Source organism: Dreissena polymorpha, unplaced genomic scaffold, assembly GCF_020536995.1.
Source record: "Dreissena polymorpha isolate Duluth1 unplaced genomic scaffold, UMN_Dpol_1.0 chrUn034, whole genome shotgun sequence".
NCBI lineage: Eukaryota > Metazoa > Mollusca > Bivalvia > Myida > Dreissenidae > Dreissena > Dreissena polymorpha.
The window spans coordinates 7,654-79,742 of NW_026273348.1; the positions used below are offsets into that span (position 1 = coordinate 7,654).

At 34.0% G+C, this 72,089-nt stretch overlaps 1 protein-coding gene across 1 annotated transcript; it reads left to right on the forward strand.

Annotated features, from left to right (window-relative positions):
- Positions 1-15,070: 15,070 nt before the first annotated feature.
- On the forward strand, positions 15,071-37,435 carry LOC127863761 (deleted in malignant brain tumors 1 protein-like; the record flags this gene model as incomplete). The annotated part of the gene is made up of 15 exons (XM_052403398.1): positions 15,071-15,243; positions 16,261-16,379; positions 18,238-18,406; positions 22,322-22,443; positions 22,707-22,929; positions 23,768-23,902; positions 25,548-25,682; positions 25,960-26,094; positions 29,593-29,714; positions 29,950-30,175; positions 30,525-30,659; positions 34,392-34,511; positions 35,047-35,074; positions 35,219-35,250; positions 35,538-37,435. Coding segments are annotated over 14 exons (1,849 nt in total), but the record flags the coding sequence as incomplete, so codon positions are not given.
- Positions 37,436-72,089: the final 34,654 nt, after the last annotated feature.

Here is a 72,089-nt window from a genome sequence, read left to right on the forward strand (position 1 = left end):
CGTCGTCGTCGTCGTCGTCGTCGTCGTCGCCCTCGTCCTCGTCCTCGTCCTGCTCCTCCGCCTCCACCGCATCATCAGCAGCAGCATCGTCATCAGCAACAGCAGCAGCATTATCGTCACTATCACCAACAACATCGTTATGGTCGTCATCGTCGTGATCATCATCATCAGTGTCATCATCATCATCATCATCGTCATTGTTATCGTCGTCGTTGTTCTCCTCCTCGCCGTCGTCATCGTCATCATCGTCGTCATCGTCATTCTCATCATGAACAATTTCAACAACCGTAAAACCTATCGCTCAGCTCATTTTTGCAGTGAATTCGGATGTTATATCAAATCTTTTTGATTAATAGAGTTTGCTGCTTAATGTATTAATAACTAAATAATAATGTTGATAATATTGAAAATAAATGGTTTCAATTTTATTTATCCGTTTAAGATGCAGTATTTGACCAAGTCAATTTGTCGCTAAAAGTAGTCATTACACATTCAATCCAAAAAGCGTTACGAGTTGCTATTGAAACTATAATCGCATTCCGATAAAAATGGTGTCTGTATTAGGGCGTGTTTAATTTCTACGCTTAATTGCAATTCATAAAAATATTTTTAAGGGTACCGGTATATCTAGACACACTCTGTTATCCAAACAATCCTTGTGATCATAAACAAATAAACAATGAAATATAAATAAAATTAGATGATAAAAAATGGTATCTTCCTTTTTGCTGTTGCTAGTTATCAACAGAGTAGCAAAACTTTTAAATATAAATTATATTCAATTCATAGCACGCTTAAAGATTTGAAGTTTATCTAAATCTATAAGCACAAACATATTTATGTTTGTTAATACAAAGCTGTAGCAGTTTTCTGATTGCGCTTGAAAAGATGTGATTGTTGTTGTTGCATTAATAGTATCATTAGTTTGTATTTCCAGATTAGGTATTCCACCATACATTTTGTTTTTAATCAGATGTCTTATAATTGGCATTGCAATATTTCAATAATGAGTAATCAACACAATTGACTTTATGTATTTTTAATTGTTTATCCATATTATCATTAACACTTGAGGGAAAAATAAGCTGTGTCATTTTTTATTTTTTATTTTACTTATGGTTCAGACAACTCTGCTTTTTCTATATGCCGTAATAATTATAAGTTTCCGTTCACTTAAAGATATTGTTTTTCGTGTTGGAAAATTTAAATACGAAAAATATTTAGAGACAAGTGTGTTATGTTTGTTTGTCAATTATTTAATTGAAGTAGAAATAATACATCAGTGTACATAATTTTATTGTGTTGTTCCCTTCGTTCTTTACTTTAAAAATGCAACTTAACAGCTTTGCAATCAACTGAAATAATATATAAAAAGTAAAAACAATAAACGTTTGGCTTTCTTAATACGATATCATTTCAAACGCTGTTGGAAGGAACCATTGCTTATTAGAGGTTTACAAGGTAATTTACCCAAGTACGCAAATGTAATGGTCGATTGCCCTTAGGCATGATTCTGTTTTATTACTTTAATCCGGTTGTAAAAATGCATGACCGAAGGGTCATCAGATAAGCAAAAACAGGGTCAAAATCTGATAAAATAGCGCTGTTTAACTGACTGTACGAAAAATCCGTATGTCCGAAAATTTAGAATCATGAAAACATAAATATTTTGGCTTAAAAAGGAAATGTAAGAAAATTTAGAATGTAAGAGAAAATACGGTGGTTTTATGGTGTTTAAATCGATTAGAAATAGCAAAACCTAAAGACATTATCTCAAGTGTGATTTTCAAAAGATTTTATATGAATGTACACACACGGTAAAACTAGTCTATTAAAATGAAATACCTTCATTGGTTCTCATGTTTTTAATATTTATTAAACATAGGTATTTGTGAACACTTGTTGTTATATAATATTGAAATGTACACGCATACTGAACATAAAATCATTAGCATAACGGCTAAGTTGGTTTTTACTAAGATTGCAATAGTGTTTATTTTATTATTATGAATCTTATGAGGATAATTTTGAAAGTATGACACAGAGTATCTGAAGAAGATATATACATAATCACATATGTTGTTGTTGTTGTGGTTATTGTTTCAATATTTTTATGAGTATCATACATTCAATGACGAATAGCTATTAATTTGTCATACAAACACCATAATTATTATTGGATTGCGGAGATTAAACAAATCGATTCCCTAGTAACTGATATAACTGATACATTTTTTGAGCGACAATTTGAAACTAGTATTATTTAAATTTGATTATTTTAATTGCAGACTTTTTTTATTAACCCCAATTATTGTGTACGCAACGTTTCTTTTTTTTAAATCGCTGAGTACGAAGCATCAAGCTATTTTTTAATTAATTGACAGTGATCTTTAATGTATGTCATAATATAAATTGAAATCAATCTTAATTAAAGCTTGAGCGGTTGGTTTGTTAGAAGTTTTGTAAATGTTGCTGTATGATATGTATGCACAATAAATACTAACGCTCTGGCATATTGTGATGGTGATATGATTATATATTGCACAATGAATATGTGATGATGTTCTTGTGATAATATTGAGGCTATAATTAGTTTTTGAATTAAGCTAGCTAATTTCAAATAAGATACAAACACATCCCAATCCTAAAATTATCAGTAAGTTATAGTATTGTTTGCCTCTAGGCGCATAATTAATTGAAGGCCTAGTTTATCTGTTAATCCTCGCCACATGTGGTGTCCCAGTGGGTACACTGATATTAATACACGATGTATTGGTCCACAATTAAATCTCTTATAAAAACTTGTCTCTCAGGTGACTGAAAAATGGCTGTGTAGATACAACAAATACTACTACAACGGAGACTAAGATAACACATGTTACAATTAATTTGTCTTCCTTGCGTTCTTCTTATACGACAAACACTTCTAAAACAAAAAGCAAAAAGCCGCTACTGCTACTGCTTCGGCTACTCTTACTGCTACTGCTACTGCTACTGCTGCCGCTGCCGCTGCCACTGCCACTGCCGCTGCCACTGCCGCTGCCGCTGCCACTGCCGCTGCCGCTGCCACTGCCACTGCCACTGCCGCTGCCACTGCCGCTGCCAGTGCTGCTGCTGCTGCTGCTACTGATAGTGCTACTGCTACTGCTACTGCCACTGCTACTGCCACTGCTACTGCCACTGCCACTGCCGCTGCCACTACTGCTGCTGCTGCTGCTTCTGCTGCTGTTGCTGCTGCTACTGTTACTGCTACTGATACGTCTACTGATACTGCTACTTCTACTGCTACTGCTAGTGCTGCTGCTACTGCTACTGATTCTGCTACTGCTACTGCTGCTGCTGCTACTGCTGCTGCTGCTGCTGCTGCTACTGCTACTATTGATAATAATTCTCCTTCTTCTTCTCTTTCTAATATTGCTAGCGATGCTTCATAATTTATTTTTAAATGTATCATTTTGTTAAAACAGGAAAGAACTGTTATATATATTTTCTTAAAGGGATCTTTTCACGCTTTGGTAAATTGACAAAATTGAAAAAAGTTGTTTCAGATTCGTAAGTTTTCGTTTTAGTTATGATATTTGTGAGGAAACAGTAATACTGAACATTAACCATGCTCTAATATAGCCATTATATGCATCTTTTGACGATTTTAAAACCTAAAAATTATAAAGCGTTGCAACGCGAAACGATTGAATAATTTGGAGAGTTCTGTTTTTGTCGTTAAATTTTGTGAAACTACGAAGATTGCTTATATAAGGTATAAAATACGTCGAGAATGTGTACTCGGCGGAATAGCTCAGTAGGCATAAGCGTTTATAGTACAGGACTCTGCCAGGACTCCAGGGGTCACTGGTTCGAACCCTGCTCCGGGCAATGTACATTTCCTTTTTTTTTTTTTTCTTGATTTTTTACTGGAGCTTTTATGATCCAATGTTTACATTTATCAATATAAAGCATTTAATGAATAAGTTAAAAAAAATGCCAAAATCTGTGAAAAGGCCCCTTTAAAGGTGTAAAGAATCTAAACTTTCCTGCGATTAAAGTTTTATTTAACTGGATTAGTATAGGCCACATAACAGACGCTATTGTACTGATTTGTACTAAACAACATTTTGTCATAATCAACAGTTTTAACATGCCGCAGTTTCCTTGGAAGTTGACCTTTGATTGGAGTTATGTATAAAACATTAACAAGGTATTTGTTGACAGTTTGTCCTGTCACAATTATATATTAGTTGAGCCAAACGTGTGATAAAGATCCCTTTTGGGGTGGCGTTAAATACTATTTATATTGTTCAACAGTGGGAGACTGAGAAAACATATGTTACAATTAATTTGTCTACTTTTCCTGCTTCTTCTTTATATATTTTTCTTGCTAATCGTTTAAGTTAAGTTTTAGTTAAGTAGGTATATCAATTTACATTTTTTGATAGATATTTATTTGGATAGTAATAGTATGTTTTATTTGACTTGACATCATTGAACCGGTTTATTCATTGATAAGATCGGGATCTCCACAGGTGTTTAATCTCGATTGTTAGGTGGGGAGAAGGGTCCGAATGATAATGTTGTCGTCGGCTTACGAATCACATTTCACAAGTTTTAGACAAATATGCATACGTTATAAACCTAATTTAAGTATTACATAGATAATAACTTATCTTTATTTTGATGAACTACGTTTAAGGTATAAAACTATAATTATCTATGTGTTGTGTGCCGCATACATACCATCTTGCTTTTTTAAATTTGATTACAACGGTCCGAAGTCATAAACATTCATTATGCATGGTTGCTAAAGCACAGTGTAAACTAACTAACCTATGTTTATTTTGTTTGCTAGGGTTATTATTATTATGTTTTTTTTTTTTATTTTGGGGGGGGGGGGGTGGGAGGGCTTTTATAGAAGATTTCAACTAGTCCTTCAATTAACGAAAAAAAATATTGGTATAGGAAATATAAAAGAGTAATAGACAGCTTCATTCATGCTGTTCTATTATGGTGTTTTAACGCATATAATTATGTATGGTTGATGAAGCACATTGTATGCTACCGATGTTTATTGTTGTTTGATGATGATGTTAAGTTGGTGTTGCTGTTGTTGTTAATGATGATGAGGAGGAGGAGGAGGAAGAAGAAGAAGAAGAAGAAGATGATGATGATGATGATGATGATGATGGTGGTGGTGGTAGTAGTGACGACGACGACGATGATTTTGATTATGATAATGAGATTTGAATTAAATTAATGCGCAAAGATTTTTCTTTTTAGCGGCCAAATGCAGATATCTGCGCTCGGCCGCTGTAAGGGTTATGTAATATTTGCAATCTACATAGGAGTCAATAGCAGATACCAAGCACCATATGCTTATGAGAAACAAAAGCAAAATATTGGCAATCGCTGAAATCTCGAATATGACTTAATCATTTTATTAAATGAAAACCGGTAACTATTTTAAACGGTTATTATATTGCAACAACTTAGCGGTGTTTATCCAAAAGACCATTGTTATAATTACAGGGACGTCAATAGGCCAAACTATTCAGGAAATATGATTTGAGTCGTCAAGGATAGATTTTGAGATCAATGTACGTCCGATGAGATTTAAAGGGAGTTGGAGGCGTAGGGACAGATTCGTTCGAGTACGCGATCATTTGAGAACAAATTATGTTGAAGCTTTATCGGAATTCCGGAAATTTGCGATCGGTGCCGATTTTTCCTGGTTCTTTTTTATTGATTCTGATAAGTTAGCGGCCGGCACGGACATGAATATTAACTGACGAAAACTTCTTCGCTACTTTCCGAAAATCTTCGACATGTTGCAAATATCCGTAATATTCCGCATTGTACTCACCAGAAATTGCAACTAGAAAGACTACAATAAATCAGTTAGCTACGGCTCGGGCGGGGATTTACCTTTTATCCCTGTTAGGGACCTAATGCCCCAGACTACCGGCTATTTTTTCCGGAATTCGAACTTGATACACTTGATATCCCTGAATTAAATATTTATATCCGCAATTTTGATCTCTATAGTGCTGACTGTTAGTATTGTATTTGACTGGAATGACTGTCGATTATGTGTTTTTAAGATTAAAACAAGCTTACGAAGAACTTTGTGTTTGCTTTTTTGTACGCTTTCTTTTTAAAAATGTATTGTCCGCCACGGACGCAACAATTGACCAAATGTACCAGATTGTGGTCTCTTTAAAGTGCTATATTTTTACTGCCGTGATATCTTTAACAAACTACACATTATTGATCGTGGACGTTTTATACTCTTATTGAATTTGTTTCCCCAAAATATGCTCTTCTATTAGTAGATGTTTAGGTGACGATGTTCTAATTATAGATCTTACACGGCCAAGAAACACTAGATAGGTCTTTGCAAAGCGAGCTGTTGGATATCGTGAATGCGTTCAATGTGGCCTGTTTATTTCAGAAAGCCATGTGCAATGTTTTATGGGGATTTCTATCAAATTGCCAATTGCAAAATTTGATTTAATTCATTCGGACCTACAAGCGGGAAACTTCTTCATTAAAATTCAATGGGCTTTTAAGAAGTTCGTTGAAAGGCCAAATTTGACGTTAAACAGCAACGCCGAAAAAATTGCTACTCAGTCTTATTTATCACTTTTTTTGTAAGATTTACCAGTAGACGTTCTTCAGTGAAATTAAGCGAACACACAGTGCCGACAAATATGGAAGGGTATTTAGGTAAAAATTACATCCTTCTTTGTGACTGTGTCATGATTCTTGATGGTACTTTCAATTAGTATGTAGACACCTTTTCATGCTTGATGACACTTACATCTTGCCTGATGTCCAATGTCTATTTACATTCTGCTTAATGGTATCATGCATGTGTACAGATGCAACATTCTTGTTCGTTAATTGCATGCTGCATATGTGTATGTTGGTTTGTGCAGAGAGACTTGTGCAATAGGCGCAGTGCATAATGAAATCAAATATTAATGCGTTTAATAAATTAACGCGATGGTAAGATGTGAGTTTCACCCAAGCACAAAGCAACATACTATCATGCATGATACAATGATTCCGAAATGCTACGGAGGACTAAGGAAATTTACGGCGTATAACGGAAATTTTATGTTATAGGAGAAGTTGCGCACCTTTGTAAGATATTTGCTACTGAACCGAAATTAACCGCGTGTTTGTAGACTTAACTTTTTTTTGGTTAATGACTAACCATAATTTTTGTACAGTAATTTACCTTCAATAACCAAAGAAAGTCTATGGATATATTTCAATATATGCTACTAATGCATGTATGCAGAGCTCCAGATAAGACGCTTAAAGTCGTAAAAAATTGAATTAAATTTAGTAAAAAAGTAGACTTAAATTCTGTGCGTACGGTTACACATTGGAAAAATAAAATAAGAATACAAAATGTGTGATCATGCGTAAAACTCAATATCAATGCATATAATGTAAACATTTTATCAATGAGTTCCCACTCGTCTAGGCCCTCATTACAATTATGAAATCAACAGCACTTTAACGTTATTATGAATAACAGACCATCTTTACAACAGTCGAAAAGCCGAACGTTTTCCATTATCTGGTCCTTTTATCGCAAAAAGTCTGCTGTAACCCGGCAATTGTCATTAGCTCTTCTTAGACTATAAACCTAAATGCGGATGTGCCAAAAATTATATTTACCTGAAACAAAAGAATTAATAATAGACTTTAAGGCTGGATTATTATAGAGTGTAAACCAAGATTTTGCTGAAAAAGTTATCTGGAACTTTGCATGTATGTTGAGAGGAAATCGATTACATAATTTCAAATTTACTAGAGTACTTTTATAGAGTACTTATACACATAAAATGCTTTAAAACTATAATATTGAAGTGCACATATAAACTTTATTATAGATGGGTAGGTATTTCGTGTCAATCTCTTTCACATATGAAAGAGCTGTTGGTCATGCTGCTTTAAGTACATATAGATGCATGACACAATTTAGATTAAGTAAAATAAAACACTAGGTATTTGCCAAGAGTCAAATATATACGAGCAGTAAGAGCGTAATCGTGCACAGCGAGACTTACTCATGTAGAATTGAAACTCTTATTGCTTTCTTTCGAAATAATTTCATGTGTCCGATCTAATATGCAATATGCCCGGTGTTTTTTTTGCGGATTAATGTTCCGTTTTAGATCCATAATTAACGAATGCCTCAATATTTTCAAAAATTAACACCGGAATAATGTTCACCGACATTTTTTCATACAGATTGGATATAAATATTATAGAGCTTAACAAAAAATACATTAAGCCCTGTTCTCCCGGCACACGTGCTGGACACACAGGTGGTTAGCGTGTGGCTATGATAATAATTAGTGAAAACATCTTTTTGAATGATAAATAATCATATTAAAACGAAAAATCAAATTCTCTATATATAAAAAAAAATCACTACCGTTTTATATATAACAAGGTATCCAACTCGAAATCATCCGAAAACGGGGTGCATCGATTTGAGCAGCCATTACTAAATTAATTTTGCAGCGATTTTCATGACCCGGTCTTATTCAACGCAGAAATGAATTTCCTTTCAGGAAATGTATATATATTGTTATATTTCTACACATGCTGGGTCAAATTTTAAGAAATAAAGCTATACATAATTCGCTTGACCCAGTTGTTATCGATCAGACCGTATTTATGAATGAAATCTCCAGTTGTAAAGACACAACTCCGCATTGGAGCAATGAAATCACTCTTGTGTTTAAAATGTCAGTTGGTTGAAATGTATGTAAACAAAGGTTTGAAAATGCGCTGGACAGTTAGTTTTGATGCATAATTCTACGGCAAGCACGGTAAGAATGTTTTTTTCATACGTTTTATTGAATTATGGTATCGAGGTTCGTGAACTTTGCAGGGAAAATGCCCATTTCCCCGTGAAGATTTCAGTCATGAATACTGTCTGATCGATCACAGCTGGGTCACGCGAGTTGTGTATCGTGTTATTTTTTAAAAGTTGACCCAGTATTTGTAAAAATATTGCAAGACATATACATTTGCGCGGTTGGACATTTCTGCGTTGAATTAGACCAAGATCGTGAAAATCGCTGCAAAATTGATGAAGTAATGGCTGTTTAAAACGATGCATCCCGTTTTCGGATGATTTCGAGTTGGATACCTTGTTGAATATATATTTAACTTATTTTTTTTAAGAAAAGTTGATTTTTCGTTATAATATGATTACTTATCATTCCAAAATATGTTTTCACTAACTAGTATTATAGCCACACGCTAACCACCTGTAGCTGGACACTTTTAAAAAACACTATACAAATTCAAGTACTTATGCACTTAATTGATTGTAAACAATGACGGTTGAAATCCGTGCGTGGGAATTTTTCTGGTAACCAAGAGCGACGTCAACGTTCATGACAAACCTGTTTATATGACATTTATTTAATGATTTTTTCCAACTTGATTGAAAATTATGTTTTATGATATTTTAATACATGTAGATGAAGTAGTTGTTTTCTCAACGAGGAGTACAATAGTTGTACAGTACTAGACACGAGTACTTGTAACTTTCAGGTTTCTCTGTATACCACAGACATTATATAGTCATAAAATGATAAATATGTGTTTATAGAAATTGTAATTATAGCATGGTAAACAGACTAGAGAAATCTGAAAGTTTCACGCACAGGTCTGTGGCAATGGGGGTTTGGGCTACTTTATAAATATGAGGTCGATATGCAATTCACATCGGTAGATTACGTCTACTGTAATTATTTGGACTAGGGAAGAGCCACAATTCCAACACATCAGCCCCGTTATGTTCTGAATAAAATACATGTATAATTTCTTGAGTGCCAATTGCATCTTACAAATATCAAAAACATTCACGGCAGTCAATTCATTGTGTAAACTTACTGGTCTTCATGGCAATAATGAACGTATTTAGTTTAATGGAGATTATATAACGAAGGGAACTAATTCAGCTTATTCAGTTTACTAGTCAAAATGATTCGGATGTTTTCGCTTTTTTTTCCGAAAAGTAATTTATTCAACATACGGAAAATAAACGCGCGCCACCTGATGTCATAATTTAGTAACTTGCATTCTGCTTACTGCCTGTTGCTAACTGCCGTTGTTAATGACGCTTAGTGGCAAAACCGATTATGACTGGTTTCAGGAATAATGAACACACAAACATTGGATAGTCACCAAGCATGTTGAAACAATCATCAAGTATAACCGATAGAGAACAAGCATGTTGGAACTGTCATGAAGCATGTTAGAATAAACATCACGCATAATGTAAATATTATTCATGAATGATGTAATGTTGCAGCAATCGTCAAGTATAAACGAATAGACAACAAGCATGTTGGAATTGTCATAAAGCAAATTAGAATAAGCATCAGTCATAATGTAAATATTCACCACGAATGATGTAACTTTTACCTAAATATCCTTCCATAGACATGTGTTGTTACTAAAATAGACATAGAGATTTGAGCATTGGGAGTGACCTAATCATACTGTGCTTTAGCAGTATTACGGAATACCGTTAGTGCCATCGTGGTTACACATTAAAATCCAGAGGGCGAGAACGCGAGAACGCGATAGTACGATGGCGACAATGTGACAATACGATGATGACAGGGTGACAATACGATGGCGACAATGCGATAGTACGATGGCGACAATGCGAGAACGCGATAATACGATGACGACAATCAGACAGTGCGATGACGACAGTGCGACAATACGATGGCGACAGTGAGATAGTACGATGGCGACAATACTACAGTTCGATAGTGCGATAATACGATGACGACAGTGCGAAAATACGATGACGACAGTGCGACAATACGATGGCGATAGCCGACAGTGCGATAGTACGATGGTGCCAATGCGATAACGCGATAGTATGATGGCGGCAATTCGAAAATGCGATGGCGACAGTGCGACAATACGATGGCGACAATGCGATAGAACGATGGCGACATTGCGATGATACCACGGCGACAGTACGATATGACTATCGCATTGTCGCCCCCGTACTATCGCACTGCCGCCATTGTATTGTCGCACTGTCGCATTGTCGTCATCGTACTAGCGCGTTTTCGCAATCGTACGAACGCATTGTCGCCATCGTATTGTCGCACTGTCGTCATCGTTCTTTCGCGTTCTCGCATTCTCGCCCTCTGGATTTTAATGAGTAACCACGGTGGCCCTAACGGTATTTTGTACAGTAAAGTGCGTAAAATCTGGTTTGGAATAACAATTTTTATGCCGAAAACAGATGTTGAAAACCCGACTTTGTTTTATAAGTAGTAGTCTAAATATACAATGAGTTTTCCGAGCATTAAATAAACATATTAAAATAAAATTCATGTTCGTATCAGTTGAAGTTCTTGTTAATAGTAGAAGCAAAGAACACAATAAAACGCTGATTGGGCTTACTAATTTGAGGCAAGAAAAAACACATCGCGCTATTATATATAACATATAACGCGCATCCGCAAAGTTCGAGCGCCCGTCTCGGTGCCGTCGTTTCCGGTGAAAGTTTCGCACAGGAGCTACCGAGTTTGGATATGAGACCACGAATCATGGCTTGACTTTATATATCAGTCAGCGTAGTACCTGACCAGACTGCGCGGTTGGACAAGCTAGGATGGACCAACTTCGGCCGCATATGACATAAGACCCATTTTCGCATGACGCGGGTCATCTGACCTTTATAATGTGTATATAGCTTTGAATGGAATTTGCACATAGTTTTTGGCATGGACTTATTGTTATGTTAATGTGTTGCACGCTTTCAAAAGCAGAGGGCATATATAAGATCAATTATACTACGGAGTTCATTTTCTGTTGCAAAATGAAATGCAATAAAGATTGTTACTCAGCGGTGTGTACAGTATGACAGCGTTGTCTGTCTGCGATGCATTTATACTGGTTCTAAGCTGGCATACTCACCAATTGGACTCAACCATCTGCTCGAACAAGAAATGATAAGTTCTACTAGCATAAACCTTTAATTGTAACTCATTTTAAAAATATTCATGTTATTTATATTATTCAATTTATTAATCAAAATTATAATTATTATTTCCTTTATTGTTGTTTTTCGCATTAAGAAACTTATTCGGCTTACGAAACTGAAAAATCCCATTGGAAAAAATCCCATGGGAGAAAAAATCCCATGGGAGAAAAAATCCCATGGGATTTAAAAATCCCATGGGATTTTTTGTTTTTTTTAAACACGACTAAACGCATTAAAATATCGTAGTTGTTCATCATTTCATAAAATATGATGTTTCTGAAAGTTTCATGAATAAATCTCTCAAAATAAGAAAAAAATCCCATGGGATTTTTTTCTCCCATTTTAAAATGGGATTTTTTTATTACTAAATATTTTTATATATAATTGGCATAAAACCAATATACAGTCCTTAAATAACGTTAAAATACTTGCAAACGCAAATAAAACACGTTTTTTAAAATGTTCAAAATCCCATGGGATTTTTCTCCCATTTGCAAATTATGGGAGAAAAAAAATCCCATGGGAGAAAAAATCCCATGGGAAAATCGAAAATCCCATGGGAAAATGCAAAAATCCCATGGGAACCCCAACTTTGCTTATAAATTTTATAGTGAAGAAAACGCGTTTTTTGAGTGAAAATAACCAATTATTAATCAACGATAAGACTTTTATCGCATACTATGTCTCAAAGTAGCAAATCTTTAAGAAAAAGGGTACTTAAGTTTGCGAAATTTCGGTTTCGCAAAGTTTTTCCGGTGGCCGTTTTAAGTGACTACTCCTATCGAAAGGCCAACTTTAAGTCATGTATACAGTGTTGGCGTCGTTTAACAACTTAAACCTGGCTTTCAATATCTGTCCAACTTTATGACTGTGTGTTAAGTCACGTGATCCAAACTAAATTGTATAGATACACGATAAGCATGGTTAATCACGTAGAGCGTTATTTTTGGTTGTTTTGCAACAGCAGAGGAATGAAATATTGATAGGAACAACTCCTTGAAGTTGCTGATCACCTGATGACATTATAATCAATACATGTAAAAGTATGTTCCTGTCTATTAAGTTACGCCGAGACCGCAGCTATTGCCTTAGAATTCCTAAATCAAGGGTACATGTTATAGTGTATAGTCATTGACATTGTACTATACATGCCACATCCAAAACAAACCTCAGTATCCACCATTCGAGTAACTATTGCTCTTATAAAAAAAAATATTGCACGTGCGATTTCTATAGCGCCATCCTTGCAATAGGCGTTCTCGAGTTTCAGGTATGAATATTCGACTTGTAAATGGATCCAGGCCTAGCCAGGGGCGTCTCGATGTTTTCTTCAATAACACGTGGGGTACAGTCTGTAGTGACAACTTCAACAGTTTTGAAGCAACAGTTGTTTGTCGAATGCTGGGATTCACAGGGTTTGTAACCGTGTTATAAATTTAAAAGCCGGAATCTAATTAGCTTGTTATCAGCTCGCACCCTAAGCACGGATTGTTGATTGTCAGTTATGTAAGTGGTTTGCCATTCGGTCAAGTCGTGTACTATATGCGCTGTGTCGTCAATAGTGTGCTTCAAATACATATTCTGTTATCGTTCTCATTCTTCAATAGTTTGTCCTTATTTTTCTAAAAGTAGAAATGAAACAAAATTGCCACTTTGAACAGCAAGTCTTGGTTAAGTTTATATATTTGAATTTGTAGATAGCATAGCCAGACTAACAGAATACCATTTGTATACTTAGGCTCACTGATTTTCTCTCCTTCCCCGCGTCTTTAATGTTGCAGCATGTGAGCAATTTTCGTTCAATAATTGTATAGCCATTTATGTATGGTATTTACACAAATAAGAGCATTTTCTTAACACTGACTATCTGGTTTAACTATAAAGAATATTACAAAATTGTGCAAATTTCTCTTTTTCAGAAGTGTGTCGGTAGGAATTTGGTTCTTACTTCCAAATAAAACAGGAAAATAAATATTAAGTGAAACAAGTCTTCTAAATCGTTTAGATGAGATAAAGTGCGCCATATTTCGTTTATGTTAAGGCTGTAATGTCTACCAGTTTTAATGAACAATTTATGTTGCACTAGGCGTATTCTAGCAATCATATGTATTTATTGTCAATATCATCTTAATACGGGGAGCTTTAAAATACAGGTTTTAGTTCTAAGTAAAATAAAATTGAGGTTTATAAATCATCATGAACTCCTCACTTATATATACTGATTCCAGTGTATATTCTTTAACAGTAGATTTAAGCTATCAACAATAACAGAAACAAGGAATAACATATATCTGTAATTTCCGCTTGAGTCGAAATATGGCGAACTTTTGTAACATTTGAAGAGTAATAATAAAGGGTAGCTTAGGAAGTTAGCTAATTACTATATAACATTTTTTTTAATTGCCATTCATTTACATTTCATTATGAAATAAATGTACTTTGGCTTTACCTGGCACCACTGTTCCGTGAAAACATGTATGGTTTATAAAGTGAATGAACTTACTGAGTTTGTAGTTGACTGTTTAAACTGACTTACGTTAACATATTGTTTATATACTCAGTTCCTTGTTTATATGAACACACACTACCCTCACACATAATTATCAATATCTGAATTACTCATTATGCCGTGCATATATGAATTTCTTATAGTATGAAGTTTTTATCACGAAGAGCTTTTATATGCTTTAGCGAATACAATATTTGTTCCGTTCTGACATAATATATAAATAATAAACACCAAACAACACGTGATACAATTGTCATTGAACGCAATTACCCGATAACAAAAGCTCTGTGAGTGTTGTTTCAAATCGCGTCCCCACCTCGGACAAGAAGTCATTTTGAAGGTCCATACGTTGATTTTCTAATAATTAAGTGTTGAGACTGGCGTATATTTATGCTTAATTGGGACTTCATAATACTTGTATGTACCAATATTGCAAAGGATTTCAGTGTAATATTGGTCGGCTGTTCACATTTAGCCTGCTTTGTAGATTGTGTTCCCTATGATTGCTCTCGTTGTAGGAACTTGTTCGTACCTGTAGGAGTGAGCTCGGCCAATTATGGACAAGGTACAGGTCCAATATGGCTGGATGAAGTGAGGTGCAACGGTAACGAGTCGAGTTTGTCCTACTGCCGCGCCATAAATTGGGGCGAGCACAATTGTGGTCACCACAATGATGTCGGAGTGGATTGCAGTGAGTTTCTACGTACATTGCTATTATATTTTAGTTAACAAGCGCAAAACAAATAAAATTAACATGTGTTATTAATCGAATCAATGGCACCACTCTAATTTGGCTTCACTTTTTATTTAACCCATAAACAGCATTGTGTTTAAGTATATGCATAAACATTCTGCACTAGTGTATAAGGTTACAATTTTGCCAATAAATAGGATAATACGTATAATTGATTAAATGAAATATGAAACAAGCAATAATTTTGACATAACATGTGTTTGAATCTTTTATCGTACTTTTACTATTTATGTTTTCATAATGAGTCACATGCACACATTATCAATATACGTTTACCGGATTATAAAACAGAGCTACCATACAATTTCTTTTTTTGATGAAATGCTGACAGCTTAGAAAAAATAAAAAAAGGAAAAATGTTCAACAAATATATCAATCTCTATTTAATTTAATCATGTCGCTAATATTAAACAATATAGTGTACATGTTCTGTGTGTTAATTTTGGAGAAGCGACTGCCCCTATCAAAAGGCCAACAATATGTCATGTATACAGCTTGGCGTGGTTTAACAACTGAAAACGAGCTTTCAATATTTGTCCAAATTTATGGGTGCGTGCTTAGTAACGTGATCTAAAGTACATTGAATACATTTAAATCCAAAATAGACAAGGTGAATCATGTTGAGTGCTTTATTTGGTTGTTTTGCAATAACAAACAGCTGAAATCTTGATAGGAACCACTCTCTGAAGTAGCTGATCACCTGATTACATTATAATCAATAATTTTGAAAATATGTTTATGTCTATTTTGTTACTCCGAAAATGTAGTTAGTGATTTAGAATTCCTTAATCAAGATTACATGTTTAAGTGTTTAGTCATTGACATTTTTCTATAAATACCACATGCAAAACAAAAGTCAGAATCCAGCATGTGAGTAGCAAATGCTCTTAAAAGTAATATTACATGTGCGATTTCTATTGCGCCATTCTTGTAATACGCTTTCTCCAGTTTCAGGTATGAATATTCGACTTGTTAATGGATCAAGGCCTAGCCAAGGGCGTCTCGAGGTTTTCTACAACAGCACATGGGGTACAGTCTGTGATGACGAATTCAACAGTTCGGCAGCAACAGTTGTATGTCGCATGCTAGGATTCACTGGGTGTGTTACATTTTTATAAAGTTTATACCTGATTTTCTTTAGCCCAATGTTTTCCTGGTGCAAAATTGATTGGTTTTCCGACATGCGCGTTGCTTATAGTTTATGTCACATATGTCGAATTTAAACTTAGAAACATGAGGGCCTATCGATTAGGTACTTGTACGTAACATTGTATAGAGATACTCTAACAATTATGTTCACATCATGAACCTGGGTTTATCAATTGATCCTGCCATTGAAATAAGTTGTGTTCTATAAATGAGTGAAGTGAAAATTAAAAAATCTTCGTTAATGAAACCGTTAGATTAATAAATTTAGTATTTGATATATAACATCTTAGTGAAGTCCTCGATCATGTTTCTTTAAACATGTCATATCTTATAGTGATTCTCTATCAAGTGTGTTCAAATCATTTTCCTAAAGGTTATAATTAGCTTACCTACGAGGTAACGTGATATGCTTTCATTAATAGGATGAAAACTTTTAATACAGCCTCTTATTCAATATTAAGATAAGAAAGGCATGAAACACCAAATTTTCTATTTATGACTTAAAACAATAATTCATCGTAAGTTCGCAAACCCACAATAACTGCTGCAAAACGGGTTGGGTGGATTCTAATGAAAACCAAAACAATCTTGTCTGTAAAAATAGACAGTTATCTTATACTAGAAATATGACAAAAGTACAGAAATTTACGGGTATATGAACAAATGCATCCACACAACAAAATTTTGCGGGATTCACATATAAACGAAATGGAGCTCCTACATCATCAGATGGAGATCATTCTGATTACCAGAATACGAGTTATTTTATCGAAGGAAATTGCCATTCAGTTAGAAACAAAACAAACAAAAATGTCGATAACAATCTCCAATAATTAAAACCGTTTTGGAAATGGGAATACGTTTTAAATTATTTACTATTTAACTAATGATCAATGGTCAGGTTTTAATCTATTGACAGGATGGTTATTTTACGATGACACAATACAATGAAAAAAACACACATCATACACGAGATAAAAAAGACTGGCTATGAAAAGATGACACAAATTCATATTTTATATCGATTTATATAATTTTCATGTGATGCTCCAGATATTAAATTATTGAACATATTGATCGCTCATTAGGCCGTGCATGTTTGAATGCCGTATGTCTCATAGTAAGTTTTTATCACGATGAGTTATACTATGCTGAAGTGAATAAAATATGTGTTCTGTTATATTTACTGAATATCTAAACATTTAACACCAATAAAACACAAAATACATTCTTAAAAGCACGTAATGTTCCTATAACAAAAGCTCTGTCGACGTTTAGTCAAATCGCGGCCCCGCCTCGGACAGGTTCTAATTCTAAAAGTTCCTACTTTAATTGTCTGATAATTCAGTGTTCAAACTGATATAATATTTATTTAATTTAGATATGATACTCATAAGTGATTTAAAATTTTATTCAAACTGCAGTCAATACTGATTCTGAATGTCTTTCCACTATCACTTTCAACGAAAACTAAACTTTGATCTAAACGATCAGTTTATTTATCAATGACTGCATTATCTTATCACTAGCTCATATCTGTAGAGGTAAACAACCAATCGATTTGCTGTTTGGCTATATAATTGTGATCGCTTCTTCATTTTTGTCAGTGATCTCAATAAGCAAAAATCCACTCATGCTTCATTTTAATTTTTGGAAGAAAGATTGCTAAGGGTTTCAGTTCAATAGGTCGGCGGCTTGTTACATTTTCTTGCAAATAATTAATAATGTTAAACATTAAGCCTTCTCTGTCGATTTGATTCCCTACGACTGCTCTCTGTGTAGGAACCAGTTCGTACCAGCGGTATTGAGTTCGGTCATTTATGGGCAGGGTGCCGGTCCAACATAGATAATGTGAGGTGCAACGGTACTGAGTCGAGTTTTTCCCACTGCCGGGCCAATAACTGGGGCACGCACAACTGTGTTCATAGCGAAGATGTCGGAGTAGATTGCAGTGAGTTTCTACAGAACAGTATTATTATATTTGTTTTTAAACCAGCGCAAAACTAATAAAATAAAACTGAATATACCATTGAATCAATGACACAACTATTATTTGAATGCAATATTTATTGAAACCCAGAACCGCATTTTGTATAAGCACATACATAGGCAGTATTTTGCTTCAAAGTTTTGGGCTAAAATTGTTCAACAAAATAGTAAAAGAAATATAATTATACAATGAAAATGACAAAAGCTATAGTTTGTACATTAAAAAATGTTTAAAATCTAGTATCGTATTTTTCCTATAAATGTTTTCATTATTGCCACATTAAATACATTTACTATACCAATTTTTGTTTTGGGGTGGGGACTCACAGCCAAGAAATACAATTAGGAAAAATATTGTGAGCAAAAATCTTCTTCAACAAAAAACAATCCCTCTATAATTGAATAATGTAGCAAAAACATTGACAATATATTTAATATGTTTGAGTGCTTTTTTGGGAAAAGTGACTGCTTTTATAACAAAAGGCTCACTTCTATCAAATGCAGTATGATTTATGTCCATTATCTAGCGTCGGCGTGCTTTAAGAACTAAAATCTTGCTTTAATGCTTTATCCAACTTTATGATTGTGTGTTTTGTCACGTGATCAACTACATTGAATAGATTAAAATAGTTTAAGTGAATCATGAATAGTGCTATATGTAAAAGATTTGCAACAGCAGAGAAATTACACATTGAAGTAGCTTATCATCTGATAACATTATAATAAATTAATGTAACAATATTTTCCTGTCTGGTTACATGTAGTTACACCGAAAATGCAGTTAGTGCTTTGGAATTCCGTAACCAAGAGTACTTATTTTAGTGTATAGTCACTGACTTTATTCTATAAAGGCCACATGTAAAACAAATCTCGGATCCCACAATATGAGTAACTAATGATATTATCAATATTATAACATGTCGAAAGGTCGCCAACGTTCCTCTAATACACAGGAAAAAAATATCTAAATGCCTCTATATTTTCATCTTTACATAACGAAAGAAATATGTTCAAACGCACTCAAATATCATGTTTTCTTCATTTATTGCACAGTCAGAAACGCTTTTGTCTTATTCGTTCCGGCAAATGGTTTATCTGGCGACCTAAAACCTTGAAATACCTTGATTACCTACACAAGGTCCCTGTCCTCGATGATGACGAGCCCTTCGCCGAAGATAGCTCAACGGTTTCATATTCCTTTATTCGCAAAAAATGAATTTGGTTATAGTTGCAAAATATAACATCATATATATATTTATATATATTTCATTTATCATGTTCATTGATATGAATTTCACTTCGGTTCATTTTAATTTACTTTTAAGTAAAAACATACCGGTTCCTTATTAGGTTTGAATAAGTTATAAGGGACCTTATTTAATGGAGAAAAACATTATTTGTGGTAAAATTGGATACAAACCCATAACATGTAATGTAATTATTATTTAAAAATATATCATTAACACCATGTATCGTTAGTCATACATTAATTGTAGTCGAGTTGTTTAAAATTCATTTTTATTCGTGAATTAGATGCATCGGTCATATTAATTGGGTGCTATTCAATGATTTACTTGCACATCTACGATTTATTTGCTAATTCGGTTTGGATATGAACAGGGAATGGTTTATGTAATCATTTATTCGTATATTAATTCACGATCAAACAACGTTTGGTTGTGTATTGATATTCTTAAGAATTCTTAGTATTATTTATCTGTAATAGATTTTATCACATGCCATACCCTATTTCCCATGTAATATAACCATTACATATTTTTTTTATATTACACATGTATAATACAACATTTTTAAGCATTTCCATTGGCTTAGTTTTCGTTAATTGACCAATCGCATTTTGTTATTTTGCTGAAATGACGTTGCAACGTCAAATGACGTCACGAAATGTAAACAACATTCGAGATTTATCATTATGTTTGCGTAAATATGTATTTAATTTGCTCATTTAAAAGCATGTAATAAAAATGATCTGACACTCGTTGTCATAGGCTCTTTTACTAACAAAATTCCTGAACTCGTTTAATAAAATATGGTATGATGTGACAACTCGTGCCAGATCCTATATTTATAAAATTTGTTTAGTTTGAATATACATTATTTTATATGTATGCATGTCATTTTACTCAATTCTTATTGTCATTTATTGCAGCACTGTTTCTAAAAAGAAGATTCTAGATTAACTGTAGAATGGCACATGGCGTATATTAACTTTGGACATTTTAAAATTGTAATCAAATGAAAACACTACTTGATTATCTAAAATTTAAGAATCTTTACACACATACAAAACACATGGAACTAACCCCGATGTGGTAAATTGGTAAATTGATATCAACACATATTATAGGTGTATTTTTATATTATAATTTGCTTTTGTACTTTCACTGCGTGTTTGTTCATTGTACATTCTGACAAAATTAAAAGATTTATTTCAGCGAATTATCAGGGTACTTATTGTGATGAGTATTATGGCTACAATATATCACATGATTAAATCTATAAACAGAAGCAAAACAGTAAACAATATTTTGCTGATGAATACGATGTTCAAATGTTGTTTTGATAGTTGAGTCTCTGATCATTCTAACGCTGATGTGTGTACTGTTATAGTGCAAAATATATAATAATTTTACGCTAATCAATCACATATATTGTTATATAATTAATCATTCAAGTGGGCTTATTATAATTAAGTTACACAATACGAAGCACTTTAAAATGTTTGAATGCATACAGCGGTATATCGATATATATTATTACAAACTTATACAAACCTCCCATGAACTTGTGATGTACATGCAAAGAATTGGACACTTCTATAAATAAATTGTTTTACAATATATATCCAAATTATATTCAACACAAAGTATATACTTATATATTCCGTAGTCTCTATAATACCAGTAATTCTTCAGAGCGAGTCATGTAACAATATTGACTGCACATTGTAGATTTGTTAATATGTCTTATATAGGTCAGCATACACTTGAGGCTCTCGCTATACAACATTAGGGCCGATTCAATAGAGCATTTAACTTGGGACTTAGGGGAATAAGATTGCTTTGTGCCACCTCTGTACTGGGTGGATTCTATAAGAACTCCGTGGACAATGAATGGTCATATATTAATAGGTTGTTTTTATTTAAAGTGCTTTCAACATGCAGAAGTTAAAAAACGCTGTGTATAACATCATAATCATGACTCGTTATGTTCAATCTTTATTTAAACGGTTAATTACATCCAACAGTTCAACAAGTAATAAATACACAAAATATCACAATATTGATGAATTTTCTTATCTACGCCAGGCTGTTACATTCAATTGTGTTAATCGGTTATGTTTACAATTTGAACACTGCGTTAAGTTACTATTCCTTGAGTTTAGTTTTCAAATATATTATAAATATCTATGTCATGGTGTTTCAAATGTCTTTATTTTCTAAATGAATCCCTGTACAGTATTAATTTCTATGACATAATTGAAAATGAAAAAAAAACGTTAAAAGAAACGCTTCCTTATATAATAAAATGTTATTGTAACACCGATTTTCATATTAATTTTACATGCATTATTGAAATTGGTTAAACATTTTATGACGGGGTCAGCATTAGCATGTTCAGTAAATAATACTCACATTTTTGTCACGCTTTTTAAAAGCGCCGATAAAGGATTATTGAAATATAAATCAGACCCACTATATTAATGTTTAGTTTGAAAACTGTTATATTTGCACACTAAATTGAATTGAAGTCAGTCACTTTAAAGAAAATAATAAAGATTACTTTAACCGCAGTATACTCCGAAGCTTCAAAATGCTCATTCAATTTCAGCATTTTATATCTCTTGCCTTTTCAGAGTGTGGCGGTGTCCTGACAGAACCATTTGGTGTCATCACGAGTCCGAACTTCCCGTTGAATTACAGCAATAAAGTTCATTGTACCTGGTCCATCAACGCTCAAGAAGCAAGCCGGATCAATGTGCATAAATTACATTTCAATCATTGTTCAATACATCAATAACAATTATTCTTGTTATGAAACTTTTTTTAATATTGTATAAGAAGACTGGATAGTATTATCATAAAATTTGATATTTAAAATTAATCCAATATTTTTCATTTTTATAACAGTGATACAAAGTCAGGTAATAATTAAAATATAAAAGCTACAGTATGTTTTACAAGTACAAAGTTTCACACCAATAAATTAACACTCAATTGCTGGCCTCTTTTGTTTGTCAGGTGAACTTTACAGACTTTGCAATCGAGTCTGCCGACCTGTGTAGATTTGACTACCTGGAGCTCTTCAACGGACCTAACGCCTCCTCTCTGTCAATTGGAAAGTACTGCGGGACAGTGCCACCTATGGGATTTAAGTCGCAGTTGAATTCTGTTCACATTGTCTTCTCAACAAACAACGACGTTAGCTATAAGGGTTTTAGAATGACTTACACATTCACCCGAGGTAGGAATCATTATGACAATTATTCTATTTTCGTGTCCGTTAAAAATCCTCCTTTCTAGAAGTTCCAAATCACCATCTGAACTGTTATTCCATTAGATGTATTTTCCTTATATTTATTCCTTAAAATTATCAGAACAGTTTCGTTACAACGTATTGATCTGTGATCAGTTCAGAATTGTTTACATTTCCATGCAAAAAGCTTTTATTTGGCTGCCTTGGCTGATACAATTATGGAGCAGAATTTACTGACAGCTATCAGCATGTTAAAGTTTAAGACAGGATTTAATTACGGGTTGCCCGCGCAATTATATAAATCGTTGATATATTATGTTGGGAACGAATGGTTATTTTTTTGTCGCACAACACAAGTGATATACATTTACGTACTTTCCATTCATAATTACATATCACCTTTTGTTTTCAAAACAGAACAAAACAACACCTTATGTATTCAAGGTTTAAATTGATACAATATTGGGAACGTATAATATACATAGAACAATACCTTTATGGGTGCTTTAGTTGACAAACTGCCCACATGGAAATTACAGCGTAAACTGTTCCAAGCAATGCCACATATATAATATAATTCAAAGTCAAGATTGATTATGACAAATTATGAAGCAAATGAATAATATTCAAATAAACAGTGTTGATTTTTATGACGTAATTGCACATGAAATACAAAACTTACAAAAACATATGTCCTTATGAAATACAAGTTTATGTGAACAACGATTTTGAAGTTACGTTCAACCGGAAATTTTAAATGCTATTTCATTGAAAACCGGCCAACATTTCATGCAGTTTAGCAAATTCGTCAATTATTTGTTTTCAGACTGCCCACTTGGAAGCTACAGCGTAAACTGTTCCAAGCAATGCCATTGCCGTGTCGGCCTATGTGACAGTGTCACAGGTGCATGTGGAAATGGGGGTTGTAAAGACGGATGGAAAGGAATAGCGTGTAATGAATGTAAGTCGCCAATTGATATTTAGGACTGAAACGCATAAAATAAATATATTATATTATGTCGAAACCCGATGGCTCAACATCGCTTTGCTCGATTTTTCTGATGGTTCAAAGCCTCCTCGAAGCACCAAATTTTTTATTGCAATGTTTTTGTTTATATGTGTGTCGTTCGATTCGACAACACGAGAGTGTAAAAATCGGATTGCTCGAACTGTTTTGTTAGGCATTGTCCTAATTTTAAAACCATCTTTTGAGTTTGTGGTTTTAATGCCCTTTATATTGGATAGATGTGACAATCAATTTTAAGCGCTTGATCAGTGCCACGCTTAAATTAAAGGGGCCTTTTCACAGGTTTTGGCATTTTTTAACTTATTCATTAAATGCTTTATATTGATAAATGTAAACATTGGATCGTAAAAGCTCCAGTAAAAAATCAAGAATAAAATAAAAAAAAGGAAAAGAACATTGCCCGGAGCAGGTTTCGAACCAGTGACCCCTGGAGTCCTGCCAGAGTCCTGAAGTAAAAACGCTTTAGCCTACTGAGCTATTCCGCCGAGTACACATACTTGACGTATTTTATACATTATATAAGCAATCGTCGTAGTTTCACAAAATTTAACGACAAAAACAGAACTCTCCAAATTATTCAATCGTTTCGCGTTGCAACGCTTTATAATTTTTAGGTTTTAAAATCGTCAAAAGATGCATATAATGGCTATATTAGACCATGGTAAATTTTCAGTATTACTGTTTCCTCACAAATATCATAACTAAAACGAAAATTTGCGAATCTGAAACAACTTTTTTCAATTTTGTCAATTTACCAAAGCGTGAAAAGATCCCTTTAATGTTGCAAACTTGTAAACGACTCAATCGTTAACTGATTTGACTTAAACTTTATCGTTAATTGAATTGATTAATATGAATCCGTACATGTGCTTTAAAAACGAGCTTATCTGATGTATATTTATATAATGTTTTATTTGTGTGTGTCTGTTGTTTTTATAAATACTTTAAAATAAAATTGAATTGAATTCAGTCACTTTAAAATAAAATGTTAAATACATATTTTGCTCCAATTTTATTCCTTCATACGCAGAAAGTAGTACAAACTTTTGGCGGTTTGAATAGTTTTCCGCTGGAGATGCAAAACTGTTGCAGACATATCTAAAACACATATAATATAAGAAATCGTTGTGCTCGAAATTCGGATGGCTCGAACTGTTCATGTCTGTCCCTGCGCATTTGGGCCGTCGAGATTCGACTAATGTAAATAAGAAAGGTAGCGTCCAATATACAAAACTCTAATTTTTTCAACATATTGACCATTTTAGATTTGTAAAGGTTCAATCACATTTTTATCACAAACATAGTGTACAACAATGCCGCGATTGATTAAGATTAATTATTAGATTAATTATTTGAGCATATTATTGGAATGCACGTAAATATTTTTTGATTTCTATGTCATGATATCACATAAAAAACGACCCTTACAAAGAAAAGCGTGTTTAATTCATAAAAAATTAGTATACCAACGATTTGGAATTTACGTGAAACTTGTAATCTTTAAATTATATTGTATTGAAAGAAAAAAACGACGAACCTGTCATTCACGTTTCCGAAAGTCTCAAGTCTTTGTTTTCAGACTGCCCATTTGGAAGTTACGGCGTTAGCTGTTCCAAGCAATGCCATTGCCGTGTGGGCCCATGCGACGGTGTAACGGGTGCATGTGAAAAAGGGGTCTGTGAAGATGGATGGAAAGGAATAGCGTGTAATGAAAGTAGGTTGTCAAAGAATATAAGTTAGAATATATTAAAAGATTAATTTAAACTAATTGTTTGAGCATATAAATGGAATGTACATATATAATATTTATGTATATTAATTAATTGCTCGTAGAAGGCAAAAGTTACAAAAACACGCTTGCTTAGTTCATGCAATGTTATCGGAAGAACGAATTTTAATTAACGTAAAACTAGTTATGTTTTATTCTATTGTATTGCCAAATCAAAGGCAAGCCACTTATGTTGCCAGAATTTTCACATGTTCCTTTTCAGGCTGCCTACTCGGAAGTTACGGCGTTAACTGTTCCAAGCAATGTTATTGCCGTGTGGGCCCATGTGACGGTGTTACGGGTGCATGTGGAAATGGTGGCTGTAAAGACGGATGGACAGGAATATCGTGTAATGAAAGTAAGCTCTCAATCGCTATAAAATAAAAGCCAAAAAACCGAACACAACACAAATATCTCATATTTGTTAATTACATTATGTAGCGTCAGAATATAACTATCTAGAAAACTGGCGACATGTCGACCTCTTTAGATTTTTTCATGTGGAAATATATGTATTAACACACATACTTTTTTACAGTGATTTCGGAATTGATCTGGATTAAGTATAAGCGGATAAATTAAAATGAAATTACAGTTATAAATAATGAAAGAGTTTTGCAAAGAACAGAACGTATACGTACCAAAACACGCTTGCTAAATTAATTCAATGCCATTAAAACAACGATTTTGACATTACGCAAACTGGACACTTTTTAAATTTTGTTTATTGTTAAACGACATACCTTCAACACAAGTTACACAACATTTTGGAACATTTGCAAATACAAATATGCAAACGGCGCGTTCACAACATGCAATTCATGCACAGTTTGGGGTAGCTGTCCCTCATTTTGATGCCTCGACTCTACAATCTGATGCCATCTTGATGATAATTGCCGTAATAATCAATGCGCATCTTAAAGAACGCACTGCACCGTTGTTACGCTACTTAATGTAATTGATTTAATACAGTCATGTCCGGTAATCTTTGGAGCCCGGTTATTTTTCCCACTTCACAGTTGTACATGTTAGTTTAATGCGTCTTAATTTCTTACATTTACATTTACTGCTGTAATTACTTGTATCGACCAATGGTATGATTTGTTCTAAAGCAATCAATTCTATTCATATTCTGAATGTCAAAGAATTATTCACTTTCTCAAAATTTGTAAAATAATAACACTGCTACATACACATGAACATCAGGTTATGTTTAGTTTGGAAATTAGAAATATGTATTGCAATACGCTTATTCTCACTTTTAATAAACGAGCTTCGTTTTCGCGGTTGAATTAGAGAAATTAAAAATCTTCAATCCTTAGTCAAGGTGAATAATGAAATGACATATTCTTACTTAAATTATTAGCTTACAAAAAAGGTTACAACATAATAAAACATGATTGTATATATATAGGGTTCGATACTAAAATATTTATTGATTGAGCTACTGATTCTTATTATACAATAATCTGGTTGCTTTTTCCGCGGTTGAATAAGGACTACATACTTAATGTTTCTTCCGAGCTCGCCAGGTAAAAATATTGATATTATATATCAATAATTAATATTGAAAATTAGCATTTCAGATTTATTAATACGTTTTTTACAATACAAAGAAGTGAAACAGGTCAGCATACACTTGATGCTCTCGCTATGCGATACTAAGTATCAGGACTAGATCCTTAGAGCATTCAACTGCTGATGGCATCATATTTGTTCTAGTGTTGGAAGGGGGGGGGGCTGTAAGAACTCAGTGTACAATTAATTAAGATAGTAATATGTTGCTATTTAATAATGGTGCTTCCAGCATAAGCAGTTTAATAAAACGCTATATATATATATATTATTTTGAATCATAATATGTATTCTTTGTTTAAATGGTCATTGGCACCAACCAGTTCAGCAAGTTACATGTACTAAAACAAATAAAAATATTCTTGCTTGTTGTCTCACCTACGCGAGACTGTTACATTTGATGTTGTTTATATATTATGTTCAGAATTTGAACATTTTTAATGTATAAGCGGATAAATGAAAATGTAATTACAGTTATAAATATTGAAATAGTTTTGCAAAGAACAGAACGTATACGTACCAAAACACGCTTGCTAAATTAATTCAATGCCATTAAAACAACGATTTTGACATTACGCAAACTGGACACTTTTTAAATTTTGTTTATTGTAAAACGACATACCTTCAACACAAGTTACACAACATTTTGGAACATTTGCAAATACAAATATGCAAACGGCGCGTTCACAACATGCAATTCATGCACAGTTTGGGGTAGCTGTCCCTCATTTTGATGCCTCGACTCTACAATCTGATGCCATCTTGATGATAATTGCCGTAATAATCAATGCGCATCTTAAAGAACGCACTGCACCGTTGTTACGCTACTTAATGTAATTGATTTAATACAGTCATGTCCGGTAATCTTTGGAGCCCGGTTATTTTTTCCACTTCACAGTTGTACATGTTAGTTTAATGCGTCTTAATTTCTTATATTTACATTTATTGCTGTAATTACTTGTATCGACCAATGGTATGTAAAATAATAACACTGCTACATACACATGAACATCAGGTTATGTTTAGTTTGGAAATTAGAAATATGTATTGCAATACGCTTATTCTCACTTTTAATAAACGAGCTTCGTTTTCGCGGTTGAATTAGAGAAATTAAAAATCTTCAATCCTTAGTCAAGGTGAATAATGAAATGACATATTCTTACTTAAATTATTAGCTTACAAAAAAGGTTACAACATTATAAAACATGATTGTATATATATAGGGTTCGATACTAAAATATTTATTGATTGAGCTACTGATTCTTATTATACAATAATCTGGTTGCTTTTTCCGCGGTTGAATAAGGACTACATACTTAATGTTTCTTCCGAGCTCGCCAGGTAAAAATATTGATATTATATATCAATAATTAATATTGAAAATTAGCATTTCAGATTTATTAATACGTTTTTTACAATACAAAGAAGTGAAACAGGTCAGCATACACTTGATGCTCTCGCTATGCGATACTAAGTATCAGGACTAGATCCTTAGAGCATTCAACTGCTGATGGCATCATATTTGTTCTAGTGTTGGAAGGGGGGGGGGGGGGCTGTAAGAACTCAGTGTACAATTAATTAAGATAGTAATATGTTGCTATTTAATAATGGTGCTTCCAGCATAAGCAGTTTAATAAAACGCTATATATATATTTATTATTTTGAATCATAATATGTATTCTTTGTTTAAATGGTCATTGGCACCAACCAGTTCAGCAAGTTACATGTACTAAAACAAATAAAAATATTCTTGCTTGTTGTCTCACCTACGCGAGACTGTTACATTTGATGTTGTTTATATATTATGTTCAGAATTTGAACATTTTTAATAAGATATTCTTCCCTAAGTTTCATTTTCAAATTTTTAATCAATATTCATGTCAATAATGTTTTTTGAAATGTCTTTTACAACATAAATTTGATGTATTTATTAAGATGATTAATTATTATGTAATTGCACATGAAAGACGAATTTACTAAGACACGTTGCTTAATTATTAAAATATTTTTGGAACCATGATTTAACAAGTAATTAAAGTAAAATAATTTGCTTATTAACGACTATCAATAATTGTTATTAAAATAAAAATCAGACCAACAGTATTATAATGTCCATTTTGAAAAGTATTATGTTTGTATAATAAATGTAACTGAATTTAGTGGATACAAACATAAATCTCGAGATATAATAATAAAAACTGCTTTAAATGGAATTTTACTTTGAATCTTGAAAATGCTCATTCAATTGTATTTTAGCATTTTATTTCACAATCTTTTACAGAGTGTGGCGGGGTCCTGACAGATCCGATGGGCTTTATAACGAGCCCTAACTTCCCTAACGATTACAACAACAATGAGCGATGTACCTGGGTCATAAATGCACCAGAGGGCAGCCTGATCAATGTGCCTACTTGACATTTTTATAATGGTTCAATTAATCACCAACAATTAAAATAAACATTTAATGAATATGTGTATGCGATTGAATAAATAAACTGGATCATTTTCATATAACATTGGAAATGTAAGATCCATCTAATAGTATTCATAATAATTACAATGTTACATTTGAAATTACAGGTACAAAAGTTTCACCGCAAGAAATCCACACTCAAATACTTGCCTCTTTTGTTTTCAGGTGAATATTACAGACTTTGCAATGGAGCCCCACGACCAGTGCACAAATGACTACCTAGAGCTCTTCAACGGACCTAAACTCGACTCTCCGTCAATAGGAAAATTCTGCGGGACAGCGCAACCTGCGGGAATTAAGGCGCAATCGAACTATGTCTGTATTTTCTTTTTCACAGACTCAGTCACTATTGCAAGGGGTTTCAATCTGACGTATACATTCTTCGTACAAGGTAGGAATCATTATAAGAATGTTCCCTTTGATTGTCAGTAAAATACATTTTTAAGCGATGTTTACAAATTCAACATAGAAGTTAATAGGTCTCCAGAATTTCATGTTAATAGTAGCCCTGGTTAAAAGCAGGCGAAAATTATACTTTAAGTCATCGAATCATCTTCGCGGAAAACGTGGGCTTTATTTCTTGATTACTGAATACAGTTTTGTCCCGCAGAGAACGTTGAGATCTTTTTTGGTTGCACAATTTGCTGTACATTTGCAAAACACCCACTAACCTTTTCTCTAATGCGTGATACATTTACGTACTATCTAATGATGAATACAAACCACGTTTTTGTTTTCAGACTGCCCCCTTGGAAGTTACAGTGTCAACTGTTCACAGCAATGTCGTTGCCTTGTCGGCCCATGCGACAGTGTTTCGGGTGCATGTGGAAATGGGGTCTGTAAAGACGGATGGAAAGGAATAGCGTGTAATGAAAGTATGCTGTGCATTTATATTAAGGAAACATTAACAAACATAAAACACATATATCATCTATTTAAATAAGATTGGTAGCGCCCGAATGTAACCTCTAGTAATTTCGCAACCGATGGACCATTAACGATTCGTACACGTGCTCAAATATACATATGTAATGTACAGCAATAATGGTATAGATTTAGTTTAATTATTTGAGCATATTAATTTGATCCACATGAACAGTGCTGATTGTAATAACTTAGAGACACAGCTAAACGATGAAGTACGTGCACAAAAATACGATCTTGATTAGTATATGTGATTAAAACACAGAATTTCCGATTTTTTTTTTCAAATTCACCTTCATTTGTAAACGAAATACATATTACCAAACTGTTTGAAAGCACTTTCTCACTTAGATATGATATAAATATACGAAGGGAATGTATCACCTTCATAAAAACTATGCTAAATAGTAATCATGTACACTCCAGACACGTTGGAGGCTAGCTGCTGTTGTGATGTATAAGTCACGATAATATAATTAATATTGATGGTACCAATCGCAATTTCAATGCGCGTCTACATGGACGCAAAGTAACTGCACCGTAATTGAGTCACTTCATGTTACTTATCAAATGCATCAGGACATCGGTCGCAAAGTCAATAATGTTTAAAAACAAATATTAGTTTATATAAATAACGAGGAACGCGGTCTGGTTTCCGTAGACAAAGAAGAATCACAGAAGGTGTTACCCAAAATAATTATAGACGGAACCTAATGTTTGAAAGTAATTTCGGAAAATTCTCTGGAAGTATGCTGTAAAATTGCTTTTTTTGCAATTAACGCGCATAAGTAAAGAAATAAGCAATTAAATACTGAGTAATTGGTATTGAACATAATTTAAGAAAATATTCCCATTTGTTTTCTCACAAGCCTGATTAGAGACGTTTGGCCTCCTCCATCGTATTTAGTAAATTTGACAATCAATTCTTATTTCGAGGGTTCTTATTTAACCATCCGGGCATTTTAGCTGGTCATGTTATTGCTTTTTCTTTTAAAATCCAAAATATGTTAGATTAAAATGTGTGTGAATCTGACATCGCATTTGCTATGCTTTTTTTTATCAGGTTACGTTGTCAATTTAATTGACAGTTTGGATTGAACAGCGAAAATATTAATAAATGTGTATGTCATTATTTCTGTGCAGAACACTACACTCGTACATATGCGACATGTTCACGATTCAATGAGTGTTCTGTGTGGTCAATTACGAATGCTAGTGCTATATTGTAGTCTCTATTAGTAGGATATACATGTAGTAGACATTAGCATAGTTTCGATAAATGAATAATACATAAACCATACTATTTTAAGAAAATAAAATAACATTGTATACTTAACGACCAAAAATTATAGTGTGTATTTTTGCATATTTTCGGGGCGCACCACTAGTACTTGCTATATATAAATTATAAGTTTTGAATTAAAGAAAAAGGTTTATGTCGTTAAAATATAACCTTAAACTAGCCTAATTCTATGAATACATATATGGACAGTTGAATATTGAATAACACTTTATCACGGTGGGTAATATTATTTACATCAATAAATGTCGTCAATTAATTATTTAGAATCTGACGCTGTACATACATTTATTCGTGATTTAAAGTAAAGGTCAATAAAGAAATCATGATTTTTTACAAATTATCAGGGTATAGACAATTATGAACTGGGGTTTAAAACACTTAAGTCTTTTCAATTATATAAAGATTCGCTTTGTAAAGTTAAAATAGCGAGGTCATTACCGGACATTAAGAGATAAAGTCTCTGGTAGGAGTCTCTCACCTGCGAGTTTACTGATTATTTTTAGACAAAGTGTCATGTAAGCCAAGCTATCAAACTGGTTAAAACCCCCTTTCTTAAAAGATAACATCTTCAATCATTTTAGGTCTAACGTTCTATTGTTTATTATAGGCTAATGGTCATTACTACTTTTAGAGACTATAAATGCACATAAAAATACATGGCTTTTATGTTACGCAACTATGATAGTCTAATGAGCTGAACAATTACATATTAGGCATTAAGTTAAGAAAATAGTAAAATAATATACATTTCTGTTCAAGAGCTTTTAAGCAATTATAATTTACTGTTTTAGTTAATAAAATCCTCCTCCCCTCCTCTTCCTCCTGCTGTTCCTCCTCCTGCTGCTGTTCCTGCTGCTCATTGTGCTCCTCCTCCTGCTGTTCCTGATGCTTCTACTCGTTTTCCTCCTCCGCCTGCTGCTCTTACACCTCCTCATCCTTCTCCTCCGTGTCCTCCCCCTACTCCTTCTGCTCCTCCTATTCCTTCTCCTGCTCCTCAAAACCCCTGTTGCTATTCCCCTCTTCGTCGTCCTCCTCCTCGTCGTCCTCTTCGTCGTCCTCATTCTCGTCGTCCTCATCGTCGTCCTCCTCCTCTCCCCTCGTCCTCCTCCCTTTCATCCTCCTCGTCATCCTCCTCGTGCTTCTCGTCCTTCTTTTTCTTTTCCTCCTCTTCACCTCCTTCATCCTCCTGCTCCACCTCCTGCTCCTATTCCAGCTCCTCCCCTGCCCCTCCTTCTGCTGTTCCTCCTCCTGCTCATATTATTGCATCTATTGCTGCTCCTCCTCTTGCTCCTCCTCCTGTTTCTCCTACCGCTTTATTTCCTGCTCCTCCTCATCAACCTCTTTTTCCTTCTTCTCCTTCTAATCCTTCTCCTCCTATTACTAAAGCTACTTCTACTACTACTGCTACTACTACTGCTACTACTACTTCTACTACTACTACTACTACTACTACTACTACTACTACTACTACTACTACTTCTACTACTACTACTACTACTTCTACTACTACTACTACTACTACTGCTGCTGCTGCTGCTACTACTACTACTACTACTACTACTACTACTACTACTACTACTACTACTACTACTACTACTACTACTACTACTACTACTACTACTACTACTACTACTACAGCTTCTTCTTCTTCTACTACTACTTCTACTTCTACTACCACTACTAAAACTACTACTACTTCTACTATTACTACTACTGCTACTGCTACTACTAATACTTCTACTACTACTACTACTACCACTACTACTTATACTACTACTGCTACTACTACTACTACTACTACTACTTCTACAACAACAACTACTACTACAACTACAACTACTACTTCTACTACTACTACTACTACTACTACTACTACTACTACTACTACTACTTCTACTACTACTACTACTACTAGTACTACTACTACTACTACAACAACAACAACTACTACTACTACTGCTAGTACTACTACAACAACAACAACTACTACTACTACTAATTCTACTGAAACAACCATTACTACTTCTACTACTTCTACTAGTAGTACTACTACTGCTACTACTTCTTCTACTACTTATTCTACTACTACGTTTACTACTACTACTACTACTACTACTACTTCTACTACTTCTACTATGATGACGACGACGACTACTACTTCTACTCATGCTGTTCTTCTACTACAACTTCTACTACTACTTCGTATACTAATACTACTACTGCAGCTACTACTCCCACTTTTATAACAACTACTTCAAGTGTTTCTTTTACTTTACCCCAAATGTTATCACTTCTATTAATTACACTCTGCTAGTACTGCGTCGACTGCTTCTACAACTGCTGCTGTTACTAAAACAGCAATAACTTATCTATTTCATAGCCAATGAAGATACAATGCCATTGGAGACAATTGTATGGATTGCAGTGGGTTCAGGTTCATTAGTGGTGATGATAGTTGGCGTCGCAGTCATTGCTCGTGTGTGCCACGGAAGGAAAAAGGGTAAAAAACATGATTTAATTATTTAATGCGCTATATGATAGGTTCTGAAATCTTGTCCTCAACCAGAGATTAAAATGATACGTGTATTTATGTCATTTTTTTCGTTTATCAACAAGTTTAACTATGTTACTCTCGGAAAATGGAACCGTTGAATTATTAACACTCAATGCATCGAACGTATTACTTTATTGTATTGTTTTTAATTTATGTACCGAATCTCTGCTCATATTTTATTGTACGCATGTGTGTTTGTGGTTAATTTTAGCTTAGTTCGAGGTGTGTTTAAGAATTAACCGATTTCAATCCCGATTGTTTCGCAATAATTGTTCCGATTCCGTGACCCACGTTCAAATCCGTGTTGCATCTTAAATGTGTTTTTTTTGTTATGTTTATATTATAGACGCTTGTTGTAACAACACAGTATCACCTTTTACCAGTTTTTTTAATTTTGTAATAATTTTTGTCATTAATGCTCATAATTAATAAACATTTTTAATCTAACTAAGGTAAGGTACTCTTTTTATTACAATTACAGGAAAGGTGGCTCCAAACGCCGTTGAACTGTAAGTAAAAGAGTTCCACGCACATTAATTTTTGTTTTAATTAAAGTGTGAATATAAAATTGTTAACAAATGTATTTAAATAATCAGTGTGAAAAGCAGTATATTGTTTGGAATATTATGATAACTGTTTTATTTCATGTTTAGGAATTAACAACAGTCGTCGAATAGTCCCCAAGGTGAGTGATTGATTTCATTCAACTACCAAGTTATATTTAATAAATAATAAGACATACGTCATTTCTTAAATAATATATTCTTCAGATTATATATCTCACGGTGTATATGGGGGTTTACAACATGGGTTCACTTCATACAACGCACACCTAATTTCATTCACAGGGTAATTAAAAACAAATAGGTATTTACATAAATGATGTGTTGTAAATCTCTTACCTTATTTAATGAGAACTGTGATATATTTTATTTGCAGAATGTTATGAAAACAACATATATTATTTTGAAGATTTGCCTGAGGACGACACCTACGACGTTATCGGTCCGGGTGAAGAACTGGTTAATGACGAACGAAAGTACGACTGTCAAGGGCAGACAAAAAACTCAGACTTCGAACTGTACGAAAATGACTTTTAGGAATAAAATATAAAGAATACGCCAACGAAGAGTTGTTATTTGTAATGAAATTTCAGATTTACGACCAAATATCATGTTTTGATAAAGCTTGAATTCCGCGAGTGTTGATTGTTTCCTGTTGATTGATTCCTCAACACCAACTCACATGTAAGTTTTATATTTACCTCTTTCATTTATAGAAAAAAAACGTGCATGAAATAAACTGTTTTATTTGAGCTTTTCTGGGATGAAGTTGTAACGCACACAATAAGGACGTTATTATATTACATGCCGTAAATTAGTGTTTATGGTATACGTTATTTTTTATATTTCCTGAAATATAGCTTTGTTCGCACATATATTTGGTATGGTGAATATATCGAAAACTAAAAACAGACATACATTCGAAACTATAAAGATATATTTAACTCATCGAGTGAATGAGAACTTCATCATAAATCGTGCTTCCTTATTTGTAAAGTATTTCGCCTTGATCACTGGCAATTTACCACGTTTGTTGTATCATAGCTTTACATTTCTTTTGTTTTTCTTTATGTCTTATAGACTTTGAAAAGACCACAGGGCAGGTTCTATTTATGCTATATACGTTATCTATATAAAGCAATATTATTTATTATTTTGCTGCCAATATTTTTCTGCCATCATAACAAGAAAGTGTTTAAGCTTGTCAAAAATTATTGATTGACTTGTTGATGCCAGATGAACATCACTTTTTAAATGCGATTGTAGTAAACTATTGAAGCAAACGTGTCACGATAAATGTGTTCACATTATTCTTCTAATTAAGATTTGTATTTCTTGGAATATGAATTTTTGTTTCGCCGTATAGCATATCATTAAAATTCTCTTCAGTCCTTATCTTATTATTTGCATATTGTCTGTTGAATATCATTACTAATGTTTTGTGTTTTTATTTTCAAGCATATTTTTAGATTCTTAATCACCATAATGCAAAAAATATAAAGCATGCATGTTTTGCTTTCAACATTTAAGAATGTGTTTGTATGCGGATGTATGTATTCTGAAATATAATGACCCTATGAAAAATGAACATCACCATAACGTGAACCATAAAAGTGTGATTTTTTTGTGAAAAGTCAATTTGGATATATTAGCTTATGTTGCAAGATAAACGTTTAAATAACATACATTAAAAGTAATACTTTTGCCGAAAAGATGATTACGTTCATTTGTTTATATGATTCATTCGTTATTCAAATAAACTAACGTAATATTTTTTGCATTGTATAAGTTTGTTTGTATATCACTCTTTTTGCCTTAAAAATAACAACATTATGTATATTTCAAAGATTATATTTATCGTTATTTTTCAGTATATTATTTTAACATGTTTGACCCAATTTTGTTATATGTTCCTTTTTATTCATCGATCTGTTTATATACCATTAATAGGTTTTTGACTATGGGAATGTTTATCGCAATATGTTTTTTAATGTTTGAAATGTCATATAACATATTACTGTAAAACATTACACATCTTTGTAAACGTATATCATGAAATGAGAGTGAGCTATGTTTCTTATGCTGTATTGTATGTATGAAAATAAAATCATTCGACATAGAAAAAAAACAACCGTAAATGCATATGTTCTGTTTTAGAAAGATTCTTGTAAAGTATGCCGTCGTCATAGAGCAGCTTATAAAGAATCTTACTTATTAATTTGTTGTAACTTTTAGCGGGATCGTTTTTCTTAATACGAATATATTAGGTACGAAACATAATATACAGTTTTAATATGATTTGAAGAACATGCGTCACGTTATGTGTATGTTTTATATTATATTTCTTTTATCATTACAATAAACCAGAACAGAACCGCTATATTATGTTCATCATCAAATATAACCCAGGTTTTGTATTGACGATACTACTGTCGTAATCGTTGAGTATATATTCTCGCGTGAATTCATTCGTGCGTAAGTAATTGCTACTCTTAATTTCAACTTCATCAGTCATCCTACACATAAATAAATACAAAAGAACCCGTGCACAAAGATCAAACGTCAGTTTTAAGATTTTGGTTTAAATGAAAGCATTGGCTTCGCTGATTGTTATTTAATCAGTTATCGGGCAATATAAACCTACCACAAGCGTCCAGTTCACACGTACAGGTATTCCATAAAGTAAGGGAATAATACAATTTTTTACCGATTGCAAAGTCATTAATCAAGTAATTTGAATACTCATACATTTACATCATTACATGACGTCCTTTCCTAAGCCCATATGCGCCAACAGCTGATTAGCGCGTGCATGATTTGATCGGTCGTAGGTTTAATAAAGAATTATTTGGGATTAGAGCTTGAAAGCGCTTGTGAAAATTGCAAGCGTTGCGGCAATTTTGATTTCGCACATAGGTATTGCAGTGCTTACAACGCCTTGGGAATAGCCTGATATAGAGATGGCATATTGGATGAGTAATCTGTGTTTGTTGTTCCATGGTAAAAATTTGGACAACTAAACAACTCCAATTCACGTGTTATTGTACATGATCACAATGCGTCGCTCGCAAAGCTTATCTCGCTAGAAAATCAATTATTAAGTTTATACATAAAGGGAAATACTCAATGCGTATATCATCATCATATGTTTATCATCGCATCATATTTTGCGCAAATTGTAACTTCATCATTAACCGGACACATAACAAACATATCTTGCCACAAATGTAAACGATTGAGTTAACGCATGTCGCGTGTAAGACTGTGACCTTGTATACATGTAGACGTAAAGTTTATACTTCACAACGGGAAAGATATGTTACGACAGCATCTTAACTGTTTAAGTAATGTTTAAAACGTATATACAAAAGCGAATTAACAAAACATGTATATATATATATATATATATATATATATATATATATATATATATATATATATATATATATATATATATATATAACAAAGTCTCTATTAGCCTTGTTGTATTGAAACAAAAACGCTGTATTTATTTTTTGCCGAAGCTTTCGACCTCACGGTATTCATCAGCGGCCATTTTTTATTTTCAGGTGTTTTATTATGAACGGAAATGACGTCGTGCATTTCTGGCGTCAACGTTGATTACGCGCCTTTTATAATATATAATACCAATCGCACATTCTCGGCCCTTTCCGTCAAACATCGGATAAGTACCTCGAAGGAGATAGTATGAATACACATTTCGGAAGCGGTATTGCGGTCTACCTACGCGGGCCTACGCGAATCAAAATTACATAGTAAAAACAAACATGGCCCGTTTTGCGAGTTGTTTACATTTTGCAAAGATGAAAATGGGGATTTTCTATGCTCTGAAGCCAGAGCAAGTACAAACTCTACATGAATTATGGACGCCGTCGTTGTTATTGTTTTTGTTGTTGTAACATTCTTAGAATGTTATCACGTGGGCGGACTTCTTTCAACCCGTATTTCTCCCGAGTCCGATTATGATAATCTGCGAGGGGTACCGAATGATATAATACGTGCAAGAATAAACGTTAATAAAACGGCGCGTAAACAACTTTGACGCTGGAAATGCACGACGTCATTTCCGTTCAACCAGATATTCTTTTGATCCTTCCATGTTTAATTTTTTATTCGGCGTAGCTGTATTAAGCCAGCTTTTCACCTTACCTGACCTTTGTAAGTGTCCAATAAATTCAAATAAAATTTCCCGTGGCTTGGTACGAATTAATACAATTCATTTATTTCATTGGCTGATTTGAGTATACCACCAGATCATTGGAAACATATCACCGTCTTTGTAACACTGTTTTACTGCATGAAACAATTTTATCTCTAATGAAAAGGCTTAATAGATAGAACAATTTTACACTCAATCTTCGACATCAATACAGTTTGTGCGTGCACCTTTTATTTTCAGAGAATTACCAGCGCAAAAGCGTTTATACTTAAAGGCTATATTCTCATATTTAGTACTTACTTCCATATTCCTGTCAACATGTTAACATGTAAAAGTATAAAGAGCAGTGGAAGCGAGGCCTAACTTTAATGCATTGCATTTCAACCCGCGAGGTATCGGGTCAATTCGCCGCCAGTGTGTGAATGTCAGAGTTATATACAGGTCATCACCGGAGTTCGCGGCCAGTAAAATAATCGTTATATAATAAAGACGATATCAGTGAACTAGGTGACCGTGAATTTGCTTTAAAACAAAAATAAAACAGAAATATGTTAAATGAAGATATTCAGCAATATAAGTATGGTATGTCAATAATAGATTCTTAATGTGTTTTCAACAATACAATGATAAATATTATTTTTGATTAATTTAACAATAATTATTCCACCATACTGACTAATGTATTAAGCATGAGCGCGATGATTCTCGATACTGTTGATAATCGAATCAAATAGCAATGCCCGACAAGCCACTAAAACAGGTTTGTTCGAAGAACGCGCCTTTAAACTAGTATTTCGTAAAATGAAGTTAACACCTAAACAATAAGTGTTCCTTTAATAAGCAATAGACGCAATTTCAACGCTAGATGTGGTATGATTACATAGATTTTTGTAGATACAAAATGCTCGTTTTTATTTATTTGTGACCAAAATAAATTCCATGTTAATTTTCTGCGATTATATCTATAGATACGACACATGAACACTAAAATGGTACCATGTTAAAACCATAATAAAAACGAGCATTTTGTATCCACAAACATCTAGTCTACCAAACCACATCTGGCGTTGAAATTTCGACAATGGCCATACGGAACAATGATTTTTAATTGTTTAGCTTTATTTTACGAAATATTGTACGAAATGTTTGTTGATTGTGAGTATTAATGTTACTTTAAGAAAACGCAACTAATTATATTATGTTAGGATTGGGAATCCCTTTTACTGCATCCATTGCTCCCCTGGTTCCGATGAATAATTTCTGTTTTAATGAGACATTCGTAGATAGAGTGTTGCTTATTTTCAGTGTTCAACAGTTAGAACTTGTTAATCCCGCATACAAAATTCTCAGCTAAATGAAAGTTAATTAGTTACAATAAACAATTGTTTTGATTGGACTAATGCAAAAAAATAACATTTTGAAACCGGAAGTTGATCAAGTTTAACCTGGAAGGTTTACCACGAATTTAGGATACACAGGGACCGAGACGCTGAGCAATGGGTATGCAATAAAAAGGTAAATTATGTAATATTTTGCTGCATGTTTTTTGTTTTATCTACCGTAGTAACATTAACCGATAACCGATGTAATATTTAAGTGTTGAACCGCCAAGATCTCTTAACACTTTACGTCGCGCGAGGCCGACTTTCGCTATTACCACGATGTTAGGATACTCGAGGATGCTAGGACAAGGTCGCGAAAATGAACGCCACTTCGACTTATACACTTTACACCGTCGAAATACACCAAATCACAATTTAAAGATAGCTATTGCAAGTTCAAAAACAAAACTGAAATATATAAGCAACGAAATGACTTCTTGATCTCAAAAAAATGCCACAAACGTAAACAATACCGGATCTCAACCGTTTGAAAGCTCGTGGGCAATCAGAAATGGAGATTATTCCAACGATGCTTTTTATTTTTTCTCCATTCGGTACCCCTCGCACGTTATTTGTTAACGATTTCTCCATAAAAGATAGATGGTCATACTACAATCATTCAATACGTTTATTTATAGATGTTTGTGTTTTGACATATATGGTTATGATTACCATATAAGGCAAAAACGGCCAGGGACCAGATTCGCTCTGCTAAGGTAGAGGGGGACAGTATTTTTGGAAAGTATTTTTTTTCCCGCTGGTGGCACGTGATTGCTAAGGTAGCGGGCGACAGTATTTTTTGGAACTGTAAATTTTTCCCCCTGGGTCTGACAGTATTTCTATGTCACGATTGCCTATGGGAGTTAAGCATTGTGAACGAAAGTGAGGTATAATAATATAAAATGCGATATTGTAAAACAGATTGATTTATATAGTTATTGACAATGTAATCAAGAGAAAAAATAGCGTGATTGTTTTGTTCGTCATAATACTCTTTTTTACATGTTCAAAACTCTAAAATCAACAGTGTTCAGTCACTTTAATAGTCTTTTCATACAATCTATATAAACCAATTAGCATGCGCTATTTTACTGCTGTGATTTAATATTGAGTGTAAAATTGTTCAGCAGGTTCATTCACACAGTCTTTGAGGGAAATAACTCGAAGTGTGTAAAGTTAAGATATGTGAATTGCTCTTCCTTGAACCACCTAAGCTATATTTGTTTTATAAGATAAACGAATTTAAACGATTCGATTCGATCGAGAACTAAATGTAACGATATACTCATTATCATAAGTTATACAAATGCAACATACTTTTCCGCAATTTTAAGGTTTCATATACAATGTAGTTGTATAAGTCATTTTACTAGAATGATTATTTTGCCACAAATAAAATGTCATACACACTGATCGAATTTGGGAACACCATGATGATTATATTTTGAAGTAGGCCAATTACTCGAAGTATATTTATGGACACAAACAGTTATCATTATGTATTATATGCATATAAAAGAAACGCTTCTTCCCTTATTAACGCGCCCTGTATTTCTGATAACATTAATCAGTGAGCATAATAATGGTACCGTCCCATCGTTTAAACATAAACTATTTCCAAATTGACAATTACAAATGAATTACAATTCACACAATATAATATGGAAAAAGGGTTGGACCTGAAGTTTTACAACATTATCGGGGGTCTTTCCCTAGAGAATAAAGTTACATAGATACAGGTGACCGTTTAAGATGTAAATATTAGTCGTTGTTTTAAAAATCTTACGGAAACTACTTAAAAAGACAGACGCAACTACTACTTTGACTATAATAGTAGTAATAATAATAATAATAATAATAATTATAATAATAATAATAATAATAATAAAAATAATAGTAGTAGTTATAATAATAATAATAATACAAATAATGAAAATATTAATAATAAAGATTATAATGATAAAAAATGATAGTAATGATAATAGTAATAATTTTAATGATTCTAATTATATAAGTATAATAATAATAATAATAATCAATAATAAAAACACTTTGGTGTGCAAATAATATAAGTATAATTATACAAGGTAATACACAATAGTGAGTCCTGTCCTTGTGCGTCTATGCAAAACGCTTCGTGTCTGAAAAAAATCTTTGCACTTCAGTAAAAAATAATGACATTTTCTTCGTTGTTCAATGATTGTTTTCCATGAAAAATAATATCAGAATTTAAAGGGTGAAATGATCGCAATGCATGAAATAGAAACAATCGCTGTCTGTGGTAGTATTCTGCATGGGGTGTGTAAAACCCGCCACTAAACAGAGCGGCTTATATAACACACAAACAAAGAAAAACACCTATTATATATGCAGATTCATTTGAGTTTAAAACCGGTGTGGGCAGTTTAAACGAAAAAGCTGGAGGGCAGGTTGCAATATTGTTTACAATCGCAAAGTAATTTTAAATACACGACCAGAGATGGTCGTATAGAGTATACTTTTTAAATATCACCAAAACAAGTCATACAATCATAACGTGTTTGTTGTTACAGTATTAGTTTGACGTAATGATATTTCACTTAAAATAGGCGAAACATTTCTTTATCGTTAAAACCTTGAGCGTTTTATAACAGATGTTCTTGATAAATTATTTGTTAATATTGTGTGTAACCAAATGCAATAATTTGATTGAATATTTAGTTTAAACCTATTTATTTTAGCTCGATTGCATCGAAAGCCTTAGGCCTATATAAATGCTCTCGAGTCCGTTTCCTGGGCCTAGAACCAGATTGAATATTTACCAATCGCTTTAAATAATGTTTTATTTCATTCGAACACTGTTATTACAGAACAGAACGTCAGTGTCCCTTTCACATTGAGCTTTTGAACTGATTAATATTATATTATTGTTTGACGAAAGCAGTGACGTCACACAGACGTCATGTATATTTGCAGACGAGTTTTGTTCATGTTTTAAGATGCACGTTATCAACATAGGCGCTCGATGTCAATGACAATGTTTTTGTTTTTTTTAATTAATTAATTAATTTATTTTTTAGTTACCCATTGTTTATTATAATGCATACACATACTAAATCAATAACAATCTTCCGACAAAACGTCTTCTTAAAAAAAGATAGTTCGACTATGTCCATAGATATTGACAAAGTAAATCACTCGCCATTTTCTAAAGCAACGGAAGTGCGTCATTATGCATAATTAAATCGGTGTCACCCAGCTCGCTTATTGAAATGCGCGCAGGCCGAGAACCTCGCTCTTTCTCTATCTACTTTCAGTTTCAACAGAAACATCCACAGACGATGTGATAAATCTTTGTAACTATTGTTTCACTCAATTAATGGGGCAATCAACACAATATATTGTAAATTGCATACACATGAATAATTTCTTACTAATTGTTTAACTTGATTTTGTCTGCCATGGTGATTTGCAGAAAAAAATCAGCACGTCGAAAATCAAATCTGGCGCCCATAGTGTTTAGTGGCTGTTATTGTGTATAAAGAGCGAGGTTCCCAGCCTGCGCGCGCATTTCAATAAGCGAGCGGGGTGACAGCGATTTAATTATGCATAATGACGCACTTCCGTTGCTTTAGGAAATGGCGAGTGATTTACCTTGTCAATATCTATACATACATAGTCGGACTATCTTTTTTTTTAGAAGACGTTTTTCGGAAGATTTTTATTAATTTAGTATGTGTATGCATTAAATTATACAACGGGTAAAATCATAATAAGTAAATCAATAAATAAAAAAAACACATTGTCATTGACATCGAGCGCCTATGGTAATCAAAGATAAAATAAAAACAAAATATTCACAGGATGCTTAATTTCGGTGTTACTTGTTGCAGTGCTTACCTTCCCATAACGTGAGAGCATTATTTTAATCTGGTGGTCAAAAGCACCACTGTCTAAAGCATATTGTATAGTATATTTAAGAAATAACATGTTTCTATCATGGTTTGTTGTCGAATAACCCACAGTTACGAGTAGAGATGCGTAGGAATTAAATCACGAGTGCGAAGAACGACTCGAGTGATTTGCAAACACACATCTATTCATTTTACTGTGGGTTATTCGACAACAAACCATCATAGAAAAATATTTTTTCGATTCTAACACGATTCTGATTGATTTGGTTTAAGGTTTTGGACGTGAATTATATTTTTCAATACCCCGCCCTTCTTAGTACAAAGTTCACTTTTTAGTGACGTCATTGATTTGTACAAACATTTATTTCATAAACTCTATCTATAATGCCCTCTGTCGGGGTGCAGAAACTTGGCAAAAGGAGGGCTTGAACGGGGAAAATCGTGTATTAACAAGGCGATTCACGTGCCGTTAAAGCCCTGTTATGTGTTTTTCATATCCATAATCTGGTCAACGCACAGTTACTTCCCTTCCCCAGCCTTCGACGACTTTCCAAGCATAAATGGGGAACTGAATAAGCACCAGTTTCCTCATGCATGTAGGTATAATGACAATGACTACTATTAGTATTTCAAACCACTTTTCAAATTATACCATCTGCACTCTCTTGACAACAGCTTTAATTTATTGGCAACGTCAATGAAGTTAAGGTTATTTACTCAACACTTTCAAAAGACCATGCTGTAAATGTAAGTGTTTATGTACCTTCAACGTTCCTGCTGTAAATTCCAAAATAATTCCTCATTTCTTACTTTGCGCGGCCATTGTGTCACACCGGTCTTACTGACCTGTGTGAATGCGCGCTAAGCATTGTGGAAAAACGGACTTTTTTCCATCATGGCGTTGGTAAACATAATAAACACGGAAGTGAAAAATGGTAATTAATTATTTTCAAAAACAGGCCCCATCAAACCGGGCCAGCTGTAATATATACATGGATGCAGTTTGTGCTTCAAAAGGAGCCACTTTTCATGTCAGTCTATTGGTTGTAAGAGTCACTAAACACGTAACTTAGACTAACTAAACACGTTGCAAGACTGTATCTTTGAAATAGTAAATAAATCAAAATCATAAATAAATATTTATAATTAAATACCTGCTGAAATTTGAGAACGTAAACGATTTAAAATAAACGCTGTGAACATTACAAGGAATCTTACATGTAGGCCTCATGTGTGAGAGGATTAATCACGGATAAAATAAATGGAGTTCAAAGGATCTAACATTTTGAGGAGGACGTCATGGTATCTTGGACATTTGGCACTTTCATATATTTATTTAGTAGATACTGGAAATGCTGAATGTGCTAATTGCAACATCAAAGACGAGCAGGTGAGATTTTTACAGCTTTATTTTTCTTGACATAATGTTGTATGTTTCCATTTAATTTATATGGCGCTCTAGTCTTATTTATAAGACGCGCAAAGAATTTAGAGATACTTTTTATATAGGCTAAATTCTTTGCTCCAAACATTACCCATATAAAAAGTAGCTTAATATTTAAGAGCGTCAAAAATTTGGACTAATGGCGCTCAATTTTAGCTCGGCTGTTTTCGGGGAAAACCCTAGGTATTGTCATAGCTCGTCGTCAGAAGTCCGCGTCGTGCTAAAACATTTTCATCGGCTCTAAAATCAAAGTGCTTCCACCTATAACATTGAAACCTCACATGTACATGCACCCTGATGATTTCTACACACCACACCCATTTTGGGGTCACTCGGTCAAAGGTCAAGGTCACTAACCTCTAAAAATTCTTTTAATAGATTTCATTTATTAAAAACTGCACCGCAGCCTAGCTTGGCACCCATAATGTGGTGCTCTTGTTTATATATAATTTTAAAAATGTATTAATAACCAGAATAGTTTATGCATGTATACATACAAAGATACAGCCATGAACAGTGTGTTTTAATTCTTAATAAATATGCTTTGATTGCGTATATGCAAAACAATGAAGTCTATATATTGTTAACTGACTTTTAAAATGTTGAATGTCACACATTACGTACCAGTCCGTTTATGTACCGACACTTTATGTACCACTATATGACACTTTATGTACCATATTTATAATATAAAGAGATAACTAATTTAATATGAATGTGTGTTATTGATGAAATGTATTTTGTGTGATAGTATTTATGAATTTAAACTTATATATTTGCCATAGATTTTATATTTTGTCAGATTGTCTAAGTGTCACTGAGTGTCTTAGTTTAATTTATTAGCCCAAGTACATGTAGTATAATAAATGATTTATTAGTCTTACCTGAAATTGAAGTTAATTATAAAAATTCATTTGTCTCTTATCTTATCCTGACTAAGGATTATAAAGTCTAAAATGTTTGTATTATATTGTATAATTGAAATATGATACTTTGAAGAGAAGAGAGAATGACCTTAATGTTCAAACTGTAAAAAAATCAAATTATTTCCTTCTTTAGACTTTAATCATGTTTATAGAATTACCTTAATTCATTAGGACTGCTATGAATGAATGGACAATAACACCTATATTTTATGTAGGTGATACATAAAGTTTCAAAGTACCGGTAGTACATAAAAGGTCTGGTACATGTACATAAGGTGTTACACCCTAAAATGTTCATGGTATCAGTGTTTCAATAATGTAGTGTTTCTTATTATGTATTGCTTAGGTTGTTTTGTTTCAAATTTGCCTTTATTTTTAAGCATGTTCAGTCATTTTGTGAATTCCATGTTTTTTGTAATAAGGTGAATTATGTTGTACACGGCGTCAAATATTAATTCATGGTCGCTATGGTGTAGAGAATGACGTCCGCTGGGCGTGGGTTCGATCAATACTCTGGGAGTTCTCATTATCGTCTCCATGGACAACAAGTTCTGGTGTACCAAGCAGTAGTAGTTGTAGTAGTAGTAGTAGTAGTGGTGGTGGTGGTTGTGGTGGTGGTGGTGGTAGTAGTAGTAGTAGTAGTAGTAGTAGTAGTAGTAGTAGTAGTAGTAGTAGTAGTAGTAGAAGTAGTAGTAGTATTAGTAGACTAGTAGTAGTAGAAGATCAGTAGTAGTAGTCGTAGTTGTTGTTCTTGTTGTAATAGTATATAATTAATTAATTAGTAGTAGTAGTAGTAGTAAGAGTTGTAATGGTTGTGTTTGTATTTGTATTGAATTCTGATAATGCAACACAATGATGCTGCTGCTTACGATGATGATGATGAATATGATAATGCTGCTGCTGATTGTTATGATGATTATATGATGGGACTTTGGTATTATAAAATTTGTGAGGTTCAAACACAAAACCTGTTGGATAATAAAACTTCTCATTTTATGACAAAAGAGCTAGATTGTAGAGTAAAAAATAAGTATAAAATTCCCTAATAGGAAAGCTACCATTAAAGGACCATGACTTGTGGGCTTCATCAAAAGCAATGCATGAAGCAGTTATATCTCTTTCAAATGCATTCAATATTGCTGTTCCAATTGATATGCTCAGAAATGCTTCTGGATGGGCATACACCAATGAGTACTTTCCTTCAGTTATTTCTTCTAAAGACACATTAACAACACTGTCGCCCTGAGCAGGAATTCCGGACGCCCCCCTAAGATGTTCCCTCCCCAGACATTTCCCCCATTTTAGTTTTAGTGCTTACATTATCCCCCCCACCCCACAATAAATTTATAATGGTTTGGTTGAAGTATAATCTTGATTTATTATCAAAATGATTATTTTGCTTATGTAATCTTATATAATTAACTTTTTATATGAAGCAGCTTGTTTGTTGTTTTCTTTGGATTAATAATTCATTATTTTTGTTAAACTGTTTAAGGAGTGCATGTAAATCATTAGTAAGACGTGCATGTTGGTGTACTAGAGGAATACTAGAGGAATACATGGGATATTCTCAAAATCTTACACATGTTGTTTTTAATATCATTAAATAGGATCAATTGATGAATTAATTCAGTTTGAGTCAACTAAGGCTGGGTTGTGGAACTATAGTTATTTGTTGTTTTAAATCCAATTAAATAGGGTACTATGTAACTGTCAAAGAAAATATGCATTCATACGCATATAAGCCAAGTTTTGGATGTCACTGATATTTTCAATTTTACTAGTACCTAATTAAGACTAATTAAAACAGAATTGGACTGTCCTTGCAAAGTATTTATTATTAATAATAAAATAAGCTAATGTAATCAAAACATATATATTTTAATAATTTAACTCAATGATATTAATAATATTTAAATTTGCCCCAAAAAACTAGGGCAGGTAGATAGGAAGGATTTATTTTGGAAAACCAACAGTGTTGTCAGAGTAAAATATTTGTAAAGCTTCTTCAATTTCAGTTTTACATTTTATGACCTGCAACATATTCTATGCTACTTTATTTTACTATGGTAAGTCATTAAAGTGTTATTTATTTTTCAACTATATAATGTGCTAATCTCATATAATGAATTACTACCCCATTTAAAGATGAAACCTAATCTAAATTCATTAATACAATAGTTATAATTGTTTTATTGTAACATACTATTCTACTAAAAAATTACCATCATAGAACATCAATGCTGTGCTTTTACTAAAATTTTCATTGATCTCAATTATTTAAAGAAAAAAATCTATCAGGCACTTATAAAAAGATATATAATTAGGGTGTCAAAAACAAACTGAACAAGTCAATTTGAACTTCTCTTGCAATGCAAATGGAGCCACTTGAAATACCAAATTGTTCCCATACAAGTCGGCAATATAGTTATGACATTGTGTCTATTCATACACCTTCTGAAACTTTTTAAGCGGTTTTGAATACGCCATTTCATTGCAAACTTTCGTCAATAAAGGATACATGTTGTAATACAACCGAAAGTGAAAGTACAGTTTAAAAAAATGAATAAAGAGCGAAATTGTTGAAAACTTACGAAAATTTTAATTGATACTAACATAAGACCGTAAGACTAAACAAAATTATACTTAACTTTTAAATCATAACATGAAAGTTTCCTTATAAAGCAAATTCTTCATTCATCCGCGGACTTCTTTGTGTCGTAGTCATAAATGCCTCCAAATGGAGGTGCGTGATGCGTCTAAGTATAGAGGTGACAATAACGTAGTGACGTCACAATTTATGTATAGAATGTTGCGCGGCTGCATTTCAACTTTGCATTAATCCACTGTTCAAACACATTTTTATTCGAAAACTGCCTATTCGATGAAAGAGCCTCGTCATTTCGGATGATGACCGAGTGAGGCATATGTAAAACACAACCTTGAACTGTATTGAAATAATCGAATTATTTTGTCGATGTCGAATGAACAAAACATATTGTTTTCAAAGTTATTTTAATTTATTTTGATATGTGTGATTTGTTTATGCAAAAATAGCGAAAATACACATTTTCTCGACTTAAGCAGGAACGGATTTTGAGAGCGCCCGCAGATGATCATGTCCTATAAAACGTGTATCATCCCTATAATGACGTCATTTTGATGCATACATATTTTGCAAATGACGTCACTTTCATTAAGAACAAAAATCGTAGAAACTAGATCTAAATGACGTCACGTTTATTGATTCTACTGAAAAGCTGACATGCTATAAATGTTTTCTTAATTACGTTTTCTAACAAATAACATTCTTTGTAGGCGTTGTTATGCCACTTATCACCAAATAACAATTTGTTGTTTTATTACATTTCTATACAAGCTTAATTTATTACATTTCTTTTAGAGCGGGTTGTAGCACATGCATTTTACTGCATTATTTTCGTTATTTATACGGAAATATATTCGAGACATTAAGCTCCGCCCATATTTATTGCAGAATAAACTACACTTGATTTCCTTCTTTGTCTATAGAAAACAAGTCGCGTGAAGTGTTAAAATTAAAAAAAATGTAAACATTCAAATATGTCCCAACTTTAACGTTTTTTAGTTTCTAAGATAAGCTTAATTTTAACGAACATTTAAATAAAATAAAAAAGTATCGTCCCTGATTAGACAGCACATGCTAATCTGGGAAGATTTAATCAATATGCATTAAGTCCTGATTTACCAGGGCGTGGCTAAAATTTATTTACACCCGAAATGTGGTTTACCTTTCTACTGAGGCAATCACTATAGACTGCGCGCCCCCTGTTGGACTTCTTAATGCCGGAAAATCCACTCAAAAACTCGAACTTAAAAATACATTAATTACACTATGCATAGTAACAAAAACAATGGATCTGATTTAATTTGTTGTAACATTACGAAAACACGAATGGTTATAAAAATGCTGACGTACAGATTGAAAGTGTAATTCATAAATTGTCTAGTCAAATTTAATTACAAGTGTAAACATTTGCTATATTTATAAAAAAAAAACACAATAATTTACAATTCGGCCGCTGACTTACTACGCACAATAGGACAGCGGGAAGGTGTGAGTTTTATTTATTTAAGGCTCGATTTTCCGAAAGTCTGTTTTATAGTCTGTCAAACTAGAGAATATTTTCTTAATAACTAACCATGCATTGAGTGATGTGAAATAAACACTGCACAAGTATGAATGTATCTGAAACTGCGTTTCGCCCACGTGATTATGATTTAATTCAAATGTTCACTGGTTGATAGCAACATGAAATGTGTAGACGTCAATTCGAAGAGTATGTTGGGTTAATCCGCGGAATAATGTATTATGTGACGTCATGACTTAACGACGTCATAAACAACATTCGCAAGTTTTGCGTAAATAATCACTCGTTGATGTTGGGATCATGTTCAAATTAAATAAAAATAAGTTGTCAAAAATGGCTGTGCAATGTGTGAATAAATGGACAGGTATCATTGAAATATGTACATACGGATGTTGTCAGGACGTTGGGCCGAATTATAACAGATATACCTCAAATCAATGTTGTAGGTAAGTGGCATAATTATGTCAACTTCATGTTGAACTTCACCGGTACGTAACAAAGAATGAGAAAGCGAATGATTGCGGTGTTGCTAAGCGCGCTTCGCGAATCTTTATGCGTCTGCGTCACCTTATATACTGAGTCGGGACATTAATATCTTAATATACCATACGATACAAAACTAATCTCATTTTTGAAATCCCCGTATTGTTAAGCACTTTGTTTTATTATGAAGTTATGAAATTGAAACGATATCTAAACAAACCTACTTGCCCTCACTTCCGTGTTATGAATACATTTCCAAATAGTCGCATTTGCCTAGTTGAATTTTAATGAAACTCATAACGCCATTATACAGCAAGTTCCGACGGTTAGTTTGTTGTTGTTGAGAAACTTGAATATATTGGGCTATTTCGGCTAAATGTGTAGCACGATCGAGACGTGAGTATATACTTCTTGGTTATAAAGAATTGACACCAGCTAACGCGACCGACGACTGCGACAAAAGTAGACACACAAGCACAGCTGTACAAAGGCGTGAATCTTTTCTGCACCCGATTGTATAAACAGTTAAACCGGCGGTTAAACACATACCGGCGGTTAAAAATTGGTAACTTGTTGGTTACTGGTCGGTAAGCGTTTGTATAAAATTTGGTTTCGAACTTTCGAACTAGTATCTTACCTTTAATAATCCTTTAAAATCCATAAATAATCCATTTAATTCAATAATTGACGATTTTGCATCTAGGGTCTTTAATAATTATTTTAACATAGTTAAATAAAGACCCTCATGCCATCCTATCACTTTATTCAAATGAGTTTAATAACTCAGTTAACTTTCTTCTTCGTCCTACGCTACGTCATGTACTCTATGTACATTACTGCTGTTAAAATGAACCGGAGCAGTTTATCAAATGAGCCTTGTTCTGAGAAAATTGGGCTTAATGCATGTGCGTAAAGTGTCATTTCAGATTAGCCTGTGCAGTCCGCACAGGCTAATCAGGGACGAGACTTTCCGCCTAAACTTGATTTTCGGTAAGGAGGGACTTTCTTGAAACTAAAAATACCAGAACAGCGGAAAGTGTCGCCCCTGAATAGCCTGTGTGGACTGCACAGACTAATCTGGGACGACACTTTACGCACATGCAGTAAGCCAAGATTTTTCAAAACGCGGTTCAAATAATAGCCGTTGGTGAACTCAGTTGCATTTGCAGATTTCTGCATACAAAGATATATTTAAACTTTAACAAGGTTTAATTTGTCTTTGGTAAATTCTCTTATTGTACAAGAAAATAATCTAATATGTTAATAAACAAAGAATGGAAAACATCCCATTACACAACAGATAAATGAATGCATTATACCCGTGTACAAAATGGGACATTCCGAATTCCAGTATGGTACTATTTTTAACATCTTATTCTTTACACATCTCTATGCCTAACGTGAATTAAATCGAAAAGCAAATAGTGCAGATTATTTATGAATTGTGCGATATTTGTATGGCTTGTTGCACATTCTTAAATGTCAAAAGTACAGTCGATTGGTGTATAGCGGATTTTAGTGAGTAACGGATTGGTTAAATGTTTTTTGCAAAATACTTTTATTTATGTTAAGATTTATAGTTTTCTATGAATTGAATACAAAAAGCCTATCATTGTTAAGTCGATTCATATTTTTGTTGACGTGTGTCAATGTTTACAACTGTTTCTTTTTTCGAAAGCAAAACAAGGTCACGTTATGTACGCACCGTTTCTGTGACGACAGGAAAAGTGCAGACGAATGGTTTCTTGAATTTTGCAGATTTTGTTTGGTAAACATAATGTTCTTTGATGTAATATTTTAGTATTATGTGCCCTTTACACAAGTAAGAATGCTCAGAAACCAAATTGATGCGTGCGGCATATAAAATAAGCATGAAAGCTGCAACTCGGGCTTTAGTGAATAACGGACATGTGGTGACCCATATTCAGAAATGTGGGGATTGTCTCAAAATAAATATAAACTCAATTGAAGTTTTCCAATACACATGTGGTAAGCGTGTGGCTATGATATTAATTAGTAAACACATCATTTTAAATGAAAAATAATCAAATTATAACGAAAAATCGATTTCTCTGAAAAAAATATTTTTCACTATCAAATCTATATATATAACAAGGTATTCAACTCAAAATGACCCGAATATAGTGTGCATCGCTTTGAACAGCCATTACTTCATCAATTGTGCAGCGATTTGCATGAACTTGATCTTATTAAACGCAGAAAAGAATTTACTTTCTGGAAATGTACATATATTGCAATTTATTTTAACAAATGCTGTGTCAAATTTTAAGAAATAACACGATACACATGTAATCCGATAAAGACCTAAGCGATCCGGTAATGGCTGAATCAGTGTACCATGTAATTCGCGCTGCAAACAAATAATATTTTTTCGGAAATTAAAGACCGCTGGCATGTTTCAATAGGAAAGACTTGTGCCTATCTAGGTTTAATGGTTTAATTACTGAATGCATGGTGTTTACGTTGAAATGAGACTCGAAGTCCTTAGCTATCCGTTATACACCAATCGACTGTATATGCACGGATTATAAACGATGCACATTGAACGAACTAAGGAAAATGTGATAAATTGACATTTCAAATGTCGTTATCCAGTACATTTACATGTGAACTAAGTTGCGTTTATAATATATCGTCAAAAAGACTCGCACTTTTCTCAACTGCAATATGCAATATTTGACTACAGACAGAGTGATTTTCTGATGTAATTTTAAGTTAATTATATACTCAGCTTGTGCTTTGAATGTGTAAAAACCGTTATTTTGCGAAAAATATTATTTCCCGTATTATTTTATAACGCAGTCATGAAAACGGGATATAAGACAAATTAGAAGAATAGGCTAGCATGTTACGACGCCCATGTATACTTTTTATGTTACATCTAGAACAACTAGAAGAAAAGACGTCTTTGCAAGCACTTTCTTGCAGTTTGGAAACACCAGGGATTCCGCTAAATGATGCAAATCCCGACATCATTATCAATTAGTCCCTGGTCATTTTGATTATCTCATAGTTAAAATGTACATTTTATTTTATTGTGAATTCATTTGTAAATTGATAAAAAATAATACATGTCGCTGTTTATAAGCGTGACACTTCGCGCTAAAATTACGTCATAAGAAAATGCATTGTTGGAATGTTTTGGTTAAAGTTACCGGTTGTTAACTTCCACTATGCGCGGTTAGGTTACTTTGCGGTATGTCGGACCGTATTTGGTACAAAAACGAATATGGTACATTTGTACCATATTCGGCCGAATATGGTACAAATGTACCATACTCGGACCGAAGATGGTACAATTTTCGACCGAATATGGTACAAACATTGTACCATATTCGGTTGGAATAAGTTTTTCTATGCTCGCCAAAACGTATTTGGTACATACCAAAAAAACTCATAAAAATGAAAATGGCCTACGTATATGGTACATAAATTATGTATTTCTTAATAAATGAAATAGTCTGCCGATGTGTAAACTTTTTTCAAACTCAAATACATTGTATTAACCTAATATTGGAAGTGACAAAAGTATCATCATCATCATCATCATCATCATCATCATCATCATCATCGTCGTCGTCGTCGTCGTCGTCGTAACTAGCAGTAACAGAAACAGCTAACCTAACCACACTTTACATGGATTTTGCTGGTTGTGTAACTGTTTCGCCGGCTAGCTCAGTCGGTTGCGCGTCAGATTGGCACGTTCGATTCCCGGGCGGGCCAGATACTTTCGTGGAGATCATTAATAGCAATTTTCAAATTTTTAAAACTTTTTTTTTCGAAAGTGTATTTTCACCAAAATCCGATTTAAGAGATTTTGAGCTCTTTTAAATGAATATATCTCTCCAAAAATAAGGATGTTTGACTGGCTGCTTTAGACAGGTGTGACTGTATTCCTAAACATTACTTTGTAAAGTTGATTTGTCGTTCCGACGTCATATTGCTGAGAAGCCGACAAAGCTTTGAAGTTTCCGATTTTTTCTTTGATAACGTGCCGCTTTAAAAAGGCGGGAATTTTGCACACGAGTCTTACTCAGAAGTCAGTAACCATATTTGACTTGGCGGTCGGCAAGAAAAGTTGTGATTTTCGACTAGAAAGAATTGAAATCCAAACTTTCTTCAAACTTCAAAAGAATTCTTGACAGTAAGTACTGTACATAATTTTAATTTTCAGTTGTCTTAATATGCATTGATGTTTTAACATGCATTGATGTTTATGTTTTATGCCCCCCCCCCCCTCAGAGTGCATTTGCAGTTGTCCGTCCGTCTATCCAATTGTCCGTGGCATTCCTTCCGGGTGCGTAACTCCTAAACTGCTAAAATATTTAAGCTACAGTCATTTTTTCGAAAGTGTATTTTCCACCAAAATCAGATCGAGCTCCTGTAATCTGTAGATTTGAACATTTTAAATTTTATGGAGTTTATAGGTCTTTGACCTTCGAACCCTGCCTAGTCGTGACTTCTGGTGAGCGACCTAGGCCCCCAGGGCCCCTTCTTTATATCCCTTCCATCCACGTAGCATTGGTTTCTACAGACCGTTTGTCCGTTGACCGCCATAAGTTTGCCCGCTATTTTTCCCCTGAATTTGAATTCGGTTGGATTTCAATGAAACTTTACATGAAGTACTTGCTACTTTCATTGCGCATATTGCCCGGAAGTTCGGATTGTAAATTTTAGCGGAGCTATCAGACGAGTGATTTTAGCTCAGCTCATGTCGTGAGACATTCGTTTTCGACACGCGGTGTTCAATACAAGCTCTATTAACTAATGAAGTATAAATGTATAATAACTTATTATATTATTTCAGATGAAGGAAGCAATTAGGAGAAAAAGGAAGCAATTAGGGTGCTTGCCCAGGTCGAAGTACAACATTATTGTCAGATGTTTAAACGGATCGTTCGATGTCCCTGTGAAGAAACGGACACCTGAAGAGAATAATTGTTTGGCCATGATTAGAAAACGTAAGGACTTCGAGCTTGGTGACCGGGGTTCTTTATTGTGTGGCGGAAAGCAAGTCCTTGTGAAAGAAGATCTTCCTAGATTTGTTGAGAAGATGTTCATGGAAAACAAAGGATGTGGAGCAAGGGTTATTTACAACAAACTGAAAGTAAATTACACGGGGTTCTCGGAACAAGCTATCCTTGAAATACTGTACAATAGCAAGTATTACCATGAGAAGTATCCGAGATTTACAAACAAGCCAAAGCCAAAGACAATTACAGAAGAGGAACCAGGCAAAAGATGGCAGATTGACATAATTAACATGAAAAATCAAAGTGTTAGCTACAAGGGGTCCACATACAGTTATATTCTACAAGTCGTGGACGTTTATTCTAGGTACGTTATGCCAAAACCCCTGAAAACGAAGAGTTCGCGTGAAGTTGCAAAGGCATTAGAGGACGTGTTGATGGTTAACCTTGCCCCTGACATCATCCAATGTGACAACGGACTGGAATTTAAAGGCCCTAGTATGAAACTTTTGTTGAACAAGTACAACATCAAAATGATCAATAGTAGGCCGTATCATCCTCAATCACAGGGCAAGTGTGAAAGGTCAAACAGTGTTATAAAGGCCAAGATTCTATTTGCAACAAAAAGTAAACGTGGATTTAACTGGGTCGAAGGGCTTCAAGATTTAGCCTATGCCATAAACACAAGTTTCAAACGAGTTCTTGGGGGTCTCACGCCCTTTGAAGCCTACTACGGAAGAAGTCATGTTTTTACCAAAGAACGTCATAGTTCTCGTGAAATAAAGAAAACCATACGGCGAGCAAATAAAAAGGCTTACAGGTCGCTGTTGAAAAACGCAACTTCCCCAAGCAAGTACAAAGTAGGAGAGACAGTATTAATTCGCTATCCCTTTCGAAAATCCAGGGTGCCAACCAAAAGATATGTTATCGAAGGCAAGGTAGAAAAAGTAAAACGAAATGGTGTTTATATCGTGTCATTTCAAGTACCGAACAAACCCGAACTTGGATTCGTAAGCAAATCGGTTGGGGTCGAAAACATGACTAGCCTAACTGTTGCGTTAGAGAAACAACGAAAAATTAAAAAACATTCATTAAAACAGAACCGCTCAGAGAAACAAAATCACAGAACTAAGTACTATCATGTTTTAACACACCATGAAAATCTGCAGTTGTTGGATGGGGTGAATATTGCCATGGACCCAAATCCGGATGGAAATTGTCAATTTGCTGCTATATCGCATCAACTTGGTAAAATTGGTATATACAAAGACGTAGATGCTTTACGTAAGGAAGCAGTCCATCACATTGTAGAAAACAGATATTTCTATGAAACTTTTGTCTATGATGAAACATTTGATGAATACGTTAAGAATATGTCTAAGAATGGGACATACGGCGACAACCTCACGCTCATTGCACTTATGAGAGAATATAATTTGCAGTGCCTGGTAGTTTCTACCCGAGGACTAGAACACTCATCAATTGTGTCAGCAGATGGAAAGTTCGATGGTGATGTTGGAACAATTGCATAGGGGTATTTCCCAGAAGGATTTGGCATGCATTACGTTAGTATCCGTATCAATCAACGCGTGTACAAGGACATAATATCACGCTTAGAACAGAACGGTGACTCTGGCGACAGCGCTGCGTCTGGCGACAACGCTGCGTCAGGCGACAACGCTGCGTCTGGCGACAACGGTGACTCTGGCGACAACGGTGACTCCGGCGACACCGCTGCGTCTGGCGACAACACTGCATCTGGCGACAACGCTGCGTCTGGCGACAACGGTGACTCTTGCGACAACGGTGACTCCGGCGACAACGGTGACTCCAGCGACAACGGTGACTCCGGCGACAACGGTGACTCCGGCGACAACGCTGCGTCTGGTGACAACGGTGACTCCGGCGACAACGCTGCGTCTGGCGACAACACTGCATCTGGCGACAACGCTGCGTCTGGCGACAACGGTGACTCTTGCGACAACGGTGACTCCGGCGACAACCGTCACTCCAGCGACAACGGTGACTCCGGCGACAACGGTGACTCCGGCGACAACGCTGCGTCTGGCGACAACGGTGACTCCGGCGACAACGGTGACTCTGGCGACAACGGTGACGTCTCTGTGTGTTCAGCCCTGAAAGAGCTTCAAGATATGATAAACAATAGGAGGGCACAGAAGCGAACGACTTTTCCATTTCTGATGTTACCACTTCACATTCAAGTTGAAATTTTTAAGTTCTGCATACAATCAAACCCGTCAATCCAGTTTGTGTTGGCGAAGGTCGGCAAACCCTTTAGAGATTTAATAAGGTCAATGAGTTTGCAAACACCTAGAATTTACATTCGGCCGGATATTGGACTAGATACTAGTAACAGAAATCCTGTTAGCGTTCGTTTCCTATTAACAAGAGCGGGCAGAAACAGCGGTCTTATTTCGGCAATAAAAGAAATCATCAAGGGGCCAAAATGGGCAAACGCATGGCTGCGTTTGCGTGTTAGTGGAATCGGTTGGTATGATATCATAGATGTCATGTACAGACATTACAGGTGAAATATACATGTATATCGGTGTTTGGAAACCTGTTATGTTATTTTTGTGATTGATGATTATGTTCTTCTACCGGAAATTTGTTGTCATTTGCTCATTTACTGGTAACTTTTTACGAAGCACATTTGGGATATTTTGGCTGCTACTAAAATGAATGTATATATGTATATTATGTCTTGTCAAAATGCTACAGTTGGATTAAAATTTAAATGCTGTTCTATGTTCTTCAATATTACTTTGAAAAATCCTGTCAGTATACCAATAAATGAAAAAAGTACAAGTTTGTTGAATCTCTTGAATGAAACAAATTATAAAATACAAAATGTAAAATGAATATGTGATGATGATGATGACAAAACATTTGTGATGATGATGATGGTAAAAAAATTGTGATGATGATGGTGGTGGTGATGATGATGACAGTGGTTATGATGATTGGGGTTTGATGATTGTGGTGATGATGATGATGATGATGATAATGATGATGATGATGATGATGATAACAAACGTTTTGGGATGATGATGACAGCGATGTTTATCGGATGATGATGATGGTTATAATGATGATGATAAGTTTTTAGATGATGATGACGGCGATGTTTATCGGCCGACGATGATGATAATGATGATGATGATAACAAAATATTTGTGATGATGATGATGGCGATGTTTATTGGCCGATGATGATGATGATATTCTCATCGTCGTCATCATCATCACAACATCCTCATTATCGACCGAAAACATCGCTGTCATTATCATCACAAAAAAAACTTTTGTGATCACCATTACGATCATGATAATGGATATGATGATGTTGGTTTTGATGGTGATGATGATGGTGGTGTTGGTAAAGATAACAACGATGATGATCATTGGGGTGTTGATAATTGATGTGATGATGATGATGATGATGATGATGATGATGATGAGATAACGATGATGATGATGATGATGAGATAACGATGATGATGATGATGATGATTACGATGATGAGTGTGTATCATATTCGGAACGAATGTGGTACATTTTTCATCCGAATATGGTACAAGTTTGTACCATATTCGGTCAGGCATTTTACCCCAAAACTGCAGATACGTATATGGTACAATTAGACAGTTGTACCATATTCGGCCGAATATGGTACAAACTTGTACATATTCGTTTTTGTACCAAATACGGTCCGACAGCGGTATACCGTGTTTATACAATTGAGTTACCTTAAAGGTTACTAAACCTGAACAATCGCAAACTTACCAAGGTTTGAATGTTACCGAGCGGTAACTTCAACCAGCGTTTATACATTCGGGTGCTGGTGTCTCGATCTTTTTATGATTTGTAAGTAAAATTCTTCTCTACCCAACATATATATTTCCTAGGTTCCCGGGTCTTCCTCCATCAAACCCTCGCGTTTCGATGAATTCGAAGCAACACAATGGCGACAGAACTTTATTTATCATATTATCTGCAACGAATCGCGCAACTGCTAATATGTTAATTGCATGCGGGCTAGTAGTAAATAGCAAAACCCAAAATGCATTTCGAATATAGCAAATAATTAAAAAATAAAAGTAATGCTCGACCGATATTTTGAAATTGTAGTAAACAAACTCAGGGTTGTATAATATGTTACCTTGCTGTTCAAAATATAAATCGTTGTCTTAAAGAAGCTTATAAATCAATTGTACTGTTGTAAATAAGGAACTTTATAATAATTTAAACCTAAATCATTAATATTTTTATAGAAACATAATACAGATTTTCAGTTTCATTATTCTCTTTATAACATTACAATAATGATAGGTAGATGTTAACATGTTGAATATCCGCATTAAGCAGAAAGGCAGTCCGGGATAACCAATTAAGCATAAAAGACAACTGCCTATCGGACCCCGGACTTAAAGGGGCGCCATGACACCGTGACAAAAGAATTGTTTTGCTTAGTCACTTAGCCTGATATTATGATTTTACAAAGCCCATTATTTTATAGAAACGTTTTGTTTCAACTAAAGGCTTGGCATTGTCTTACCAAGTGCCAATCATTTTTTTTTTGTAAAACGTATTGTTTTGCAGGTGATTCCGTTTTCATGATGTTTATTAGGGGCCCCAAAAGTTTCACTGCCTATGGGCCTCCGGATTCTTAATCCAGCATTTCAGAGATGCCATACCCATTGACGTTGTTGCAGCGTAATTGTTGATTTTTAAATGTGCTTACATTTCAGTGTTCCGAGAAAAGGCATGACTGGGCTTTGTATCGTTATTCCAACTTTGGTACTTGTTGCTGTGATAATTGGCATTGTCTTAGTATACAAACGAAGGCATCGGCAGCAACTCGAATTAAACGGTAAGCATGTTTCATGTGCTGTTTTAATTCTTGTTCAAACTGTGTTTGCATTTGCTACTTTGAATATTAAAGCCTCTATAACGCTCAAAATCAACAAAAAGTTCGTAAAGTATTTCGTAAAATAAAGTTAACACCTAAATAATCAGTGTTCCTTACAGCAATAGCCACAATTTCAACGCTAGATGTGGTATGATTACATAGATTTTTGTAGATACAAAATGCTCGTTTTTATTTATTTGTGACACGATTCATTCCATTTTAATTTCCCGCGAATATATCTATTGATACGACAGATGAACACTATAATGGCACCATGTTACTGTTCATGTGTCGTATGAATAGATATCGTTGCGAGAAATAAAAATGGAATTAAATATGCACAACAATAATTAAAACGAGCATTTTGTAAATACAAACATCTATTTTACCAGACCACATCTGGCGTTGCAATTTCGGCAAGTGCCATAAGGAACACTGATATATAATTGTTAACGTTTATTTTACGAAGAATTGTACGAATTTTTCGTTGATATCGAGTTGTAATGTTACTTAAATTTAACATGCTAAATAGAAGAAAATAACCCTTCAGTCGGCATTTCATGCATTTCTATGATTCGGGTCGTGTCGAAGATAAATCGTTATCACAGAACACAGTAATTAATGTACTCAATATTTGTTAATTCTCAACCATACTATTATTAAAAGGACATGTATTCGTTTATAAAACATTTTTTTAAACCTTTTAACAAAAATATAGACCTCTATGTATAGTTTTTCATGTGTGTGAAATATAGAATCTTTTCTTAACGCTTCCCGGTGGTGTTTTTTTCTTGTCAGTTAATTATGTTACTGTGTCATATTATTGTTTTTTATTTAAATTAAATACATCTATGACAGAATAATAGTTTTCACATTGTATTTATTAAAATATGACAATGTTCATATTCAAAACATCCAACATGCCGATGTTTTATTAATATGTCAGTCGATTTGTCCGACTGCAAAGTATTGAAGGATAATGATTAAATAGTATATACATATTAAATAGTATATATTTATCATAATCACTGCTTGTATTGATACATAATGATACAACTGATAATAGATAAGGTCCCGTGTTTCGCGCATGTATTAACAGAAGAAAATATATAAAACATGTCTTAGTATTATCCTTTATGTATAAGCTCGACCAAAATTAGAGTAAAATGAAAAGTTAGAACTGTCAGTGTGTACTACAAAATTAAGCACACAAGACATTTCATGTGCCATAATAGTCAATAACAACACAGTGAATCAACAATAACATTAACAAACCATGATCCGACTTAAATGTCCTTAAATTATGGCATTCAAAGAAGGATCTGGTCACATATCCTTATTCGGGGGCCTTTATTGACAAACTCTTTCGGATATTTCAATATTGGTGTTTGTGTAATTTAACTCAATTTGCAATGTTCTGCCGAGTTCTGACAAAGTTTTTTTGTTTTTTCAAGCCCTACTAAAACACGTCTTATAAGAACTGTTCCTTATTCCATTTTATGCTGGATAATAAGTATACATGTATACATTTGGTCCTGTATTGTGCATTCTAAGTTATTCCTGGTGCTGGAATATATTCCAGTTCCTTTTCTTGATAGAATAAGGTTTCAGAACCTGGATCCGATTTCTAAGTTCAGATCAAAACGAATTTTTGAATATAAAATACAGACGTTTAATTCGTATACAAATAAATACATGTAATTCGTATACTTATGTTTATTGTTGTATACTTAAGCGCAAGTTAAGTTAGCTTTATAGTTAGGAAATCCCAGCTACTTCGGTCAGAATAAGACAACAGAAACTGGAGCCTTATTCGGTCGCTAGAAAAGGAACTTAAGTATTAGTAATGTGTCCGACCAAGTATTTTAATACATATTATATATGAAACATGATGTTAATTCATGGCATCTATGGTACATCTTGGTTCATATGAAGTTATTATTTGAAGTATAAAATGACAGTTGCCTTTATTAGTGTAAACTGATAGAATGCACATTTCGAATACCGATAATTGTATCACTCATATTTATGGCGTACAGTGGGGTTAGGGATTTTGTTCCGCAAATAAGGGGTTGCTTAGGGATGAATATTTTTGGAGATTAATCTCTAACGATCCGGGTTTTTTATGGATTAATCCCTTACAATCCCTTCTGGGTTTTTTAAGGGATTTTTTGGGTTGAAAACGGATTATTTGGGATTGTTAGGGCTGAATAGGGATGCTAGCACTCTGCGCGGGCGTACGGGTTAAAAGGCGGAGTTTAGAATGTGAGCTTTTGCTAGGACTGCGCATGCGTAGGGCTGATTAGGCGGAGTTATTATCGCGAGCTGTAACTCGCGATAATAACTCCGCCTTTTCAGCCCTACGCATGCGCAGTACTTTAATGTATAAAAGCAACGATATTTAAATAAACACAGATTGGATTCTAAATCGAGATCAATATCACGTGACATCAATCGAGCAGCCGCAAGTCTCACTCTGTTATCTGGCGTTATCACTCGCTACTGCAGCGTGTCTGCCCGTTTGATTCCAATACACTTCTCTTAAAGAGAGACCATGTCCCCAATGTGGATAAAGTGTGTTTATGTCTGTGACACCTCATGTCTACGCATCTGTTGATAAGATTATCACGATAAGATGATTGAAATCTCGTCGCCGAGTGAATATCTTTTAAAATTAAACGCTTATTACGTGGGAACACAACAAATTATAACACTGACATTTACACATACCAAGATTTCAATAAATATGCTGGAAGTAATGTCCAGGAAGTGTGAGTCTCAAACATGAAACATATAACTTAAAAATCCACATTAAAACACAACATGAAATAAAAGATGAATCAAAATAATCAAGAAAACTTAGTTGCTTCAGACTTAAATGAAAATACACTCATCGACTTTCTCAGTAAAGAAATCGATTCGTGTTTAGATCCCATCTCACATGGACTAAACAACCGAACTGAAAATAAACCTAAAGCGAGATTATACTATTTTTATATGCGTTAAATTGTAATATATTGATAAAAATAAGTTTCAATAACACAAAATAGGCAAGAAAAATTATACATTGAAGATGAAATTCATAAAATGCAGCAAAGACAAATAAGCGCCCGAGCCGATTGTGACGAAGATATTTCGTAAATATTTTCCTACAATAAACGAAGCATTCGTCTTTTTATTTGGATCAGTGTAAGTGTTCGTGTGTCGTTTGAATAGATATCATTGCAGGAATTTAAAATGAACAGTTAAACTAAATTTAGTTTCATATCGTACATGCCTGATATACATGCTTACGAATTAGACTGTAATGACATTTTCGATTTCAGATTTAAATATCCGGCATATTTCGCATTTTTCGACACATGTTCTTCTCAACTTGTATTTTAATGTATGTTGAAATATATATATAATACGTTTTATACACAGTTTATTTAAATTCATAAATATTTGACAAAATCGTTTAATCTCGCTTTAATATCTACTTTATAATTGCAAAATTATAACCGTAAAAGTAATGCAACCGATAATTGTGACATGTATATGTTCATTAAGGGCGGGCGGGCGGTGTTATCACCCTTTCGTTTTCCTGTTCCATTACTTATGCCTGTGAAATACACGCTTGAATGGCGAATCAATAGATTTGCAAATCATATATACCCCAAAACGAAAAACTCGTGCGCTTTCGCGCCAAATTTTTAACACAAAACCAGTGCATTACTCGCGCTAAACTATAACCATTATCTCTCTTCTTAATAAAATGTATAAAACCACACTAGGCTTTTACCGTATTTTTCAAACCGAGAATAATTTCATTTAAATACAAATGGTGAGCAATTTATTACTTACACAGGAGGGAATCCCGTATTATATATATTTATATATGTATATATATATATATATATATATATATATATATATATATATATATATATATATATATATATATATATATATATATATATATATATATATATATATTTATTTATATATATATATATATATATATAATAGAAACAAGGAGTTTTGCGGTAAAACTACCCGTTGTTTACTGTAAACCATGTAACTCGAACAATTTTTAACGAATCAACTACACACCGGTTGTTTTAGAAAGCTAATAAAATAATTAATCAGGAAAAATTATCATCAGTACCATTGATCTATAAAAACACACAATATGATACGGGATTCCCTCCTGTGATTATTGATGGCGAGTAAATGGTGAAAACAATAAACTTTAACAATTTTACGCAGTAGCAATCTCATTTCGGTACATGTTTATTTCATCATGTCCCAGGTAATGAACGTTGACGTCGCTCTTGGTTACCAGAAAAATTCCCACGCACGGATTTCAACCGTCATTGTTAACAACCAATTAAGTGCACAAGTACTGGAATTGGTATACTGTTTTTTGAAGGTGTATGTCCAGCGCGTGTGCCGGGAAAACAGGGCTTAATGTATTTTTTTTGTTCAGCTCTATTATATTTATATCAATATATATAATATTTATATCTGTATGAAAAAATGTCGGTGAACATCAATCCGGTGAAAATATTGACGCCTGCATTAATTATGGATCTAAAACGGAGTATAAATCCGCATACAAAAAAAAACACCGGGCATATTGCATTTTAGTTCGGAGACATGAACTTGTTTCGAAAGAAAGCAATAATAGGTTCAATTCTATATGAGCAAGTCTCGCTGCGCACGATTACTCTCTTACGTTTCGTATATATTTGACTCTTATGGATCTTGGCAAATACCTAGTGTTTTATTTTGCTTAATCTTCATTAAGTTATGCATCTAATGTACTTTAGGCAGCATAGCATGACGCCAAATGATCAACAGCACTTTCATATTTGAAAGAGCTGTTGACACCTAATAACCTACCCATCTATAATAACGTTTGTATGTGTACTTCAATATTATAGTTTTATAGCATTCTATGTGGTGCAATATACGTGTTGTCTTAATCATTTTTACTGTAGAATTATAAAACTGCTGTAAAAAAAGATCTGCCGACCAACTGAATCAATTCATCGATTTTAAATACGATGGGTTGTGGGGTGGCTGATGTACGAGATAATATAATGTTAATCAGCCCTTTCAGTGATATTTTAATTAAATTTGCAAAAATTCATGTGCTGTAACTAAATAAAGACGCGCAAATGAGTATATGTTATACTGAAAAATTACACCGGAATTAATGCAAACAATGGGATAGTATTGACCCATTAAAACTTAAGAAAAAAAATACGTCAGATTACGACTCATGCATTACAGTAGATGTATTTTTAAAGTGCCAGATTACGTTGTTTGACAAGAACGTTGGTAAAAATATTGGTGAGGCGGCGAAGGGGGAGGCGGTGCGTGTATTAATTACCCGATACGGTTAATACATGGAAATTAATTACATATACAATGAAAATAAATGAAATTTAATTTTCAATGAAATGTGGTTTGCTTGATAATTTTATACAATGCTCGTTGATACCAATACATTTATGAGAATAATTATGTTGTACATTCTTTGTTAGTCTCAAACACAAAGAGACCGGTGCAGGTTTCTCTACTGAATATCTGCCGAACTTCATCATTTAAATTGAGATAAACTTTGAAAAATTTCAGGCCGTGGTACACTTTTTATTGAACAGTTCATATCTGCCTTTGCCATAAACTGAAATTGTAATTATATTTTCTAACCGAGTATCAATTTGAAATTAATATAAAAACTAAAGGTTGAACAAAACATTTTGAATTCCAATCTGCGATAGAGGCGCACACGCATTCTCTTCAAGGTGGATGTCTCCATTTTTAATTAAGCGTTTACTGGTATGCCTGTGCCACCACATGCCGGCAGATGTGTAGATACGACTATAACGATAAGATGCGTCATCTTTCTCACTTGATTGAAATATCGGTTGCCGTAATGACACGAATATTTGTTGCAGCACGGAAAATATAACGTATAATCCAATTTGTACCGTGTAAAAAACACACACAGTTTCGTTCAATCTCTTGCACGACGGTTACATTACATTTCACCTCTGTGTTGGGCTCAGAACGGACTATTGTTATGAAAGCGTCTCATTTATGTCATGATCATTCCAAGCGTTCATCATTGAGGTTACAGAATACTAAACAATCTCTTGCACGACGGTTACATTGCATTCACTACATTAAAGAAAACCATCTCATACCATGATATCTTATATCAGTCTTAATTCATTATTATAAAATTGATATGTTTTTTAATGTTAAGAAACCAATACACATACACAAGTCGAAGCAATTCCTAACGTCACTCAAAAAAATATGTTCAATTGTTTACATTTGTGAAGTGCGTGGAATGATTCAATCTGCGAAAATGGGCAATAAATTAGTTCCAAAGAGTTGCATTAAAACTCGCAAGTTTTTGCACGATTTATCGTACATTTAAAAGTCATATTTCTTAATTTAATGCATGCGATCTTAAATATCCAATCAAATATACGTTGAATGCGTTTGTTCGGTTTTATCTATTTTATAGACAAAATGGAGGGCTGAGCATTTCGCAGAGTTGTATGTGAGAGCAAGGAACGACAACTCTGCGTGGAGATTGAGTTTCGTTGTCGATTCGTCGGTGTTAATACAAACCAATTCTTTGTTGAGTTTACAAATGACTTGTATTTTAGGCTATGAAACATTATGTTGTATGCAGCTTATACATTGCAATATGTTTGTGTGTTTGTAATTCAGAGTTTATTTACAGGTCGTCGCTGAGTCTTCACGACTACATTATGTGCTCTTTCAGGGGAAAATAGTTAATTTCGAGCTGAAGTAGGTCTAATTAACCTCGGCTGCCCGGGTGTCCGCCAAAGAAATAATTTTGATCCAAATAGACCAGTGCGTGATGGCCAATGCGACCTTTATGTGTACTGGTATACAATTAATAAATTGTATTGTGCATAAAACCGACAAAATTAAATCCTCATCTAAAAATAGTTGTCTACGCCCCGCCTACTCGTTTACGGCAGTGATTAACTCCGCTTTTTCATCCGTATTCCCCGCGGACATCGACTGCGCATGCGTAGAGATTAATTAATCCCCTGAAGAGATTAATTCATCCCTTGCGCTGAATTGCGATGAATTCATTCCATATAGGGCTTAATTCATCCCTTGCGATGAATTCATCCCTAATAGAGTTTATTTCATCGCAATTTATCCCTAAAAACCACTGGAAAAGGTTTAATACAGATGAATTCGGATGAAACGTGGTGAAAACGAATTAATCCCCCAAAATCGGCTGAATGAGGGTTATTTTTTAGGGATTCTAAAGAGATTAATCCCGGAACAAAATCCCTAACCCCACTGTACTATTATGTTTCTGAACAGCTATGCTTTTATGAGAAAGCAACACCAGCTGTTTTTGTGATTTGGATAAGACCTTTGGAATTATTTTTTCCTATTCGCCAATACATTTAATATTAAATCGTTATCATTTGTGTATACATTTACATAACTAACGTACAGTATTAATTTGAAAGAGGAACGGTCCCTTTTTTATTAGAATAATGAAAATATCTTGTACTAGCCTGTGATTATGTTTTCTATATAATATATGAGGCAGAATTAACATAATCTTTCTAGAACAAGTACACGCGAAAATAGCATTGGCTGTCTGCAAATTTATCTGAGATAATAAATCTCGGTATTGTCATATCTATTTGTTTAAATTTTAAATAAAACTACGATTATTGTATTAAATAATATTATATATTTTGGCTTCAGGTCACAACCACACAGTCGAACCGTCAGAGAAAACCAAACAGAACGTCGCAGTTCAGACAAGCGTATTCGACAAAGTATAAACGTAAACAGAAGACAAACGTATAATTGCATTTAATTGTAGCTGTATTCGTATATTATCTATAGTGAACGTCGATCAATCACGAAACTAATCGCTAAAAATTAAACATGAGCTCTATCAAAGCCAACATGACAATAGTTTAACTTGCCTACAAACAAGTTGAAGTTAAGTCATAAAGGTTATTATCAAATGTTCGTTTAGTATAGCGGCCGCAGAAAGATGTTGAATGATATATCTGTCTTATTCGTCTAATGTTTGTATTAGGCAGACATGAATCTATTTATAATAATTTATAAATTAGCCTCGCTCTGGAAAAACGGGCGTTTATAAATGTGCGTAAAATATCGTACCGGAATAGCCTGTGCAGTCCGACACTATCTGCTTATGGTATTTTTCTTTTAAATCAAGTATATTCTTAGAGAAATTCCAGTTAAGTCAATCAGCATCGGCTAATCTGGGACGACACCTTACACCCCGGTTGGTCAGAGCGCGGTTCAAATGTTAGATTCCAAACTTCACAGAGCTCAGGCCCAAAGTATTTGTATATGACGTCTTGATATGAACATAAATCATTCAGGATCACGAATACAACTTTATTGCTTTAGATGTATAAGCAAGAATCAATATCTCGGCGGGCCTCTTCGCACCATTGAACCTACCCGTTAGCGCAATCATGTGGAGATAACTGATATGCGTCACTGCATCGATAGGAGCTCCAAAGTTGCAATTGTTATATGACAGTTTGCAAATTATTTGTAAAATATAACGTTTAAGTTAACAAAATCATGCAAATAACTCCCTACGTATAGTCAAGGGACACTATCAAGTGTACTAACTGAACATTTAAACCGGTGCGTTGTCGTTAACTCTTTACTCTGTCGTCAACTGGGCGTATTGATGGGAAGCTTGTGTCAATTGAAGAAAAAGGGATAGTTCTTACAGTTTATAACTTTGTTACATACGTTGTTCTTTGTCGATAACTAGACAGTATATCCGTTTTATGAGAAGTTTGTTATGTACTCATACTCGGTATACATATTAATGTTTTTATTTAACGTAATATGTATATTAAGGAAAAATACTGATTTCTAAGCTTACGCATTGTCGTATATGTATAGGTTTTTATGAAAATTTATAAAATTGGATGTTAATGATTTGTACTTTTCTATAAGCTAACCAAATCCGAACGTGCAACATGTAAACCAACAGCAATCATCGTCAAACATGCAACCAGGCGTCAAACAATTGCAATCCCCACCACTATACGACACCACGGCGGCAGCAACATTTTAATGGCAAACATTACCGTCCACTGTACTCGACGAACCCGCGTATTATTGCCGGATGATGATGAACATACATGTTAGCCCGAGTGCTTGCTGGGTTCAGGACTCATTCATGTAATCTTTAAAGCTGGGACGTTAAAAAATAACAAAGTTTTCAAGTGACTTTATGGTTATTGTTTAGTTTCTATACATGAATTTCATTTCTAATAGCTGCGTTATTATAGATAACATAAGATGTGTCATTTGGTGATGAAAATTATAAAAGGGGATATCGGTGGTATGTATTGTTTAACACTTAACAATAACCGATGTGAATGGTAAACTGAAGTGGTATACGACTGGCCAATATGCTCCATTTGTTAAGAAGAAAATATAAATCTAAGAATGAAAAAACAGTACAACTTTTGATAACAAACATATGTCTATACACACACTCCTTTAAACAGACATATATTGTATTGTTTACATACAACTTTTAGGTAATTCATTCATGAATAGTTCAACGGAATAAAAGTAATACAATACTATTTTCAAGCAATATGGTCCCCTACCGACGAAACTCCACCATTTTCAGCAATATGTCTAGTCTATTTGCTACCATAGAAACCATAATTCTTGACGTAGGAACAAAATGAAATTACGAGCATAATTTCCATTTGCAATCTGCCCATGTTTCAAGTTTCATGAAAAAATATCAAGAACTTTTAAAGTTATCGCAGGATCCAGAAAAGTGTGACAGACGGACTCACAGACAGACACACAGAGCGCAAACTACAAGTTCCCTCCGGTTTCACCGGTAGAAGACAATAAGGCGTAAATAGCATGTTGTTTTTTACACTAACAAGTCCGAACCAAATGTTTGCGCCAGCCCTCAACTTTTTCAAAATTATATTTTTCTATACTCAAACGCTGGTCATGTTTGGACTGGTGCTAATTCTATTCTTTGTTCTTAAGTCTGTTTTGTCACTTTTTAATTTGATCTTCTTCACAAGATAAAAACTATGCAAATATGGTCAATTCAATACTGGTAACGCCCTTGTGTTAACAGTTTCAATGCAACAACTCATTGCATATAACAACATGTATCTCTAGTTTCATTTACGTTGGCTCTAATTACAATCCTTTACTAGGTCTGCATAAACGGTAAAAATAAAACAATATCATCCGAAGTCTTCCCTAAATCGAAGTCATTGCTTTTAGATAGTGAAGCAACTGAGCTTGGCCAGACGTATAAATCCCAAGCTAGTTGCATTGACAACTTGCTTTTGTATAACTGGTCATGACCAGAAACAAAATAACAATATAAAGGTTTGTATTTCTGAATTAAATGAGCAAATATAATGACAATTCAAGTATGGCATCGACGACAATAACCTTTTATGACGAAACTCCGAGCCACCGTTTGGACGTTGACCAATTATTGGTGATGATATACTTTCAAACTGTGACCAGAAAATATTATACTAAA